The sequence below is a fragment of the Rhinoderma darwinii genome, chromosome 1, assembly GCF_050947455.1.
Source record: "Rhinoderma darwinii isolate aRhiDar2 chromosome 1, aRhiDar2.hap1, whole genome shotgun sequence".
NCBI lineage: Eukaryota > Metazoa > Chordata > Amphibia > Anura > Rhinodermatidae > Rhinoderma > Rhinoderma darwinii.
Genome location: NC_134687.1, coordinates 646571392 through 646643480, shown reverse-complemented (window position 1 = coordinate 646643480; position 72089 = coordinate 646571392). Strand labels below are relative to the sequence as shown.

At 41.9% G+C, this 72089-nt stretch overlaps 1 protein-coding gene and 1 long non-coding RNA gene across 2 annotated transcripts; both read right to left on the bottom strand.

Annotated features, from left to right (window-relative positions):
- Positions 1–16046: 16046 nt before the first annotated feature.
- LOC142697140 (uncharacterized) lies at positions 16047–53123 on the bottom strand. The gene is made up of 6 exons (XM_075847685.1): positions 53109–53123; positions 52744–52884; positions 50393–50471; positions 50177–50274; positions 49896–50010; positions 16047–19131 (listed from the first exon to the last, which is right to left on the bottom strand). Exons 1-6 carry the CDS (start codon positions 53121–53123, stop codon positions 17903–17905), a joined length of 1677 nt encoding a protein of 558 aa, XP_075703800.1. The 3' UTR covers positions 16047–17902.
- A 15773-nt stretch (positions 53124–68896) lies between these two features.
- Positions 68897–71796, bottom strand: LOC142679108 (uncharacterized). Its single transcript, XR_012852639.1, has 3 exons — positions 71616–71796; positions 71417–71540; positions 68897–69146 (listed from the first exon to the last, which is right to left on the bottom strand). It is a non-coding gene; the product is annotated as an uncharacterized LOC142679108 (long non-coding RNA).
- Positions 71797–72089: the final 293 nt, after the last annotated feature.

Genomic DNA, 72089 nt, shown 5'->3' with positions numbered 1-72089 from the left:
ATAAATGCTACCTTGGCCTCCTCGGCGGGGAAGAGATGAGCCTGTAGCCTAAAATTAACCATGCATTGGTTAATAAATCCTCTACATGCTCTAAGATCACCGTCATAGCGAGGAGGAAGAGGCAAAGGAACTGTGGATCTGGAACAAACAGGAGGAGCAATGGGCAGTGGCACAGCAACAGCTTCAGGAGGAAGAACCGGAGGTGGAACAGTGAGTAGATCCAGACTGACCAGGATAGAATTCACAGCCTCAAGGAGTTGATCCTGACGTGTGCATAGGTCATGCATCTCCGTCTGTATCTTCTGGACTGCGGTCTTGGGCTGGCCAACGGGTTCCATGGCCTGAGCGTACTGTCACGGTTACAGGGTATGTGGACCCACTAGGCCACTCCGCCGCAGCGGAGAGGCAGTTAACCAGGTCACAGTCTACAGTGAAGGAAATAAGTATTTGATCCCTTGCTGATTTTGTAAGTTTGCCCACTGTCAAAGACATAAACAGTCTAGAATTTTTAGGCTAGGTTAATTTTACCAGTGAGAGATAGATTATATTAAAATAAAACAGAAAATCACATTGTCAAAATTATATATATTTATTTGCATTGTGCACAGAGAAATAAGTATTTGATCCCTTTGGCAAACAAGACTTAATACTTGGTGGCAAAACCCTTGTTGGCAAGCACAGCAGTCAGACGTTTTTTGTAGTTGATGATGAGGTTTGCACACATGTTAGATGGAATTTTGGCCCACTCCTCTTTGCAGATCATCTGCAAATCATTAAGATTTCGAGGCTGTCACTTGGCAACTCGGATCTTCAGCTCCTCCCATAAGTTTTCGATGGGATTAAGGTCTGGAGACTGGCTAGGCCACTCCATGACCTTAATGTGCTTCTTTTTGAGCCACTCCTTTGTTGCCTTGGCTGTATGTTTCGGGTCATTGTCGTGCTGGAAGACCCAGCCACGAGCCATTTTTAATGTCCTGGTGGAGGGAAGGAGGTTGTCACTCAGAATTTGACGGTACATGACTCCATCCATTCTCCCATTGATGCGGTGAAGTAGTCCTGTGCCCTTAGCAGAGAAACACCCCCAAAACATAATGTTTGCACCTCCATGCTTGACAGTGGGGACGGTGTTCTTTGGGTCATAGGCAGCATTTCTCTTCCTCCAAACACGGCGAGTTGAGTTAATGCCAAAGAGCTCAATTTTAGTCTCATCTGACCACAGCACCTTCTCCCAATCACTCTCAGAATCATCCAGATGTTCATTTGCAAACTTCAGACGGGCCTGTACATGTGCCTTCTTGAGCAGAGGGACCTTGCGGGCACTGCAGGATTTTAGTCCATTACGGCGTAATGTGTTACCAATGGTTTTCTTGGTGACTGTGGTCCCAGCTGCCTTGAGATCATTAACAAGTTCCCCCCGTGTAGTTTTCGGCTGAGCTCTCACCTTCCTCAGGATCAAGGATACCCCACGAGGTGAGATTTTGCATGGAGCCCCAGATCGATGTCGATTGACAGTCATTTTGTATGCCTTCCATTTTCTTACTATTGCACCAACAGTTGTCTCCTTCTCACCCAGCGTCTTACTTATGGTTTTGTAGCCCATTCCAGCCTTGTGCAGGTCTGTGATCTTGTCCCTGACATCCTTAGAAAGCTCTTTGGTCTTGCCCATGTTGTAGAGGTTAGAGTCAGACTGATTAATTGAGTCTGTGGACAGGAGTCTTTTATACAGGTGACCATGTAAGACAGCTGTCTTTAATGCAGGCACCAAGTTGATTTGGAGCGTGTAACTGGTCTGGAGGAGGCTGAACTCTTAATGGTTGGTAGGGGATCAAATACTTATTTCTCTGTGCACAATGCAAATAAATATATATAATTTTGACAATGTGATTTTCTGTTTGTTTTTTTATATAATCTCTCACTGGTAAAATTAACCTAGCCTAAAAATTCTAGACTGTTCATGACTTTGACAGTGGTCAAACTTACAAAATCAGCAAGGGATCAAATACTTATTTCCTTCACTGTATATAAGAGGCTAGACATCAAGATTAAAATAATTAATTGATTGAATACAATGGAACAGCGCGCCGAAAAAAGCCAAAGAGAGGCGGGTCAGAGTTCAATGATCAAAGCAACAAGAGGCTGGTTGTATACAGCCACGGAAGAATACAAGTGTATAAACATTAAAACATTAACAATATGAAACATTGTATGTGTAAAAAATAAAAGAAATACAAAAACGGCAACACAAAAAAGACAAGGTTATTATAAATATAAAAACTCACCAGAATAGAGAGGAATGATAGCTAAAAGCGGAGCAGTAATATGATAGAGCTTAATCGGAGTCAAGGCAACCGCAGGGACTGCGGGAGCCAAAGGCAGTAAAAAAAGAGGACATGAACCACAAGATGACATGCAAAAAAAGACGGTCAATTTGGATACGAAGAAAATAAGGGGAAATTAAAAGAAAAGGGTGAGCTCTTATGAAAATAATTTTAGGTATGACTGGAAGGAGCATTTTCATAAATTGCTAGTCAAGTGTAAAGGGTTTGCCAGACACAGGTTCTGTGTCGACGCCCGGGGTTAATCAGCCTTCATCAGCTCCAAGGTCTGCTAGAGTGACGCGATCTGTTACCACCCAGGCTGGCAGGCTGAGGAGAGAGAGAACCTATCACAGCCTGGCCTGACGGTTCTAGCTCCCGCCCTTGGTCTATTTATACCCTCACTTGCAGCATGTTCCTTGCCTGTGATTGTCTGGTTTCCTGGCTCTGCGATTCCTGCTATTTACCTGATTGACCGCTGTTACTTATTGACCCTGGCTTGACTGACTATTCTCCTGCTCTGATTTTGCTACTACGTACTCTCCTGTTTTGACTCGGCTCATTCACCACTGCCTGTTGCTCACGTGTTTCTGTGGGCAACTGCCCCTTGCTTCCGTGTGCCCTTGTCTTGTGTTGTCCGTCTTGCACTTATTGAGCATAGGGACCGTCGCCCAGTTGTACACCGTCACTTAGGACGGGCCATGCAAGTAGGCAGGGACTGAGTTGCGGGTAGATTAGGGCTCACCTGTCCGTCTCCCTACCCCGATTCATTACATAATCACAGGCCCTATACCTTTTCTTACCCTGGTCCCTGACTCTACTATGGACCCCCTTGAGGCCCTGGCTCAGCAAATGCAGGGTCTCTCCCTACAGGTCCAAGACCTGGCTCAGAGGTTCAACCAGCGTGATGCTACCCAGGTAGTGCCCTTCACCTCACCTATTGAACCCCACCTCAAGTTGCCTGACCGGTTCTCATGGGACCGGAAGACTTTTTCCTCTTTTCGGGAGAGTTGTAGACTCTATTTCCGATTAAGACCCCACTCCTCGGGTTCTGAGAACCAGCGAGTGGGTATAATTAGGTCCCGGCTCCAGGACGGCCCCCAGGAATGGGCCTTCTCCTTGGCTCCTGACGCCCCTGAACATTCTTCTGTTGACCTTTTTTTTTCTGCCATCAGGCTTATCTATGACGAGACTGACAAGACTGCCTTTGCCAAGAGTCAGCTGGTGACCTTACGTCAGGGTAAGAGACCCATTGAGGAGTACTGTTCTGACTTTAGGAAGTGGTGTGTAGCTTCTCGGTGGAATGACCCTGCCTTGAGGTGCCAGTTTAGATTGGGTCTGTCGAATGCTCTGAAAGACCTGTTAGTTAGCTATCCCACTTCAGACTCTCTAGATCAGGCTACGGCTTTAGCGGTACATCTTGACCGACGTCTCAGGGAACGATGACTTGAACGTTCTGGTGCCTTCACCTCTGGCTCCCCTATGATGGCTGCAGAGGTTCAGTTGCTTCGTTCTTCCACGGAGAACTCAGATGAACAGATGCAACTCGGGGCCTCCGTGTCTCCCCAACAACGTAGAGACTTCCGCAGGAAGAATGGTCTCTGCTTCTACTGTGGGGATGACAAGCATCAATTGAACTCCTGTCCCAGGCACAAGAATAAGCAGCCAGAAAACTTCCGCGCCTAAGTGACCATCGGTCTTCGCTTGGGCGCGAAGGTATTTCCCGTAAATATGTAGCCTAATAAAATCTTGCTTCCCTTTCTGGTCTCTTTTGATGGAAGGTCTGCCACCGGCAGTGCCTTCATGGATTCAGGGTCTGCTGCTAATATTATGTCTGTGGAATTTGCTATGTCTCTAGCTATGCCATTAATTGATTTGCCTAAACCTGTCCCGGTAGTGGGTATAGACTCCACTCCGCTTGCTAATGGTTGTTTTATGCAGAATACCCCTGTTTTTTAACTCATTGTTGGCTCCATTCATTTGGAACAGTGTTCTGTGTTAGTCATGCAGGGTTTATCGTCCGATTTGATTTTAGGCCTTCCTTGGTTGCAGACGCATAATCCCACTTTTAACTGGGATACTGGTGATCTTACTAAATGGGGTAATGAATGCATGACGTCATGTTTTTCTATTAATTTGGTTTCTCTCGTTGAGGAGGTAAACACTCTACCTGAGTTTATTCAGGACTTTGCTGATGTATTTTCTAATAGAGCCTCCGAAGAGTTACCTCCTCATAGAGAGTACGATTGCGCAATCGATTTGGTACCAGGAGCTAAGCTCCCTAAATGTAGGATATTTAATCTCTCTTGTCCTGAACGTGAAGCCATGAGAGAATATATCCAGGAAAGCCTGGCCAAGGGTTACATTCGCCCCTCTACGTCTCCGGTAGGTGGTGGCTTCTTCTTCGTGGGGAAGAAGGATGGTGGTCTTAGGCCGTGCATTGATTACCGAAATTTAAATAATATCACTGTAAGGAACCAATATTCCCTTCCTTTGATTCCTGATCTCTTCAATCAGGTTCAGGGGTCCAATGGTTCTCTAAGTTTGATCTTCAGGGGGCTTATAACCTTATCCGGATCAGAGAGGGGGATGAGTGCAAGACTGCGTTTAATACACCCGAAGGTCATTTCGAATATCTCGTCATGCCCTTTGGGTTGTGTAATGCTCCCGCGGTCTTCCATAATTTCATAAATGAGATTTTAAGAGACTATCTGGGGGTATTTCTTGTAGTGTACCTTGATGATATACTTGTGTTTTCCAAGGACTGGTCCTCCCACATTGAGCATGTCAGGAAGTTGCTCCAGGCCCTTTGGAAAAACAAGCTCTTTGCAAAAACCGAAAATCGTTTGTATGGGGTGCAGGAGATACCATTTTTGGGTCAAATCCTCACTCCTAACGAATTCCGCGTGGAAGAAAGGAGGAAATATGATCCAGCGCTGTATGAAGTTTAAAAGGGAAGTTCTATTCCCACTTTTATTGGCAAAACAAAATTTGATTAAAAGTAGAAGAGAGATGCAGTCTCAAGGCGAAGAGTAGTGCGGGTTAGTACCCGAGCCTACGCATTTCGAGCATGTGCAGTGCTCTTACTCATGGCAAAGAATATCAGTAAAAGCACTGCACGTGCTCAAAACGTGAAGGCTCGTTTAGTAACCCGCACTACTCTTAGCTTCATAGCCAGCCCTCCTCCTGAGGAGGATCCCGCTTGTATTTTGCCCCCAGGTATAATCATATCCTCTGTGGATTCAGACTTAGTCTCCGAAATTGCGTCTGATCAAGGTTCTGCTCCCGAGAACCTTCCTGAGAACAAGCTGTTTGTTCCCCTGCAATTCCGGCTAAGGTTGCTCAGGGAGAATCATGACTCCAAACTATCTGGCCATCCAGGCATCCTGGGTACCAAGCACCTAATTTCTAGAATCTATTGGTGGCCTGGGTTGCCTAAAGACGTTAAGGCCTACGTCGCCGCTTGTGAAATTTGTGCTAGGTCCAAGACTCCCAGGTCCTGACCTGCGGGCTTACTATGTTCTTTGCCCATTCCCCAGAGACCTTGGACCCATATCTCCATGGATTTTATCACCGATCTGCCTCCATCCCAAGGCAAGTCGGTGGTGTGGGTTGTAGTAGACCGTTTCAGTAAGATGTGCCACTTTGTACCCCTCAAGAAACTACCCAATGCCAAGACGATAGCTACCTTGTTTGTCAAACACATCCTGCGTCTCCATGGGGTTACGGTCAATATTGTTTCTGACAGAGGGGTACAATTTGTTTCATTGTTTTGGAGAGCTTTCTGTAAGAAGCTGGAGATTGATCTGTCCTTTTCCTCGGCCTTCCATCCTGAAACTAATAGCCAAACTGAGAGGACTAATCAGTCTCTAGAACAATATTTAAGGTGTTTTATCTCAGACTGTCAAAATGATTGGGTCTCCTTCATTCCCCTCGCCAAATTTTCCCTTAATAACCGGGTCAGTAACTTGTCGGGGGTCTCCCCCTTCTTCTGTAATTTTGGGTTTAATCCACGGTTCTCATCCGTTTCACCTGGTGGTTCCAACAATCCCGAGGTGGATGTCGTTCATCGGGGAACTGTGCACAGTCTGGGCCCAGGTTCAGAAGAACCTTGAGGCGTCCCAGAGCATCCAAAAGACTCAGGCAGATAAAAGACGTTCAACTAACCCCCTGTTTGTGGTTGGAGATCTGGTGTGGCTGTCTTCTAAAAATGTGCGCCTTGAAGTTCCGTCCAAGAAATTTGCTCAATGATATATAGGGCCGTACAAAATCATTGAGGTCCAATATAACTCAGTGTTTTTTTGTTTAATACATTTTTTAATTTTCACGGTGGGGCTTATGTCACAGTGGTGTGTCACCCCTGTTTTTAAACTAGTTACTATTAAAGATATCTTTTTACTCAGTTGTCAATTCAGTGAACCTTATAATTAAATTTCTTTATATTGTGGGAGCACAATTAGATTTCTATCTAACTATACAGTGAAATTAGGTCCTCAACCCTGTCTCCTTCCGGCTGGATTACCCCGTCTTTTCAGATAAACATGTTCCATGCCTCCCTCTTGAAAAGCTGCTCCCCGTCCTTGGCTACATCGAGGAAACCGCCGGTCCCTGTTCTTTTGCTCCGGATGGGGTAGAATTCGAGGTAGCCAAGACTGTGGACAGCAGGATGTTCACGCCAGTATATTGCTCAGGAAGTTCCATCTTCGGTTCCCCAACAAGCCAGGTCCACCTAGGAAGTGTCCAGTGGCCCCTCATAAAAGGGGGGTACTGTAAAGGGTTTGCCAGACACAAGTTATGTGTCGATGCCCGGGATTAATTAGCTTTCATCAGCTCCAAGGTCTGCTAGAGTGACGCGATCTGTTACCACTCAGGCTGAGGAGAGGGAGAACCTATCACAGCCTGGCCTGACGGTTCTAGCTCCCGCCCTTGGTCTATTTATACCTTCACTTGCAGCATGTTCCTTGCCTGTGATTGTCTGGTTTCCTGGCTCTGCGATTCCTGCTATTTACCTGATTGACCGCTGTTACTTATTGACCCTGGCTTGACTGACTATTCTCATGCTCTGATTTTGCTACTACGTACTCTCCTGGTTTGACTCGGCTCGTTCACCACTGCCTGTTGCTCACGGTGTTTCCATGGGCAACTGCCCCTACTTCCCCTTGCTTCTGTGTGCCCTTGTCTTGTGTTGTCTGTCTTGCACATATTGAGCGTAGGGGCCGTCACCCAGTTGTACGCTGTCACTTAGGACGGGCCGTGCAAGTAGGCAGGGACTGAGTTGCGGGTAGATTAGGGCTCACCTGTCCGTCTCCCTACCCCGATTCATTACATCAAGATAGTAAAAAAAGATAGTAAAAAAAGAGGACATGAATCGCAAGATGACACGCGAAAAAGACAGTCAATTTGGATAGGAAGGGAAATAAGGGGAAAAATAAAAGAAAAAGGTGAGATAATATGCAATTTTGGAATATATAACAAATAATAAACAAATGGAAATGTAAGATAATGGATAATACATAGGATAAATGTAATAAAAATGTAAAAAGCATTATAACAATACTAATCCAATGAGGACTCGGTTATGTCATTGAGTCCGTTGGGATGCAAAGTCCCTAATTTATAGATCCAAAAATGTTCCCCTCTTTTAATCTAATAAATCTATCAGAGGAATCTGCAGGTATACTTTCTACAGGAATGACGATTATTTCATCTAAATTGCATTTTTGTTTGAGGGCACAATGTCTAGAAACACTTTGTTTGAAAAACCCATTACGTTGGATTTATGCTTCTTAATTCTATTCCTGAGGGTTTGCGTTGTTCGACCCACATACTGTAACTCACATTTACACAGTAGTAAGTAAATAACATAACTGTGGCCACAGTTCAAAAAACTTTTAATTGGGAAAATCTCTTTGGTTACCATGGAAATGAAATAGACCTTTTTGTTAGCAATACTGGAACAACAAAGGCATCTTACATGGCCACAACGGAAAGAGCCTTTTATGGACGTAAACATAAGAAAGAGTATGTCATTGATGAAACCCATCCAAATTAGGACGCCTCCATCATCAGCATCAGGTAATTGTAAGCTCTGTTCCCAGTAACCAAGAAAAAGGTTGGCATATGAGGGCGCACAAGTCGCCCCCATTGCCACACCCTTCTTCTGTAGAAAATTGTGATCTTTAAATAGGAATAAATTGTGATGTAATACAAAATCCAGCAAAATGATCAGAAAATCAATGTGATCAGGTTCTAAATTGGTCCCATTTAAATAAAACCTAGCAGCTTAAGTACCATGTTTGTGTTCGATTGCAGTATAAAGTGACTTCACATCATGTCCCATGAAGACCCCCTCTAATCTATTGAAAACATCCGTAGAATCCCGAATGTATGAGGGCAATTCACTTACCAGGTGTTTAAGATAATGATCGATGAAGCGACATACTGTTTCACACAAACTCCTATTGCCCAAGACTATCAGTCTCCCCGGGGGTCCACTAAATTTTTGTGAACCTTGGGGAGTAAGTACAAGGTTGCTGTAATGGGTTTGTCCACTATCAGACCTTCTAATGTGGTCTTTGGTATAATGTTAGATTCAAAGGCCTTCCATAAGATTTTGTCCAACTGGGTCTTAAATTTAACAAGAGGACACCCATCCAGCTTCTGATAGCATAGCATGACCCATCATTGAGCCGTCTGAAAGCTTCTCTCTCATACTTATCGACAGGCCACAATACCACATTTCCACCCTTATCTGCTGGCTTGATAACCACTGTTTTCATTCTTCTTAAATGTTCCAGGGCCTCACGTTGTGCCCCATTTAAATTGCCATGTGTACGATGTGAGGACACTTTACTCAATTCATTTGTAACCAGTCTCAACAACAGCTCTGGGCAGAGTATCAGGGACCAATCTAATGGTCCCTGAACATGCGATCGCTGTGAAAACCTATCACAGCGATCACAGTTGTTTTTATTTTGGAATTTCTGGCAGCAAATGTCCTACCTTTTTTTCTTCTCCTCACACATTGTTTCAGTGTGAGGAGAAGATACTTGAGAGAATTGCTGCCAGAATAATACAGTGAAAAAAAACTACTGTGTTACACTTCAATACACTCTTTGTATAGATAGATGGATAGATTGTATAGATATAGAAATCTATCTTTTGTTCTATCTATCTACCTTTCTATCTTTTATTATATTAGAATAGGCAGATAGGGAATATATAACTTTATATATATATATACACACACATACACACACACACACACACACACACACACACACACACACACACACACACTACCGTTCAAAAGTTTAGGGTCACTTAGAAATTTCCTTATTTTTGAAAGAAAAGCACAGTTTTTTCCAATGAAGATAACATTAAATTAATCAGAAACACAGTCTATACATTGTTAATGTGCTAAATGACTATTCCAGCTGCAAACGTCTGGTTTTCAATGCAATATCTACATAGGCGTATAGAGGCCCATTTCCAGCAACCATCACTCCAGTGTCCTAATGGTACCTTGTGTTTGCTAACTGTGTTAGAAGGCTAATGGATGATTAGAAAACACTTGAAAACCCTTGTGCAATTATGTTAGCACTGCTGTAAACAGTTTTGCTGTTTAGAGGAGCTATAAAACTGACCTTCCTTTGAGCTAGTTGAGAATCTGGAGCATTACATTTTAGGGTTCGATTAAACTCTCAAAATGGCTAGAAAAAGAGAGCTTTCATGTAAAACTTGACAGTCTATTCTTGTTCTTAGAAATGAAGGCTATTCCATGCGAGAAATTGCCAAGAAACTGAAGATTTCCTACAACGGTGTGTACTACTCCCTTCAGAGGACAGCACAAACAGGCTATAACCAGAGTAGAAAGAGAAGTGGGAGGCCCCGCTGCACAACTGAGCAACAAGACAAGTACATTAGAGTCTCTAGTTTGAAAAATAGACGCCTCACAGGTCCTCAACTGGCAGCTTCATTAAATAGTACCTGCAAAACGCCCGTGTCAACGTCTACAGTGAAGAGGCGACTCAGGGATGCTGGCCTTCAGGGCAGAGTGGCAAAGAAAAAGCCATATCTGAGACTGGCTAATTAAAGGAAAAGATTAATATGGGCAAAAGCACACAGACATTGGACAGAGGAAGATTGGAAAAAAGTGTTATGGACAGACTAATCGAAGTTTGAGGTGTTTGGATCACACAGAAGAACATTTGTGAGACGCAGAACAACTGAAAAGATGCTGGAAAAGTGCCTGACGCCATCTGTCAAGCATGGTGGAGATAATGTGATGGTCTGGGGTTGCTTTGGTGCTGGTAAAGTGGGAGATTTGTACAAGGTAAAAGGGATTTTGAATAAGGAAGGCTATCACTCCATTTTGCAACGCTGTGGACAGCGCTTGATTGGAGCCAATTTCATCCTACAACAGGACAATGACCCAAAGCACACCTCCAAATTATGCAAGAACTATTTAGGGAAGAAGCAGGCAGCTAGTATTCTATCTGTAATGGAGTGGCCAGCGCAGTCACCAGATCTCAACCCCATAGAGCTGTTGTGGGAGCAGCTTGACCGTATGGTACGCAACAAGTGCCCATCAAGCCAATCCAACTTGTGGGAGGGGCTTCTGGAAGCATGGGGTGAAATTTCTCCCGATTACCTCAGCAAATTAACAGCTAGAATGCCAAAGGTCTGCAATGCTGTAATTGCTGCAAATGGAGCATTCTTTGATGAAAGCAAAGTTTGAAGGAGAAAATTATTATTTCAAATAAAAATCATTATTTCTAACCTTGTCAATGTCTTGACTATACTTTCTAGTCATTTTGCAACTCATTTGATAAATATAAGTGTGAGTTTTCATGGAAAACACAAAATTGTCTGGGCAACTCCAAACTTTTGAACGGTAGTGTATATATATATATATATATATATATATATATATATATATATATATATATATATAATATGTATAGCAATAGAGGTTTATTTTTTGTTAGCAGTAGTGCAGATGTATGTATATATACATATATATACAGTCCAGCAATGGATAAATACAGCACTCCAAAATAACAGGAAATCAGGCCATGTGCTCGTCACCAGGGGATGAATCAATTCCCCTATTTTATGGATAGAAGACAGCGTAGAAAGCAGTGACGGCACCAGGACTTCAAGGCAGATGCAAGCAAAGTGGATTTATTCACCTCAAAAAAAAACACAGCAACGTTTCGGTTCAACAGGAACCTTTCTCAAGCCATTTGATGGCTTGAGAAAGGTTCCTGTTGAACCGAAACGTTGCTGTTTTTTTTTAGGTGAATAAATCCACTTTGCTTGCATCTGCCTTGAAGTCCTGGTGTCGTCACTGCTTTCTACGCTGTCTTCTATACATATATATATATATATATATATATATACACACACACATACATACACATACATATATATATACCAGTTAGTTTGTGTGTTTATAAAAAAAAAAAAGTTTGTTTAGTTAGTGTTAGTGACGTTATAGCGAGGACGTTTTTTAGTGCTGAGGAGGCATACGCCATGCTATAGTCTGAGTCTGTGAGACCGCATCAGAGATGGCTTCAGAGTTGGAACCTGTTTTAGGTAGTGACGATGATAGCGTCACTTCAGGTTCATCTTCAGGGGACGTTGTGCCTGACACAGTTGAAACTGCAGAACATGGAAGCACAGGGCCTAGTAGCGCTGTAGCATGGGACAGCATGGTCCCTACAGTTCAGGCTCTTGTATGGGCACCTGCTTCATCTTTTGGGCCTAGAATCCACGGATTTACTGCCACTCCTGGCATAACTCTGTACCATACAAATTTTGACCAAATGGATTACTTCCATTTATTTATTACTGACGACATTCTAAATATGATTGTCCACGAAACTAATTTATATGCCGCTCAGTATATAAGGCAGAAACTTTCACCCACCCATGCCAGAGATTGGACACCCACAAAAAAAAAAATGTTAGGGCTCACCCTAAATATGAGTATTGTCAAAAAGCCCTCCATTAGGTCTTACTGGTCAACAAGACCCGCCCAAGCCATCCCAGTGTATTCTGCAGTAAAGCCCAAGTCTCGTTATGAGACAATAATGAGGTTCCTCCACTTCAATGACAAAGCACAGGCCCCCTCAAGTACCGATGCAAACCGTTATCGGTTGTTCAAAATAAGACCGCTAATAAATTCCCTCAATAATTTATTCCTGCAACTTTACACCCGAGCAGAATGTAAGCGTGGACGAATCCCTCCTCAACTTCCATGGAAGACTTAGCTTTCGCCAATATCTACCTTCCAAAAGGGCAAGATATGGCGTTGAGCTTTACAAATTGTGTGAAAGCGGGTCAGGATATACCACCGCCTTCAGGATTTATGAAGGGCGGGACTGCATAATAAATGTTCCTGGATGCCCCCCTGATCTTTCCACCAGCAGTAAGATCGTGTGGGAGATAATGCAGCCTCTGCTTCACAAGGGGTACCACCTGTACTGCGATAATTTTTATTCGAGTGTTCCCGTTTAGGCATTTGCATGCTGCAAGGACTGGAGCATGAGGTACCATGCGCAAAAACCGAATTGGTTTTCCGCAGCAATTAGTGGGGAAGCGCATGGTAAAGGGGGACTCCTGTGCTTATGCATCTGAGGAATTGCTGGCGGTCAAGTACAGGGATCGCAATGATGTGAATGTGCTAAGCACGATTCATACCGCACGAACAGTGGCAGTGAGGGAAAGAGGGGCAACATAGGACAAGCTCAAACCAGCGAGCGTGTCCTAATATAACATGTACATGGGGGGGGGTGGATTTAAGTGACCAGGTTTTACAGCGCTATTTAGTAAAACGCAAAACAAAAACCTGGTACAAAAAAGTGGCCATTTATCTGTTACAGGTGGCAAACCACAATTCATTTGTGCTCTATAAAAAAAACTGAGGCAGAGACACATATCTGGATTTCCAGGAGAAAATTATCGAAGGCCTCATATTTGATGTTCAGGACACCAGAGAATGCCCCTAGTCTGAGGATGTCACGCGACTGACTGAAAGACATTTCATCACTCACATTTCCCCCAACAACTAGAAGCAACCCCCAGAAAAAGTGCAGCGTCTGCAGAAAAGACGGGCACCGCAAAGATTCCCGATATTTCTGTCCTTCACAACCAGGCGTGTGCATTGACCCGTTTTAAAAAATACCACACTGTTCTGAATGATTATATTTTAGTTAATTATTTGAAAATATATTTGCACTACATTACATTTTTATTTTCCCCCGATTTTACTCCAAGGGTGAGGGAGGGAATGGGTGGGGGGGGGGGGGGGTGGATGTCATGTTTGCATATTTTCTAAAGTTCATCTGCTGGAGAGCTCCATTTGCATAAACCTGCAATTTCTTATTTTAGAAAACCCCAAAAAATTAATTTCCATTATACCCCTAGATGAATATTTTGGGATCTCTGGTTCAAGAGCAGATATTTTGAAAGTGTTATAGAAACTCTGTTGAGTTTTGTTAAACCAGCTACGAAAAAAGGCGATTTGTGAAATAAGCTTCTTCTATCGTCCGTCCTCCTACAGCTCTATGTGATAAATAAGGCACACATATTTGGTATCCCCATGCACAGGAGAAGTGGCAGAATGTGAAAGGAGATCAATTTTGTCAGTGGTCTATACTGTGAGTGAAAAATGCTAGCATAAACTGACGCATTTGCTAAAAAATTGCTAAATTTATTTTGTTCCATTTTATTCAAGGAACTTTCAGAAGAAAACTGGACTTTGTAAAAATATGATAAACCCCTTGAAGAAAACTTTGTGGGGTCTACTTGTGTGAATGAAGTCATTTATGGGGTGTTTCTAATGTTTCAACAGCATTATGCCCCCCAAAAAACAGTATGCTGCTATAAAATCAAATGCAGAATTCCTGGACCGAAAAGGCCCAAAAGCCTCCTTTTATGCCAAGCCCTGGCACATGCCCGTGAATAAAGCACACATATTTGGGAAAGGAGCTGAATTTTGTCCGTAGTCTATACCATGTGCGAATAATGCTATCATAAACGGACGCAATTGCTAAATTCTTGCATTTTTTTCCAATTTTGCCCACTTTAAAGAAAAAAATTAAAATGATGTATACTTACAAATGCCACTAAAACAAAGCCGTATCTATCCTTAAAAAAAGAGTGTCAAATTCAAAGATGAACTTTATTCACCTGCAGAGTTATAGTCATCTAAAGAAGCGCATAGCAAAATTGTGACATTTGCTCTGGTCATTTAGCTGTAAAACAGCCTAGTCCTTAACAGGTTAACCTTTATTAACCGCTCCATGAATATTTACTCATAAAGACTCCACACTGTCACAGTCTCCCCCAATGTCTTCATTCAGGACTGGTCTTTTACAAACAGACAAACCCCTCCACTTTTTTTTTTAATATTTTCTATCCTTTCTGAATATGATGTAGCCCTCCACATGTTACCCAGTCATGGCTTCATCCAGCCAGGTTTCTGTTCTTCCCACTACATCATAATCTATGTTGGTCATTAGAATCTCCAATTCGTCAATTTTACTTGCAAGATGTCTTGCACTCGGCAGCATACATTTGATCTTACGGACACCTTTATTATTCTTAGGTCCATATTTATTCCTATTCATCGCCTTACTCAGCTTCTAACTGCAGCCCCCACTAAATCCCCATTAACACCTGCTGTATCCCCCTCCCTATGTACTCTATCTAACCCCGCTTGAGTATCCCCACCCTCCCTCCCCCCAGATCCCAGTTTATAAGCTCCTCCAGCCATCTAACCATTCTTTGCCCAGCACAGCTGCACCCTCCCCATTTAGATGCAGCCCGTCCCTACCATAGAGCCTGTAGCTGACAGACAATTCAGCCCAGTTCTCCATGAATCCAAACCCTTCCTGCACCAATTTCTAAGCCACTTACTTAACTCCCCAATCTCTGTCTTTCTAGTGACGCTCGTGGCACTGGTAGTATTTCTGAAAACACTACCTTGGAGGTCCTGGACTTTAGCTTCTTTCCTAGTTCCCTAAAATTATTTTTAAGGACCTTCCATTTCCCACGGAGTTTGTTATTGGTATCGATGTGTACCATAACAGCAGGGTCTTCCCCAGCCCCACCCAGCAATAGGTCTATTCGATCCGCAATTTGCTGAATCCGATCACCCGGCAAACAACACACTGTTCGGCGTTCACGGTCTCAGTGACAGATTACCCTAACCGTTCGCTGAATAATAGAATCCCCTACCGCCAGCATGTCTGACCTTTGCAGCACTCCGACTCCCATCCTTCATGCAGTCATTGTACTGGTTGCTAGGAGCAACACTCTGCTGTGTTGATGCTGGCCCTGGACTTGCATCCCTAATGTCAACCAAACTGTCATATTTACTAGGTTGTGCCAGTTTAGGACTAGCCTTCCTAGCACTTTTCACACTACCCCTTCTTCTGTTACCCAGCTGCTAATCTGAGGATCCTGAGCTTGACCCCCTCCAACCAGCTCCATCTCAGTGGCCCCAGCCAGTGCTTGCTCAGTCAGCTTTAAACTCCTCTCCAGGTTTACAAAGCTCCTAAGTGCTGCAAGTTGAACAGTTTGATCCAATACCTGGGCTTCCAAATACACAACACGCCTGCATCTAGTGCAAAGATATTCACACCTTGTAGCATTGTCCATGGAGAACAATTTTAAATGGGATAAACAGTATAGTAGCACAAATAATGAACTTATTTTTATACAGAACAAACAATGCACACAGAAAATTGACCAAACTATAATTTCCTATATCCTTTTATTAAACTATGGCCTTGTGCTTCGCTGTGCACTTATCTGCAAAATAGCACTTTACTAGTGGATTCTACGAGGATGAGCCGCCCAGGTCCTGATGCAGTTTATGAGTCTCAAACCATAACATTTCCTCCACTGTGATCTCAGTAATTTACAGGTTTCTTTCTGGTGAAACACGTCTATAATTTGTCAAACATGTCTTCTGGTACTGGAGACAAATAACTTATTGATCCTTCTTTCCATTTAGACTGTTCCAGAAGTGAGGTATTCACAAGCAAACTATAGTCTTGCTCTGATGTATTATCTGGATAACTAAGGTTGTGTTTTGGCACACCCCATGTAGTTTTCATTTTTGCAGCATTTTTGGAATGGTAGACATCAAGAGTAGCAAAATCAGCATGTAGATTTTCAAAGAAATTCTGGTATTCTCAGAAACTTCTCTCAGCATCTTCTGTTCTGCTCTCAGGCTGATCTTACTCAACAGACTGGCCTGGACCAATTGGCAGTTGTCTGAAATCTCCACATGTAGATGGTTTTCGGGACAGTGGAATGACATCTGTTAGGCCATCTTCCCTTTCCTGAACCAGACATCCATAAACTTTCTGAAGGCCTCAGAGCGCCCTGGGTCTCGGCCTGGTGAGACCACACATTTCAATAACAAGAAAGGGTAAACCAAAAATAAGACACGTTCATCCTAGTTCCTCTCTACGTCTGGAATTACACATGTAGTTTTTTTTTTTTTAGCCAAATCCAAGCGTGTATTAAAAAGAATTGAGAAACATAAACGAAGGACTTATACTTTTCTTTCTGGCTGGATCCACTTCTGGCTTTGAGGTGAAGTTTTTCATGCGCTTTTTTGAGATAAACGGCATGTGTGATTCCAATTCACATATATCAGTTTTGTTCCAGAAATGTCTGCGGCTGTCCTATTCATCCGAATAGTAATCTCAGAATCAATGTGGATGCTGCAGGAACAACCACACTCAGATGTATGGAACTATTTAGTTTAAAAAATGTATGCTACAAATCTGCCGCAAGTGAATCTACCCTGAGGGTAAGAAAAGACGGAACAGCATACACAACCATACCCACATTGTGACGAATTGACACACGATTTAGCCGGTAAATATTGTGGTATTACCAGAAACATTGTGTGGCCATTCACCACCAAATGCGGGCGTGATTTTGGGCACCGACCTTGATTCTAATTCAGTGATAAATACACTTATGACATTTCCTTTCATGTAAATAAATCTGGGAATACTTAATTTATTCAACTGCAAAGTTACTTGCAGTTTTAGTGTTTCTTTTCTTCAATTCCATAACCTTAATTTTTTATACTGTTTTAATGAAATTAAAATATAAAAATGTCCATATATGTAAAAACAAAACGTTTACATTGTCCTTACGGTCACTATGGATTTTCCTGCAGTGTGGTGGAATTTATGAATACAGTAATACACAGCGAGTTTCATGGTGACAGTTTCTCTGGTTTGTAAGTGTACTAGGCTCTTCTTTTCTTCCTTATATCCACAATACTTTTCCTTTATAGATCCCGGTCACAGTTGGCCTCAGGTAAATATAATTTGGGTGTTTGGCAGATCCAGGCTAATTCCACCCAAAAAATAAACAAACACTCTTATTGGCTTTTTAATGTCAGTGAATGATCTGATGTGTGTAAAATCTTTTATTTGCTCTTCTAGCATTCCCACATTCTAAATGAGAATACGGTTTCTACTATGTGAATTCTCTTAGGAGTTCCAAAATGTAAATTTCTTTGTAAAACGTCTTCCACATATAGAACATCAAAATGTTTTTTCCCCTGTATGGTTTCTCTGATGAGCTCTAAGTTTGCCTTTAGTAGTAAAACATTTCCCACATTCTGAACACGAATATAATTTCTCTCCTGTGTGACTTCTCTTATGTACAATAAGACTTGATTTATGTCTAAAACATTTACCACAATCTGAACATGAAAATGGCTTGTCTCCTGTGTGACTTCTCTCATGTATAACAAGACTTGATTTATCTGTAAAACATTTACCACATTCCGAACATGAATATGGCTTCTCTCCTGTGTGAATTCTCTCATGTATAACAAGACTTGATTTAACTGTAAAACATTTACCACATTCGGAACATGAATACGGCTTCTCTCCTGTGTGAATTCTCTTATGTTTAGCAAGACTTGATTTAACTGTAAAACATTTACCACATTCTGAACATGAATATGGCTTCTCTCCTGTGTGAATTCTCTCATGTTTAACAAGATGTGATTGAACTGTAAAACATTTCCGACATTCTGAACATGAATATGGCTTCTCTCCTGTGTGAATTCTCTTATGTTTAACAAGATTTGATTTTTGTGCAAAACATTTTCCACATTCTGAACATGAATATGGCTTCTCTCCTGTGTGACTTCTCTCATGGATAACAAGACTTGATTTTTCTGTAAAACATTTCTCACATAATGAACAAGAATACGGCTTCTTTCCTGTGTGAATTCTCTCATGTGTAACAAGATGTGATTTTTGCGTAAAACATTTCCCGCATTCTGAACAAGAATACGGCTTCTCTCCTGTGTGACTTCTCTCATGTTGAACAAGATAGGATTTTTCTTTAAAACATTTCCCACATTCCAAACATGAATATGGCTTCTCTCCTGTGTGAATTCTCTCATGTTTAACAAGACTTGACTTTTCTGTAAAACTTTTCTCACATAATGAACATGAATACGGCTTCTCTCCTGTATGAATTGTTTTCTTTGTAAAAAGACCTGAGATTTGTGTGAACCGTTTACCACATTGAAACCTTTTACCCCGTTTCTGAGCTGTACTAGTGGTAGCAATCTGTGATTGGTCAGAAGACTCCTCAGGATTAGTGAAATTATATGATAGGTCTTTACTGTGAAGTCCTGGATGTACATTGAGTGTAATGAGGTTTTCGCCTGAAGAGTACTGGATAATATCTTCATCTTCTACTTTATAATTTTGCAATAAGGTGAAGTTTCCCTCAGAGTTCTTACTGGGATTTTCTGTTAGGATTAAAATATTTGTTTTGTGATTTTGTTTCAAAATAGGAAAGTTGACAAATTTATAACATTCATATTTGGCTGGAAACACACATACAGTGTTTTGAGTCAAAGTCAGAAGAGGATCAAGCAGGAAGAAGTTTAAGCCATGCCTTTTGAATCCACTCCTGGCTTCAGCTCAAAAACTATGTGTGATTCCAGCCTTATAACGCTTTGTATAACACTTTAAAATAATCCATGACAGTCCACGATTCTGGTCTACATTCAGTTCCCCACTTTTAATTTATTCAAAAAAGCTTGACTTATTAAAATAATTTTTTATGAAAAGCAGAACCTTGTCTGGCAATGAAGCCTGTTCTCTGACAACACATTTGGCCCTTGAAATATTAATAAGACATATAACATCTTAACTTAATAATAGCGCAGACAGTCTAATATTGGCCAGTCTACATTTAACAAGATAATTTGTCATGAGACAAAGCACACATCTCAGGCCGAATTCACAGACATGACAATGAGGTATGTGTATCCTAATGGCTGAACAGTCACTGGCTCTCAATTTTATAGAACATCCTTGGGATGCAGTGGAAGACAGAGTGAAGTTAATAATCAAAATTTGTAATGAAGGTTTCCAGAACTTTGTTATATCATTCCACTAAGAATTCGGGCTGTTCTAAGGGGAAAGAGGATCCTATCAAGTACTGATAATGTGAACCTAATGAAATGAAGTGGCCTCATTCAAGCTTTAGTCATATGACAATTTAATAGCAAATTGTTGTTCTATTTCTCTGCCAACCTATTTTTATTTGGTCTTGTTTTCCTCAGAACATATAGGGCTTCGATATTGTGTAATAAAATAAGTGATATATTTAACTGATGGAGTGGGAGAGTCGGAGAGGAGAAAACTCAGCTGGATGTTTTAAAACTTTCTTGCAGAGATAGGTGTGGACCACCAGGAAATTTATAATCTATGGGCAGACAGCAACTGGTTAAAATAGGAGCTTCCTAATAATCATGGATGTTTTTTTTAATCCAATATAAAAAAAAATCTTTAAACCCACTTTGAAAACTTCTTAAAGACCCTTAAAAGGAAGGTGTCATGATTTTTTTTTAATTATTATTATTATCAGATTACTTTTAATATGATATTAACATAAATTTTATTTGTGTTCTCATGTTCTACTTTTTACTGTGTTTTTACTTCTCTATGTGGCTGCCATTTTCTTTCCATCTCTGTATGTGTCGATTAACGACACATACAGGAGATGCTATACGGCACATACAACCCCATAGAGAATGCGAATGGGAGCCGTTCCATTCTCACAAGCGTGCGCCATCTGTGTGGGAACGGCGCATGCGCCGCTCCCACACAGATCAAAATGAAGCTCGTACGTAGAGAGAAATCCGCCGCCATTTTCATGTGGACCGGAAGCCGCTGCCGTACAGTAAGATGACGACTTCCGGCCGCGGCTTCCGGCCATATGTTCAACGAAGCGAAGGCGCAAGAAAGAGGAGCGTAGACCAGCGGAGGCGGCGACAGCAGCAGGTAATTTATGCTCGTGTATGATGTGTGTATTATGTGCGTGTATCATGTGTGTATTATGTGCGTTTATGTTCATGTAATACTATCTGTTGAGCCCTGTATCTAATCCTCCTAGCACTGTGAAGTCGCTCAGAAAATGGCGGCACACAGTGTAGGAGGTTTGAAGACATTCAAACCCCTCCTTCTCCTGGCACTAGCCAGAAGAAAGGAGGGGGGATTGTGTGAGGACACCAGAGGAGAGTGTATCCACCCCAAATTTGCAGCATAAATCAATGAGGTTGCTTTACCACAGTGACCATGCTGCAATTTTGGGAACTGCTCCCTCTAGTGGCCAGCACATGGAAATGTTATAAATTAGAATCTAATTTAGATTTCCTGACTTGTGAAAAAAATAAAACAGAGTAATCACTTAAATACTAATTGTTTAACTGAAAAAAAATAATAATAATTTCTAGCAACATATTCCCTTTAAAGCATACCTAATTTTTAGACTACTTATCTGAATAATCTGTTAAATGTGTGTGTATAGGAGAAATAACACAATTCTAGCCATTACATAACTTGTATTTGCGGGGTATAGAGAAAAGACCACGGCGCCACATAGCGTAACTCAGTAGGGTAAGCTGATGAAGGATAACAATATCATGCTCACCAGATAGCTTTAGGATAAAAGCGGGTAAACCACGAGTGCTGCTGCCAGATCCGAACCGGTTGCCGAGGGAAACCGCTGATTTAGTGGTAGGTTGGTAGGGAGAAAAAAGCGGATCTATCACGGCGCTGCTAGGTGGTGCACGATGATGGAGAAACAAGTAGTCTCTTGTAATATTTGCTGATAGTTTTATTGCAGTAGCAACGCGTTTCGACACCGGACTGGCGTCTTCATCAGGCATAAAATTGTGTAAAACATGACAGTATATATACAGACCACTGAGTGGTGATTGTCCCAATTCAGATGGGGCAGAGGTTGACATAAAAAAACCGCCAAAACACATTGGGGGTCAAAGTTCAAAATAGTACAATAAGAATACAAATAAAATTAAGCAAATAACATGGAAAACAATATGCAACTGAGGTTTAGGAGATAAACATAAAAGATACTGGAAAAGCAAATGTTTAAAATATATATAATGTATAATAGAGGATAAATCGAAAAGGAAAGCGTGTCACATCTGGATTGCGGGACTAATGGGGGATCGGTTTTTTATTATTATTAAAAAATACGGGAAAGTATCTAAAACTGTGGTAGGACGCCAGGGATGGTTGTTCATTTATATATTTTACTTTTTACTTATTTTACTTATTACCTCTTCTCGTAATAGTTTTTTAGTGTTTAAAACGTTGTCAAGGAGACCATGTAAACTACGGTGGCCGGTGGGGACCAAAGTTGGAACGCATGGGGTGGACCGCATGGGGTGGAACGCACGATGGCCCGCACAATGACCCGCATACTCCGGCTGGTTTATGTGGACGGCATAGGAGAAAACCGAGAGGCTTCTGCTGGGGTTAACTTAGGTAAGGAGATTTGCCAATACTGCAGTAAGACAATAATATGTATGTACTTGGGGGATGTTGTTTTAGACTTAACATGCCCGGGTTTTTGTATATCGGGACATGGTTGCTAGTAGTATTTCAGGCAAATAAAGGAACGTATGGGCTAGAAGTTGTTGGTATGATTAGTCTAAGCATGATTCCGAAATGTCATTTAAACCCCTTGGATGTAGTGTGTCCATTTTGAAAATCCAATAATTTTCCCGTTGCTTTAATTTATTGAACCTATTTGGGACATCTGGATGGATATGTTCTATAGGAGTGATGTTAATTAAGTTAAATTGGCATTTATGTACCTGGGCAAAATGCCGAGACACACTGTGTTTTATGAAACCTGTGTTAACGTTGAACCGGTGGTTATTAACCCGGGTTCTCAGGCATTGGGTGGTTCTACCGATATATTGTAGTTGGCATGGGCATTCAATAAGATAAATCACGTATGAACTCCCACAATTAAGGAATGTTCTGATAGGGAAAGATTCATTTGTTACCGTTGATGTATATGTATGTTTTTTATTACATATGATGTTGCAACATAGGCAACGGGAATGACCGCATTTATATGATCCTTTCAAACCGGACAGAAAATGTGTGTTGGATGACAATTGTTTTTTGATTCTACTGGGGGCTAGAATATTTTTTAGGTTTAGAGACCGTCTGAAGGTGATGTTAGGTTTAGTCGGGATCAGATCTTTTAGAAAGGGGTCGCTCCTAATAATGTGCCAATGTTTGCCCAAAATTGCCCTAATAATTCTGTTTCCTTTGTTGAACGTGGTGATGAAATTGTTTTTGTAACTATTAGCAGGTGCCGTTTTTTTGAGGGACGGATTTAGGCAGGAGTATTGTGTTAGTTCGGTTGCTTTTGTTCTTGCGCCTTCTATTAATTTTGGGGGAAAATGTTTATCAATAAAACGTTTTTCTAGAACATTACATTCCTTTTGATAAATTTTCTCTGTACTGCAGTTTTTCCTGATTCTCCTAAACTGTCCAAAAGGTATGTTTAGGAGCCACGGGCGATAATGGGCGCTTCGGAAATCGATGTAGCTGTTAACATCAACCTGTTTAAAATGTGTTTGTGTGATGAACTTGTTGTTGACTTTATCGTGACTGAGGGTAAGATCTAGAAAGTCAATGGAAACAGGGGAAAATGTGTATGTGAAGGTTAATTCGAAAGTGTTGCTGTTGAGGTTTTCAATGAATTGGGAAGCTTCTTCGTTGCTTCCTTTCCAAACTATGAACAAGTCATCTATATAACGCCTGTAGAGTAATATGTTGTCCTTGAACTGATGTGAGCTATGGATATATGTATTTTCGAAGGCACCCATGTAGAGGTTCGCATAAGCTGGTGCAAACCGGGTGCCCATGGCACATCCTTTTATTTGATTGTAAAATTTATTGTTAAAACTGAACGTGTTGTGGTATAGAATGAATCTAATGCAGTTAATAATAAATTGGACCTGCAATTCAGGGATTGTGGTGTTGGATGATAGGAAAGATTCGGTTATTTCAATGCCTTTATTGTGTGGTATGTTGCTATACAGTGAGGTGACGTCGGCTGTTAAAAAACTGATTTGGGGTGTGAGAGGATCAAAGTTGAGGTTATTCAGGTCTCTGATTAATTGCGCTGAGTCTTTGAGATATGATGGTAGATTGAGTACTAGTGGTTGCAGGTGAAGGTCGACGAAATGGGACAGATTACTGGTGAGAGAGCCGATTCCGGATATAATCGGGCGTCCTGGGGGGTTAGTAAGTGATTTATGAATTTTGGGTAGGTGATAAATGAAAGGCATGTTCGGAAAAGGGACGGACAGAAAAGTTTTCTCTTTTTTAGTGAGGAGGCCATCAGTGTCGGCATTGTCTATGAGGTTTTTGTATTCAGATATGTAAGTGGATAATGGATTAGAGGTAAGTGTATGATAGAAGGACGTGTCACTTAGAATTCTTGTAGTTTCGTGGAGATATTTAGTTTTATCTTGGATTACTATGCCTCCTCCCTTGTCTGCCGGACGGATGACAATGTCGGCATTTTTCTGGAGAGTTTTCAGTGCTTTCCTTTCATTTGGGGTTAAATTATCAGAGTGGTGTGTTGGTGTTTCAATAGATCTAAAGTCATTATTGACCAGGGTGGAGAAAGTTTCCAAAAGGGGACCCTGGTGATGAGTTGGATAAAATGTTGACTTAGGGTGAACGTCTACTGGGATAGCGTTGGTAACAGAATTATTTAGGGGTTGTTCAGGGACAACAACAGGAGTGGAAATATGTTTGGCCATAGCAAAATGTCTTGTCAATGTTAGTTTACGTATGAATCTGTTGAGGTCCATGAATAGTTCAAAAGAATCGATTGGTGATGTTGGGCAAAATGAAAGGCCTTTACTTAGTAAACTGTGTTCATGAGAATTCAAAGTGTAGGAAGATATGTTGAATATTTTTGTTAATCCTGGTGGGGGACAAGATTCCTCTTTTTCCTGAGGGAAGGTTTGTTTATTTCTGTTTCTATTTTTTCCTCCTCTCCGTCCTCTAGGTCTGTAGCCAACTTTCTTTTGGTGGAGATTTTGTGTAGCATGGAGAATAGGTTGGTGATGGTTTGTGCTTTCGGGCTTCTGATGAATGGCATTAGTGATTCCTCGCTCATGATTGTGGGAGTAAGAGGGGGGCCGACTAACTGTGAGGGAAGCCCTAAAAAAGACGTTGCAGTGTATGTGTAATCAAGGGCAGAGGTGGCTAGGTCTGTTTCAGTAAATGTGGTAGTGTGCTTATGTGCGGGATCTGAATTACCTGGAGGCTGATGAAACAAGACGGCGGGAGAATCTGGATTGGGGGACTGGGGAGAGTTGTGAGTGGATAATTGTAATAGGGATGAGTTACTGTCGTCAATAGTATCGTTGAGGGAGAATGTAGGGGAGTTGCTGGTGGGGGGCAGTTCCATTGGTTCAGTGGTGGAAATGAGTCTGGAGAGATGGAGGTCTAGATCAGAGGATTTAAAAGCGTTGATGGGTATCTGCGTTATGACACCTTTTGGACGGGAAATATTATCTACAGTGTTGGGGATATTACTCTTGGTTGGATTGTTGGGGACGTCAATTAAAGGTTGTTTACATTCCCCACCGTTACTACGAACAATCAATTGGGGGGTTGTCCCAATGTTGGTTGATCTATTTTTGGAACTATTCCTAAAGGATCTGCTATAGGTGAAACTTTTATCTCGAGGGGTAATAGGATTGGTCTGAATGAATTTATTCCCTTTCGGAAAATTAGTAGACTCGGGCATGGTGGGGTTTGTCTGAACGCTAGAGAGGGAAACGGGTCTCCATTCACCGGATGGGTTACGGCTGTAGTCGGTACGGTCCCTCAGTAATTTTTTCGCTTTCTTAGAAATGAGTTCTTTCTCAAAAAGAGTTAGCCTATTGATAGTGGATTTCTCTAGTTTGTAGAAGTCACAATGGTCTTCAAAATGTAGTAGTTGTTCTTTAATTGCCGTAATTTCGGAGCTATATTTAATGCTGAGTGAGGTCCGTTTATTATGTAGCCTTTCTAAGTAACCTGAATGGCATGAGACAGTGAAATTATTCCAGTCAGTGCTGAAAATAGTGTCGTCAGGATAAGGGTTAGAAGTCAGGATCCTCAGACCTCTAGGTGCAATCTTTTCAGAAATATATAACAATAAAAACCGGCAGTCAATGCTCTGTAGAGCTTCTTTTTTCAGGACATCTTCTAGGGATAGATAGAGGTCAGCAGCGCCGTGATAGATCCGCTTTTTTCTCCCTACCAACCTACCACTAAATCAGCGGTTTCCCTCGGCAACCGGTTCGGATCTGGCAGCAGCACTCGTGGTTTACCCGCTTTTATCCTAAAGCTATCTGGTGAGCATGATATTGTTATCCTTCATCAGCTTACCCTACTGAGTTACGCTATGTGGCGCCGTGGTCTTTTCTCTATACCCCGCAACTAGATCGGTTTCCATCGGCTCCCTCCGTAGCTGACATCCCGATTACAGGAGCACCTCTACCTGGGCGAGATCACCATCCCACCCACTGGTTGTTGGATTTCCCTCCTGCACTGGCAGCCGCATAAACTTTTGAGAGCGACCAGAACTTCATCTACAGTATCATCTTTACTCATCTAAACACCTGATTCCCGCAAGAATCATGCTGGATTTCGTCACCAACAGGAACTCACTACGCGAACGGCTTATTTTGGAATCCATTGGAAACGATGCCCTTCCTGGACCTTCTCACATAGTGAGTACGAACCCCTCTGCGGTAGAAACCCAAAGAATGACTGACCTCTATCTATCCCTAGAAGATGTCCTGAAAAAAGAAGCTCTACAGAGCATTGACTGCCGGTTTTTATTGTTATATATTTCTGAAAAGATTGCACCTAGAGGTCTGAGGATCCTGACTTCTAACCCTTATCCTGACGACACTATTTTCAGCACTGACTGGAATAATTTCACTGTCTCATGCCATTCAGGTTACTTAGAAAGGCTACATAATAAACGGACCTCACTCAGCATTAAATATAGCTCCGAAATTACGGCAATTAAAGAACAACTACTACATTTTGAAGACCATTGTGACCTCTACAAACTAGAGAAATCCACTATCAATAGGCTAACTCTTTTTGAGAAAGAACTCATTTCTAAGAAAGCGAAAAAATTACTGAGGGACCGTACCGACTACAGCCGTAACCCATCCGGTGAATGGAGACCCGTTTCCCTCTCTAGCGTTCAGACAAACCCCACCATGCCCGAGTCTACTAATTTTCCGAAAGGGAATAAATTCATTCAGACCAATCCTATTACCCCTCGAGATAAAAGTTTCACCTATAGCAGATCCTTTAGGAATAGTTCCAAAAATAGATCAACCAACATTGGGACAACCCCCCAATTGATTGTTCGTAGTAACGGTGGGGAATGTAAACAACCTTTAATTGACGTCCCCAACAATCCAACCAAGAGTAATATCCCCAACACTGTAGATAATATTTCCCGTCCAAAAGGTGTCATAACGCAGATACCCATCAACGCTTTTAAATCCTCTGATCTAGACCTCCATCTCTCCAGACTCATTTCCACCACTGAACCAATGGAACTGCCCCCCACCAGCAACTCCCCTACATTCTCCCTCAACGATACTATTGACGACAGTAACTCATCCCTATTACAATTATCCACTCACAACTCTCCCCAGTCCCCCAATCCAGATTCTCCCGCCGTCTTGTTTCATCAGCCTCCAGGTAATTCAGATCCCGCACATAAGCACACTACCACATTTACTGAAACAGACCTAGCCACCTCTGCCCTTGATTACACATACACTGCAACGTCTTTTTTAGGGCTTCCCTCACAGTTAGTCGGCCCCCCTCTTACTCCCACAATCATGAGCGAGGAATCACTAATGCCATTCATCAGAAGCCCGAAAGCACAAACCATCACCAACCTATTCTCCATGCTACACAAAATCTCCACCAAAAGAAAGTTGGCTACAGACCTAGAGGACGGAGAGGAGGAAAAAATAGAAACAGAAATAAACAAACCTTCCCTCAGGAAAAAGAGGAATCTTGTCCCCCACCAGGATTAACAAAAATATTCAACATATCTTCCTACACTTTGAATTCTCATGAACACAGTTTACTAAGTAAAGGCCTTTCATTTTGCCCAACATCACCAATCGATTCTTTTGAACTATTCATGGACCTCAACAGATTCATACGTAAACTAACATTGACAAGACATTTTGCTATGGCCAAACATATTTCCACTCCTGTTGTTGTCCCTGAACAACCCCTAAATAATTCTGTTACCAACGCTATCCCAGTAGACGTTCACCCTAAGTCAACATTTTATCCAACTCATCACCAGGGTCCCCTTTTGGAAACTTTCTCCACCCTGGTCAATAATGACTTTAGATCTATTGAAACACCAACACACCACTCTGATAATTTAACCCCAAATGAAAGGAAAGCACTGAAAACTCTCCAGAAAAATGCCGACATTGTCATCCGTCCGGCAGACAAGGGAGGAGGCATAGTAATCCAAGGTAAAACTAAATATCTCCACGAAACTACAAGAATTCCAAGTGACACGTCCTTCTATCATACACTTACCTCTAATCCATTATCCACTTACATATCTGAATACAAAAACCTCATAGACAATGCCGACACTGATGGCCTCCTCACTAAAAAAGAGAAAACTTTTCTGTCCGTCCCTTTTCCGAACATGCCTTTCATTTATCACCTACCCAAAATTCATAAATCACTTACTAACCCCCCAGGACGCCCGATTATATCCGGAATCGGCTCTCTCACCAGTAATCTGTCCCATTTCGTCGACCTTCACCTGCAACCACTAGTACTCAATCTACCATCATATCTCAAAGACTCAGCGCAATTAATCAGAGACCTGAATAACCTCAACTTTGATCCTCTCACACCCCAAATCAGTTTTTTAACAGCCGACGTCACCTCACTGTATAGCAACATACCACACAATAAAGGCATTGAAATAACCGAATCTTTCCTATCATCCAACACCACAATCCCTGAATTGCAGGTCCAATTTATTATTAACTGCATTAGATTCATTCTATACCACAACACGTTCAGTTTTAACAATAAATTTTACAATCAAATAAAAGGATGTGCCATGGGCACCCGGTTTGCACCAGCTTATGCGAACCTCTACATGGGTGCCTTCGAAAATACATATATCCATAGCTCACATCAGTTCAAGGACAACATATTACTCTACAGGCGTTATATAGATGACTTGTTCATAGTTTGGAAAGGAAGCAACGAAGAAGCTTCCCAATTCATTGAAAACCTCAACAGCAACACTTTCGAATTAACCTTCACATACACATTTTCCCCTGTTTCCATTGACTTTCTAGATCTTACCCTCAGTCACGATAAAGTCAACAACAAGTTCATCACACAAACACATTTTAAACAGGTTGATGTTAACAGCTACATCGATTTCCGAAGCGCCCATTATCGCCCGTGGCTCCTAAACATACCTTTTGGACAGTTTAGGAGAATCAGGAAAAACTGCAGTACAGAGAAAATTTATCAAAAGGAATGTAATGTTCTAGAAAAACGTTTTATTGATAAACATTTTCCCCCAAAATTAATAGAAGGCGCAAGAACAAAAGCAACCGAACTAACACAATACTCCTGCCTAAATCCGTCCCTCAAAAAAACGGCACCTGCTAATAGTTACAAAAACAATTTCATCACCACGTTCAACAAAGGAAACAGAATTATTAGGGCAATTTTGGGCAAACATTGGCACATTATTAGGAGCGACCCCTTTCTAAAAGATCTGATCCCGACTAAACCTAACATCACCTCCAGACGGTCTCTAAACCTAAAAAATATTCTAGCCCCCAGTAGAATCAAAAAACAATTGTCATCCAACACACATTTTCTGTCCGGTTTGAAAGGATCATATAAATGCGGTCATTCCCGTTGCCTATGTTGCAACATCATATGTAATAAAAAACATACATATACATCAACGGTAACAAATGAATCTTTCCCTATCAGAACATTCCTTAATTGTGGGAGTTCATACGTGATTTATCTTATTGAATGCCCATGCCAACTACAATATATCGGTAGAACCACCCAATGCCTGAGAACCCGGGTTAATAACCACCGGTTCAACGTTAACACAGGTTTCATAAAACACAGTGTGTCTCGGCATTTTGCCCAGGTACATAAATGCCAATTTAACTTAATTAACATCACTCCTATAGAACATATCCATCCAGATGTCCCAAATAGGTTCAATAAATTAAAGCAACGGGAAAATTATTGGATTTTCAAAATGGACACACTACATCCAAGGGGTTTAAATGACATTTCGGAATCATGCTTAGACTAATCATACCAACAACTTCTAGCCCATACGTTCCTTTATTTGCCTGAAATACTACTAGCAACCATGTCCCGATATACAAAAACCCGGGCATGTTAAGTCTAAAACAACATCCCCCAAGTACATACATATTATTGTCTTACTGCAGTATTAGCAAATCTCCTTACCTAAGTTAACCCCAGCAGAAGCCTCTCGGTTTTCTCCTATGCCGTCCACATAAACCAGCCGGAGTATGCGGGTCATTGTGCGGGCCATCGTGCGTTCCACCCCATGCGGTCCACCCCATGCGTTCCAACTTTGGTCCCCACCGGCCACCGTAGTTTACATGGTCTCCTTGACAACGTTTTAAACACTAAAAAACTATTACGAGAAGAGGTAATAAGTAAAATAAGTAAAAAGTAAAATATATAAATGAACAACCATCCCTGGCGTCCTACCACAGTTTTAGATACTTTCCCGTATTTTTTAATAATAATAAAAAACCGATCCCCCATTAGTCCCGCAATCCAGATGTGACACGCTTTCCTTTTCGATTTATCCTCTATTATACATTATATATATTTTAAACATTTGCTTTTCCAGTATCTTTTATGTTTATCTCCTAAACCTCAGTTGCATATTGTTTTCCATGTTATTTGCTTAATTTTATTTGTATTCTTATTGTACTATTTTGAACTTTGACCCCCAATGTGTTTTGGCGGTTTTTTTATGTCAACCTCTGCTACATCTGAATTGGGCCAATCACCACTCAGTGGTCTGTATATATACTGTCATGTTTTACACAATTTTATGCCTGATGAAGACGCCAGTCCGGTGTCGAAACGCGTTGCTACTGCAATAAAACTATCAGCAAATATTACAAGAGACTACTTGTTTCTCCATCATCGTGCACCACCTAGCAGCGCCGTGATAGATCCGCTTTTTTCTCCCTACCAACCTACCAATAACTTGTATTTGCCATTCTTTTAGCAGTTTTCCCTCTGCAGGCTCTGTCTTTAATTCTCAGTTTTTCCTGAGGTAGTGGGTGGAGCCTAAATGCTATCATGTCTTCTTTACACTGCACATACAAAAGAAGAGAACCACCCTGGTCCACTATCTCCCTGTAGCACACCCTTAGTAGCTGCAGCAGCATGGAGCACATCATACAGAAGTAAGGAACAGTGTAGCAGAAAATCCAGCACTGGGGTGACATAACTCTTACCAGCAGCCTATGTATCCTCTCTGCTTCTGCTCCCCTCTTGAAAAGACTTCTATTGGCAACAGCATCTGTGTCTTTCTGCTCCTGCTCCCTCCTCCTCCCCTACCGTTTCCATAAAATTCTATAAGCAGCAGCATCCCTGTATCTCTCACCCAGTGGCACTAACTTAACATTAGCGGTTTTATCCATGAAAATTTTAACAGTAAGTATATTACAAATTTGATATATATCAGGAAGACTATCAGATTACCATAAATTAGTGTCCATTTAAAGAAGACATATTCTAAAAGGGCTATTTAGTGTACCGTAAATTATAGCAGAGATCTGATTACTTGATATTTATGCCCAAGTTTGTCCTACGGAAATATCCTGAAGATAACATGTTCCCTTGTGACTTGTGTACAGAGTTGTCATGGGAACCTTGTGTGTTTTCTAATAGCTCCTTAATTCTTGTCCCAGACTCATTAAATATAGAATTATAATGAGGATCTTTCTTCTAAGCTGTTATTATTAGAAGATTTGTAATGGAAGAACCAAATAAATGACAAAGTACAAAGGCAATCACGAAAATGTATGAGTTTTTTCATTTCGATTGACCACTAAAATGATGTTCAACCGGTTGAGGACTGCCCACGGTCTATATATGGTGCAGGTTTAAGCTACCTGCCTGAGCGATTGAGCAGCTAAATGTCACTTGCCCGGCTGTCAGAGATTGCCGGGGACCATGGAAAGACGACAAAAGTGTTTTTTACCACTTGTCTTCTCTGTACTCATGTACACAACGCTCTATAAACGCTGCTGCCTCTGTTGACCCCGGTGGTCATGTGACTGTTCACATGATTGCTGAGATGCTGGTAGAAAGGCCCTGTTCCCACTGAGTTTTTTGACGAGTTTTTTGGGGCAGAAACCGCGCCAAAAAACTCCTCAAAAACCGCCCGAAAATGCCTCGCATTGATTTCAATGGGAGGCAGACGAGTTTTTTTACCACGAGTAAAAAAAACTTGTCGTGGTAAAAAGAAGCAACATGACCCATCTTGAGGCGGTTTCCGCCTCCAAAACCCCATTTCAATGAGTCAGAAAGAGGGAAAAAAAACCTCGACGAGTGTTTTGACGAGTTTTTGTCAAACCACTGTGCAAAAACCTACTGGAGCAGTTTTTGCAGGAGGAATTTTCCTCCTGCAAAAAACTCAGTGTGAACACAGCCAAGAGGCTGCTGCTGCTTCTAACTTGACCCAGCACAGCCCTATCAGTGACAAACAGGGCTGATCTCCCCTGCTGTAAAGCGCCAATTACAGAGGAAAAGTATAGTGTAAAATAAATAAAATAAAAAGTTTCCCAAATATCTTTTCTGATGGAAAGGTCATAAAAATAAAAGTTAAAAAACAAACAAAAATAAAGGAAGTAAAAATTACACATAAACCCCTACCTTAACGCATTGTCAAGTACATGTACGTAAAAAGCGTTAAAGGGAAGTATGGCGTGTGCTCAGGGGCTGAGCACTCTCCATACTCAGCGGTATCGACCGTGTAATACAGCCGACACCTTACTGCAACGAGCGGAATAAAAGATCACTTTGATTCCAGTTGTTTAAAACCTTAGATGCCGCGGTCAAAAGCCATTACATAGTTAGTACGGTTGAAAAAATGATGTCACATATCACTTTGCTCAATCAAGCAAGCAATTTTTTTTCCAATAATATATTCGGCAGAAACTGCTCAGAAGGGAAGGAGCACAGATCTTGATGGATTGGTTTCTGGGCACCAAGTTGCATTTGCAAAACACCTGTGGGACCAAAACAGTGGAAACACCCCAAAAGTGATGCTGGCGTCTTCTGGGAGGGAGATACGGGCCAGCGCTCACCAGACCATGGCTGCGGCCGTCGAGGAGTGAGTAATCCCAACAGTCCGCGGCCATGAACGTTACAGTGAGAAGTACATCAGGGTATATGTGAGCTGTGAGGAGTACACCAGGGTATAAGTTAGCTGTGCGGAGTACATCAGAGTATACGTAAGCTGTGCAGAGTACATCAGGGTATACGTAAGCTGTGCAGAGTACATCAGGGTATACGTAAGCTGTGCAGAGTACATCAGAGTATACGTAAGCTGTGCAGAGTACATCAGGGTATACGTAAGCTGTGCAGAGTACATCAGGGTATACGTAAGCTGTGCAGAGTACATCAGGGTATAATACAGTGGTATAATAATGGGGTAAATAGTACAATTATTCATAGATGTGTGTTACACTGTGAAGCAATCCTTTATGAACAGGACAGTGTCGCACTGATAAATGGTGTCCTTTCTTATCCCCTTTCGGTCCACACTCTGCACCTTTGCAGTTTGGGGAATTTTGCTGGGAAAGTGTTGTCTTGGTATAATACGGACGCCCTCGCTTCCAGCAGACATGTTTAGACCCTCCTCTTCCGGATTCCCAAATATTAGAGCCCTAATAATCACCTCCTGAAACGGAAGGAAAATTCCACTGGATCTGTTCATCTGCATATTTTTTCATCATCAACTAATGGGAGCCGTAACTTTTTTATTATTTCATACACGTAGTGGTTTGAGGGCTTTTTATTAATACCATTTTGGGGTACATGCAGTGGCGGATTATCATATGGGCAGTGAGGGCGGCCGTCCGGGCCCCGATGCTGGCCACCCAAACCGCAGTCTTATAAAACTATGCAGCGCACTCGCGCTGCTAACTGCCGCTGTGGAGATGGGGAGCAGGAGCAGGAAATTTAGGGCAGACTTGGCCGAGATAGTGCTAGCTAGCAGATGTTAAGCACGTCTAATAATGTTTAGGACATGCCTCTCAGACACAGCATGCGCCGCAAAGCGGAACAGGAGGGCGATCCCGTCACAAAACTGGAAGAGAAGAGCAGGGGGGTCACCGGCTGTGAGGTTAGTGGTACTGGTTGCCGGTTTACCCTCCAGCCCCAACTAACATTAAAGTCATTGGTCGACACTATGTGGGGGATTATGCAGTAAGGGGAGGTCTAACCATCTAACTGACTGCAGCTGGCTGTATGAGGGGATAATAATTCCCCCCATAGAGCTCTCTGCAGTCAGATGCTCAACTCCCACCCCCTTGCAGTATAATAACTACTGAGGACTCCATGGGGGGATTATTCCTAGAGCCCCTTGTCTGCAGTCAGATGGTTGAAGTATAATCCCCCCCCCCCCCCCCATAGAGCCCTCAGTAGTTATTATATTGCAAAGGGAGGTCAGATTCTCTGGATGACTGTGGAGAGCTGTATGGGGGGGGGAGTTATGTACACCTTTGAAAACTTTTTTTTTTTATAAAAACGTGTGTTTGGTGCAACTTTTCTAATTACATTTTATTAAAAATAATTTTTACTTTTTGAGATACAGCTGCTTTGTATCCATCAGGTCAGCTGGACTGACGGGATCAGTGACACGTGTCCTGCGCTAATTTATAATCTTAGATGTGATTGACACGCAGGATCCACCTGTAATCTAAGACACGCAGGCCTGTGTCCCTGATCCAGTCAGTCCTGCTGACCAGACGGATACAGGATACAAAATCAGCTGTATCTAAAAAAGTAAAAATATTTTTTTATAAAATCAAAACACACACACACACACACACACACACTAGAATATAACGTTTTTAAGTGTGTATATAGCCTTTACGTTATGGGCCTATTTTTTTCTAATTATTTGAATATGTTCCCTAATGTAATTATTCATGTTTTTATTTTTGTGGGGGCAGCCATCTTTATTAGCATCTGTTTATGTGTCTCTGCACGACACATACACAGGTGATATACGCAGTCGCGGATCATCATTAGGGCTGTTCACCCAAACTGCACATAACCGCACGGGCCCATTCATGTCTGGTGGCGTCGCTAGCACCGTGGTGGGCCCCCGGTGCTAGCAAAAGCCACATTCACTTGTATCTGCGTCCTCAGGACATAGATACAAATGAATACTATAGGCTGAAGGCCACGTTAGGGCTGCAGCCTATAAGGCGCTGGGAAGAATCCCTGCGCAGGCCGTCTTGAAGACGTCACTGCATAACACTGGTGTGCACATGCGTCCTGCCCGGAGGATGTGTTTCCCTCCGTCCGTCGCGGGAACGGGCAAAAGTAAGTACAATATTTTATTTGGGGGGGGGGGGGGGGATGCTGTGTAGCACTACATACAGGGGAGGAGCGATGTGTGGAAGTATATACAAGGGGGGGAAAGCTCTGTGTGGCACTATATACAAGGGGGGAGCGCTGTGTGACACTATATATACACACACAAGAGGGAGTGCTGTGTGGCACTATATACAAAAGGGAGTGCTGTGTGGAACTATATACAAGAGGGAGCGCACAAGGGGGGGGTAAGTGGCACTATATACCAGGGGGGGGGGGTGTGGTGCTATCTACAGAGGCTGTGTGTATGTGGTGCTTTACTTCACAGTGTTTCATACTATTTTATTCAGGGGCACAGTGTGCGGTCCCATAATTTTATCTTCGTTTATAGGTGTGGAAATGTTGGAAAAGTGAGGAGTCGAAGACATCCGAGTGGCAAACTCCATAAATGGGTTGTGGCCGGGAGAAGTCATCATGAAGTCTGGATCGGATGGAGAAGAGGAAAAAAAACTACTAGAATCTGAGTAGTCGTCACCTGTGAGTCACTAGATTTATGGAGAATCGGTCACCTCTCCTAACATGTTTATGTGAAATACAAGGATTTCCTATAAAAGACTTTGTGTGGTCCAGGACTCATAGATAAATGCATGTTACCATTCCGCTTGTCAGGTGGATGTGTCCCTGCACAGTGTGATACGGTCAGTAATAGTTGGAGACAGTCAGTATGTAGGGACATAGCCCTGTGACAAGGGCATCGTGCAACACCCATTTGTTAATGCTCGCACAAAAAGGTGGTATTAAAAATAGATACGGTGCGGTAGTGTGGCGGTGGAAAAGGGGGGCCCAAGTTTGGGTAACAGCCTAGGGCCTATGGTCTACTTAATCCGCCCCGGAGTACAGCAACTTTTTAAACACTTTTTACTCCATTTTTTTTAAGCGAACCTATCAAAAAACAGCATTTTTTTTAAAAACATATAGCATTCACCGTTCTGTATAAATTACATGTTAACTTTATCCTGCGGGTTATTTCTATTTTATTTTGTTGATTGAGCAGAGTAAAGGCTTATTTTTGTGGGGCGAGCTGTAGTTTTTATTGGCACATACAAATTTTTTAGCACGAAGGTGACCAAAAAAATAGCAATTTTGGCGGGTTAATTTTTTTTTTTTTTAGTGTTCACCATGCGATTTATATAATGTTATATTGTAATACGTCAGACTTTTACAGATGCGGCGATACCAATTTAGTTTTTTTACAATACTTTAGAGGAAAGGTGGGAAAAGGGTTTTTGTTTATTTTTTGTACACCACTAAAGAATTGAACTATTTTTTAACACTATTCATTAGTCCCTGCAGCGGATTTGAACCAGCGATCGTAAGACATACTAGTGTATTGAATTAATGTCATTCTTAACCGCTTCCCGACCGCCCACAGAAAATTCACGTTGGCACTTGCTGGGCTCTGTGCAGCGCCAACGTGAATCACGGTGGGTGTTAAAAGCACGATCCGGGTGTCTGAGTAGCGCTGACACCCGGATCGCGCTGTTATCCCCTGCCTCTGGTCCCAGAGACATGATCGGGACCTAATTGGTTCAGGTCCCGGTCATGTGATTGTGGGACAGGGAAAGTTTGTTGTAGCAACGAAGTGGAAAGTTTGTTGTTATAACAAATTTTCCCGGGGACCGATTGCGGGTGCTGCCGTCGGTTATAAGACAAAACCGGAGGCCATGCAACAGCCCCCGGATCTGCCATGCACGGCAGTCTATGAGAACCAGAAGGAGGCCGGTCCTCATAAGCTTCCTGTCAGTGTGACTCTCCGGGCGGATTCAGACGAACGTGTCTTGCGTCCGCGCGGTTTTCGCGCGGACCTAGAGAAGTCTATGGGGCAGTGCAGACAGTCTGTGAGTTTTGCGCAGCGTTAGTGCTCTGCGTAGAACTCGCGACATGTTCTATGTGTCTGCGTTTTTCGCGCATCAGGCACCCATTGAAGTCAATGGGTGCGTGAAAATCACGCATGCCCCACGGAAGCACTTCCGTGGGACAAGCGTTATTCGCGCAATAACAGTAAAAGAATAAATGTAAACAGAAAAGCACCACGTGCTTTTCGGTTTACAAACATCCAAACGGAGTGTCAAAGATGGCGGCTGCGCGAAAAGCACGCAGCTGCGCATCCATATGAACAGGGCACACGGAGCTGTCAAGTGCCTTTTGTGCACGCAAAACGCTGCGGTTTTTGCGTGCGCAAAAATGGCACGTTCATCTGAATCAGCCCTCAGCATCACACTGACAGTTTATAATACGTTACACTACCTAGGTAGTGTAATGTGTTATAGCAGCGATCAGTGCTGCAGGTCTTCAAGTAAAACAAGTAAAGAGTAAAAAAATAAAAAAAAAATAATAAAGTAATAAAAATGTTTTATAAAAGTGTAAAAACAAGATAAGTTACAAAAACAAAAAATACTTTTTTTCCTATAAGAGACTTTTATTATAGGGAAAAATTGAAAATGTTAAAAAAAAGTACACATATTTGGTATCACCGTGTTCATAAATGACCCAAACTATAAAACTATAATATTTTTCCCGCACGGTGAACAAACACAAAAAAAAATAATTTAAAAAAATCACTATTTTTTTGGCATCAACCCTCCCAAAATATAGAATAAAAAGTGATCAAAAAGTCGCATGTACCCTAAAATAATACCAATAAAAACTACAACCCGTCCCACAAAAAAACAAGCCCTTACACAGCTTTTTTGACAAAAAAATAAAAAAAAGTTATCGCTCTCAGAATATGGTGACACAAAAAAGAAATAATTTTATCGAAAAGTGATTTTATTGCGCAAACGCCACAAAACATAAAAAAACTATATACATATGGTATCAGCGTAATCGTATCAACACGCAGAATAAATTAAAATGTCATTTATAGCGCACGGTGAACACTGTGTTAAAAAAAAAAAAAAAAAGACATAAAACATTGTCAGAATTTATGTTTTTTTTGTCACTTTGCTTGCCAAAATAATAAAATAATCTAATAAAAAAAGTGATTAACCCCTTAAGGACGCAGCCTAGTTTTGGCCTTAAAGGGGTTGTCCGAGATAAATTTTTATTTAAAAGTTAAACACACAATACACACATTAAATATTCCCTAATATACTTACCTGTGCAATCTTGCTTCTGTTCTCCGTTCTGGCAGCTCTTTTCTTCCGATCACCTGTCTTCTGACGTCACGTTTTCTTCCTCCTCCACTGTCGTGTCGTGTCCCGATCACATGGTCTCGCCCCAGCGAGACCTCGGATGGGACACGACACGTCACTGGAGACGTGTCGTTTCTGCGGGTGCCCGCCCAGCCTATGCAGCTTTTTTTCACTGTGAGCGCGCCTATGCGTGTTCACAGTGAAAAAAGTGAAGAGGGACGGCACCTGCGGGAATGTCGGGTCTCCGGCTGTCAGTGACTGCCGGGGACCCGGAGGAGAAGATAGAAGCAGCTTTCGCTGCTTCTGTCTTCTCCGATGTCTTTTTACACAGCGTTCAATGAACGCTGTGTATAGGAATAGAGACAGCAGCAGCGGCGCTGTCTCTATTCTTCCCGGTGATCATGTGACGGGTCACATGATCGCCGGGTGCCGTTAGTGGCAGGCTGCTGCTGGGTCTAATCAGACCCAGCACAGCCCTATTAGTGACAATCGTCACTATGAGAGGGCTGATTTCCCCTGTAACTGGGGCTGCTGTGCAGCTCCAGTTACAGTGGAAAAGATGGTGTAAAAAAAAAATATAAAGTTCCCCAAAGGTCTTTTTTGACCTTTGAGGGACAGACAATAATAATAAAAAAATAGTAAAGTACAAAAAAAAATTAAATAATAAATACACATAAAATACCCCCCCAAAAAAATACCGTTCCCCCTGTCAATCATTGTTGTAACGCTAGCGCTGACCCAATTACCCTAATATAGACATGTAATATATAGAAATTTACGGTAGACAATGACGATTACAAATAAAAGGTCTATTTTAGGGTAAAACTATGTTATTACCAAAAAAAATAGCTGAAACGTAAAAAAGCTTATTTTTTTACTATTATTTTCAAACTTTATGAATGAAAATTCTAAAATGGCAAAAAAGGTGTGTATTAAAAAATAAACCTGCATTGTCTACGGAAAAAACGCCGCAATAATAACGTCGTTAGCGCAACAAATAAAAAAGTTATAGCCGTTTAACTAACACGTGCTAAAAATGGCTAAACGGTGCCCCGTCCTGAACTAGATAAGATCTTCTGGGGTCCTGTATCTAAGCCTACATTGTTAGGCTTAGATACAGGGTCTAACAAACCGTGTCACACATGGAGCTTGTATCTAAGCCTAACACAATGTAGGCTTAGATACAGGACCCCAGATGACATTCTTTTTATTCCTGTATAAGGGTATGTTCACACGGCCTATTTACGGACGTAATTCGGGCGTATTAACCCCCGAATTACGTCCGAAATTACGGCTTGAAATCGTTGGCAAACATCTGCCCATTGAAAGCAATGGGCTGACGTTTGTCTATTCACACGAGGCGTATATTTACGCGTCGCTGTCAAAAGACGGCGCGTAAATAGACGCCCGCGCCAAAGAAGTGTCATGTCACTTCTTCAGACGTAAATGGAGCCGTTTTCCATGGACTACATGGAAAACCAGCTACAGTTACGTCCGTAATGGACGCGGCGTTCAAGCGCCTGCACATGCCGTTACGGCTGAAACGACAGGGCTGTTTTCTCCTAAAAACAGCCCCGTAATTTCGGCCGTTACGGACGCTGCCGTGTGAACATACCCTAAGATTAGTGTTTTGGGGCCCTGTATCTAAGCCTAACATGTAGTATTCTTAGATACATGGCCCATGTGTGACACTGTCTGCTTGGGTAATGTTACTAAGGCTACCTTGTGGTAGGCTTAGATACATGGTCTACCAGTATCACACATGAGCAGTGTATCTAAGCATCCCTCTTTTTTTTTTTTCTTAGCTATTAGGTGTTTTTTACAGGTTGGGTCCTCGGTACTACATCAAGTTCAAGGACTACTTCAATGACACCTTTTTTATTTTTAATAAAATCGTTAACCAGTGTTGTGTGTTATTTTATTACAATATTTTTTCTAAGTCCTTCTCATTTATTTAAAAATTTATTATTAGTTCATTATTAATGGCCACTGTCTAACAGCGTCCATTAGTAAGGCTTCATGCACACTAGCGTGTGTATTTTCCGCGCGTGAAAAACTTGCGTCAATCCCATCCGTGTGTTTGCGTTAGGGCGGATTAACACGAACGTGCTATACGTCCGTGCAACCCACGTGGTATTCATGCGGGTCGCACAGACCTATGCAAGTCTATAGGGCAGTGCAGACAGTCCGTGAGTTTTACGCAGCGTGAGTCCGCTGCGTAAACTCGCGACATGTTCTATATTTCTGCGTTTTTCGAGCATCACGCACCCATTGAAGTCAATAGGTGCGTGAAAATCAGGCGCACCACACGGAAGCAGTTCCGTGGGACGAGCGTGATTCGCGCAACAGCAGTAAAATAATGAATGTAAACAGAAAAGCACCACATGCTACAAACATCCAGAGTGTCATAATGATGGCGGCTGCGCGAAAACCGCAGCCGCGCATCCGTATGAACATGACACGGAGCTGTCAAGTGCATTTTGCGCACGCAAAACGCCACCGTATTTGTGTGCGCAAAACGCACACGCTCGTTTAAATCCGCCCTTATGCATCAGTGTGCTTTTCGATTGTCATGTGTTATTCACGCACTCACAATGCCAGCCCATTTTTACCTTCTTTTTTACAACAAATTGCTGTGTAAATCACGCACCAAACACGTGTGTGCTGTTTGTGGTTTTCACGCATGCATTGACTTCAATGTGAGTGTAGGTGATTGATAACGCACCAATAGAGGACATGCAGTATGTTTCACGCAGCGGACTCTCGCTGCCTGAAAAGTCACACATGTGTCAACGGCCCCATTAAAATAAATGGGTTGCGTGTGTTGTGCGTTTTTTCAAAGCACAGCACACAGACTTGATTCACGCTAGTGTAAATCGCGCATAAGGCCCCATTCACACCACGTCGAAACCACGCACAGCACACGCGACCCATTTATTTCAATGGGGCAGTTTTCACGCAGCGAGAGTCCGCTGCGTGAAACATACTGCATGTCCTCTATTGGTGCGTTATCATGCACCTACACTCACATTAAATAGATGCATGCGTGAAAACCATGCACCAAACAAGCGTGTTTGGTGCGTGATTTATGCTGCAATTTGTTGTAACAAGCATTAAAATCGAACATTAAAACTGCCTTGCGGGAAAAAGAAGCGACATGCTCCATCTTTGGGCGTTTACGCCTCTGACCTCCCATTGACTTCAATGGGAGGCAGAGAAAGCGTATTTCGCGTTGTTTTATGCATGCGGCGCTCAATTGCCGCGGGCGAAAAACGCCACGGAAAACAACGCAAAAAACGCAGCAAAAAAAGCCACAAACAATGCCGCAAAAAACAGACGCAAAAAAAAACCGCCGAAAAGGCTACGATAAATGCCGCGAAAAACATCACAAATAAAGCCGCGAACAAAGAGGCAAAGAACGCCACGAAAAACGACAGGGAAAACGACACGAAAGACGCGAAAAACGACGCAAAAAAGGCTACGATAAACGCCACGGAAAAAGCTGCGAAAAACATAGCGGAAAAAGACGCGAGAAACGCCGCAAACAGAGGCAAAGAACGCAGCGAAAATCAACTGGGAAAACGGCACGAAAGACGCAACGAAAAACGCAGCAAAAATAGGCGCAAACAACGACGCAAAAAAAGAAATGATAAACGACGTGAAAAAGGCTACGATAAACGCAATGGAAAACACAGCAAAAAACATCGCAAAAAAAGACGCAAACAAACAAGCAAAAAACGCCAAGATAAACGAAGCGAAAAACGCCCAGAACAAAGCGGCAAACAAATACGCAAACAGCGCACAAAAAACGGGTAAAAACGACGCAAAAATCAACGTGCAGGGAGAGGTAAATCTGCCGCAAACTTCAAGACGGAATTTTGAGGCAGATATTCTTCCTGCAAAAAAACTCTGTGTGAACATGGCCTTAGTGGAGAGAGACATGAGATAGAAGAGGGTGGACGAGGGTGAGGGGAGACACGAAGAGGTTTATAGACCTGAAAAGAGAAAGAAAACATAAATGTGAAAAACATAATGGGGGGAGAACATTTGCTCATCATCCTTCAAGAATGTCAGCAAGGAGACCAGTCCAGTGAAGGAGGTCAGCGGGGAGGAGCAAGGACAGCTCACGTGAACTCTTGGAAGGTACGTGCACGCTCATTGCAGCCTGCAATGAGCGTGCACGGGGAAAAAGTTTCATAACAAGGAAAGATCAACAAACCAGAGCTGAACTGCATGTAAACAAACCGTGCTAAATTCAAAGAAGAAATGTGTTAAGTAGAATTTTTTTTAAAAATAATGCTTTATTTAGGTTGTCTGTATAAGGGGTAATGTATGACAGAGTTTTTGAAAAAATGTTGGTATCTCGGACAACCCCTTTAAGGCTCAGAGCCCATTTTTCAAATCTGACATATTTCACTTTATGTGGTAATAACGTCAGAATGCTTAAACCTATCCAAGCGATTCTGAGATTATTTTCTCGTGACACATTGGACTTCATGTTCGTGGTAAAATTTGGTCGATATATTCAGTGTTTATTGGTGAAAAATTGCAAAATTTTGAGAAATTTTTGAAAAAATAGCATTTTTCAGAATTTAAATGCATCTGCTTGTAAAACAGACGGTTATACCACCCAAAATATTTACTAGTTCACATTTCCCATATGTCTACTTTAGATTGGCATCGTTTTTTGAACATGCTTTTATTTTTCTTGGACGTTACAAGGCTTAGAACATAAACAGCAATTTCTCATATTTTTACGAAAATTTCAAAAGCCTTTTTTTTAAGGTACCTCTTGAGTTCTGAAGAGGCTTTGAGGGGCCTATGTATTAGAAACCCTAATAAAACACCCCATTTTAAAAACTAGACCCCTCAAAGTATTCAAAACAGCATTTAGAAAGTTTTTTAACCCTTCAGGCATTTCACAGGAATTAAAGCAAAGTGGAGGTGAAATTTGCACATTTCATTTTTCTTGCTAAATTACAAGTTTATTAAAACATTTTCCTGTAACACAGGTTTTACCAGAGAAACACTACTAAATATGTATTGTCCAGATTCTGCAGTTTTTAGAAATGTCCCACATGTGGCTCTACTGCGCTCGTGGAATAAAACACAAGCCCTAGAAGCAAGGAAGCACCTAGTGCATTTTGAGGCCTCTTTTTTATTAGAATATATTTTAGGCAGCATGCCAGGTTTGAAGAGGTGTTGAGGTGCCAAAACAGTAGGAATCCCCCATAGTGACCCCATTTTGGAAACTACACCCCTCAAGGAATTCATTTACCATTTTGACCGCACAGTTTTTTCACAGTACGTATTTGAATTGGGCTGTGAAATGAAAAAAAATGAAATTTTTTCCAATAAGATGTCATTTGTGATCAAAATGTCTTATTTTCACAGGGAACAAAATACCCCATTTTGTTGCCCAATTTGTCCTTAGTGCGGCAATACCCCATTTGTGGTGATAAACTGCCGTTTGGGCCCATGGGAGGGCTCAGAAGGAAAGGAGCGCTATTTGTTCTTTGGAGTCCAGATTTTGCTGGATTGGTTTTCGGGTGCCATGTCGCATTTGCAGAGCCCCAGAGGTATCAAAGCAATGGAAACCAACCACATATGACCCCATTTTGGAAACTACACCCCTCAAGGAATTCATTTATGGGTGTTGTGACCATTTTGACCCCATAGTTTTTTCACAGAACTTATTTGAATTGGGCTGGGAATTAAAACAAAATTATTTTTTTCAAATAATATATGTCGTTTTGGCTGAAAATTTCTTATTTTCACAAGAAACAAAATACCCCATTCTGTTGCGCAATTTGTTCTGAGTGCCGCAATACCCCATTTGTGGTGATAAACTGCCGTTTGGGCTCATGGGAGGGCTCAGAAAGAAAGGACCACCATTTGGCCTACTGGGGATTTTCTAGTGCGAAGTCATGTATTCAGAAGCCCCTGAGGTACCAGTACAGTTGAAACCCGCAAGAAGTGAAACCGTTTTAAAAACTACACCCTTAAGGCATTCATCTAGAGGTGTAGTGAGCATTTTGACCGGAGACCTACACCCCATAAACTGTAATGTGGGTTCTCCCTACATGTGGCTGTTATCTGCTGCCTGGGCACACAGCAGGGCCCAGAGGGGAAAGACGAGGGGGGATAAGCTGTGCGGAGGGCATCAGGGGAAGTGAAACTGGGGTAAATTATAAACCAAGGGATGTATGATAAATTTTAAAACACTTTCATACAGAGCTCTGGTTATTCGGGACACGTGTCACATTGATATATTGTGTCCTCCCTTATCCCCCTCTTATAGCAGACTTTGTACCTCTTTTGACTTTTTCCCTTCTTGCCAGCTTGGGGAACTTCTCCTGGAAAGTGTTGTCCTGGTACGATGCGTGTGGCCTCGCTTCCAGAAGTACTGGGTGCCCCCCTTCTTGGTCCCTAAAGATTAGGTTCTTGATAATCACCTCTTGAAATTCCAGGAAAGTTCCCGTCTGGCCTGCACATCGATGTAGCACGTACGCATTGTACAATGCCATCTGTATGATGTGCACGGCCAGCTTCTTATACCACACCGCATGGCGCTGCAGGGCTTCAGGTCTTGATCTGACAAGTCCACCTCTCCCATGTACCTATTGTAGAACAGGATGCAGTCTGGTTTGGGGGTGGCCTTTCCTTCATATATCCTAAATCTGTAGGTATACCCTGATGCACTCTCGCAGCTTATATATCTTCACGCCATACCTTACCCTCTTACCCGGCAGGTACTCGCGGAATTGAACCCTCCCTTTAAAATGTACCAGGGACTCATAAATAGAAATACACTTCTCGGGGGTGTATGCTTGGGAAAACCGGGCACTGAAACGGTCTAAAAGGGGTCTCCGTTTATACAAACGGTCAAAACTGTGGCCATCTCGGGGTGGGCACGGCTTATTATCAGTATAATGTAAGAAGCGAAGTATTGCCTCATTTATTTATTTTTTTAGGTTACAGTTCAGTTCTGAAGTTGCTTTGAGGGGCCCATATATTAGAAACCCCCATCAAACACCCCATTTTAGAAACTAGACCCCTCAAAGTATTCACAACAGCATTTAGAAAGTTTATGAACCCTTTAGGTGTTTCACAGAAATTTAGAGCAAAGTAGAGGTGAAATTTACATTTTTTTTTTGCCAGGAAATCCTGTTTATACCATTTTTTTTTATAACACAAAAAGTTTTATCAGAGAAACGCAACTTAATACGTATTGCCCAGATTCTGCAGTATTGAGAAATATCCCACATGTGGCCCTAGTTCGGTAATGGACTGAAGCAGCGGCCTCCGAAGCAAAGGAGCAACTAGTGGATTTTGAGGCCTCTTTTTTATTAGGCACCATGTCCGGTTTGAAGAGGTCTTGTGGTGCCAAAACATTGGAAACCCCCCAAAAGTAACCCCAATTTGGAAACTAGACCCCTTGAGGAATCCATTGTAGTTTTCTTGGGGTGCATGCGGCTTTTTGATCAGTTTTTATTAGATTTTTAGGTGGCGTGGTGACTAAAAAACAGCAATTCTACTATTGTTTTTTTATTCTATTTTTTTTTACAGCGTTCACCGTGCGCTATAAATGACATATTCACTTTATTCTGCGGGGCGATACGATTACGGCGATACCCTATGTTTATAGTTTTTTTTTATGTCTTATGGCGTTTGCACAATAAAATACGTTTTGTAAAAAATCATTCACTTTTTGTGTTACCTTATTCTAAGCGCCAGAACTTTTTTATTTTTCAATCAATAAAGCCGTGCGAGGACTTATTTTTTGAGTAACGAACTGTAGTTTCGTTCAGTACCATTTTTAGGTACATGCGACTTTTTGATCTCTTTTTATTCCATTTTTTGGGAGGTGAAGTGACCAAACAATTGTGATTGTGCTACGGTTTATTATTAATTTCTTTTACGGCGTTCACCGTGCGGGATAAATAACGAAATAATTTTGTCGTTCAGGCCGTTACGGACACGGCAATACCAATTATGTATAGTTTGTTTTTTATATATTTTTATTAATAATAAATGACTGATGAGGTAAAAAGGGGGATTTTTACTTTTAATACTTTTAAAACTTTTATTTTCTTATTTTTACACATCTTTTTTTTACTTTTTTTTTAACTTCATTACTTTGTCCCACTAGGGGACTTGAGGGCAGGAGGCCCTGATTGCAATTCGCATGTAGTGCAGTGTATTAGAACTGTCAGCTACTCACTGACAGCAAGCATAGTGGGTCCTGACTTTGTCAGGACCCACTAGGCTTCTGTCTATGGCATAGCCGGACGCCATTGTTAGGTGTCCAGTTGCCATAGCCACCATCGCCGGCCACTATCGTGTAGCAGGCCGGCGATGGCAGCTTAACCCCTAAAAAGCCGCGATCTCTATAGAACACGGCTTTTAAGGGGTTAATCAGCGGGGACACAGCGATCGGTCCCCGCTGTAGGAGCTGTGACAGCTGCTGTACGAGACAGCATCTGTCACAGCTCCTGTATGTGTCGGGAGGACGGCCAAAACGGCCGTTACTCCCGAGACGTACTATTTGGTCATGGAGCGCGAACGATACAGTTACCATGACCTAATAGTACGTCCAGGAGCGGGAAGGGGTTAAAAAATAAAAATCAAATGTACCCTAAAATGGTACCAATGAAAACTAGAGATTGTTCCGCAACAAATAAGCCCTTGCACGGCTCCGGTGGAGAAACAATAAAAAAAAGTTCTGCCTCTCAGAATATAGTGACAGAAATTGTGCAGTGTTCAAAAGCGGATAAGATCGGGCACCATTTATCAGTGCCACATCGGCCACATATCTGCGGATTATTATTTATTTACCGAATTATTATACCCTCTTATTATGTCCTGATGTACTCAGCAAAGTTTACACCAACCCCCACATTATAAACTGAAATACCAGCAAAATCCCAAACAGAACAGTTACCAAGCAAAATCTGCGCTCCAAAAGCCAAATTGGCGCTCCCTCCCTTCTGAGACCCACAGCATGACCAAACACCAGCTTACGTCCATATATATGTCATTTTATACCCGGGAGAACCCGCTCAACATTGTATGAGGTATTTGTCTTCAGTGGCACAAATTGGGCACAACATATTGTGCATTAAAACGGCATATCAGTGGAAAATTTTAATTTTCACTTTGCACCATCCGCTGCGCATTAACGCCTGCGCGCACCACGACTTAATAGAATGTCGTGGAGCGGGGGGGTTATATATGGAGCGGGCTCATGCGCTGCGATCGCTCATATTCTGAAGGTGTCAGCTGTGTATTACAGCTGACACCCAGGACTAACGGACAGGAACAGCGATCACGCTTGTACAGGAGCCTGTAAAAATGATATTATACTGCAATACATTAGTATCGCAGTGTATTGTACCAGCGACCTAATGATCGCTCGTTCCAGTCCCCTAAAGGGACTTTTGGGAGGTTTCCACTGTTTTGGTACCTCAGGGGCTTTGCAAATGCGACTTGACACCCGAAAACCATTCCAGCTAAATTTGAGCTCCAAAAGCCAAATATTGTTCCTTCCTTTCGGAGTCCTGCCGTGGGTCCAAACAGCAGTTTATTACTACATATGGCATATTGCTGTAATCAGGACAAATTGCTTTACAAATTTTGGGGTGATTTTTCTCCTTTATTCATTGTAAAAATTAAACATTACTATGTTTTTCAGAAAAAAGTAGATTTTCATTTACACAGCCTAATTCCACTAATTTCAGCAAAAAAAACTGTGGGGTCAAAATGCTAACTATACCCTAGAAAAATTCCTTGAGGGGTGTAGTCTTCAAAATGGGGTCACTTTTGGGGGGTTTCCGCTGTTTTGCTCCTTCCAGGGCGTTGCAAACGCGACATGGCACTGAAAACCAATCCAGCAAAATCTGCGCTTCAAATTCCAAATGGCGCTCCTTCCCTTTTGAGCTCTGCCGTGGGTCCAAACAGCAGTTTATTACCACATATGGGTTATTGCTGTAATCGGGAGAAGTAGCTTTACATGTTTTGAGGTGCTTTTTATTCTTTATTCCTTGCAAATATTTTTTAAAATATTTTTTCAGAAAAAAAGTAGGATTTTCACTTTCACAGTCAAACTCCAATAAATATAGCAAAATACCTGTGGGGTCAAGATGCTAACTGTACCCCTAGATACATTTCTTGAGGTGTGTAGTTTCCAAAACCGTGTCACTTTTGAGGGATTTCCACTGTTTTGGCACTACAAGACCTCTTCAAACCGGACATGGTGCCTAAAATATATTCTTAAAAAAGGAGGCCCCATAATCCACTAGGTGATCCTTTGCTTCTGAGGCCGGTGTTTCAGTCCATTATCACACTAGAGCCACATGTGGGATATTTCTAAAAACTGCAGAATCTGGGTAATAAATATTGAGTTGCATTTCTCTGGTAAAACCTTCTGTGGTACAGAAAAAAATGTATTACAAATGAATTTCAGCAAAAAAAATTAAAAATTGTCAACTTCCCCTCTACATTGCTTTAATTCCTGTGAAGCGCCTAAAGGGTTAAGAAACTTTCTGAATGCCGTTTTGAATACTTTGAGGGGTGCAGTTTTTAATATGGGGTGATCTATGGGGTTTATCCAGTACATAAGGCCCCTAAAGCCGCTTCAGAACTGAACTGGTCCCTGTAAAAATAGCCTTTTGACATTTTCTTGAAAATATAAGAAATTTCTTATAAAGTTCTTAAGCCTTGTAACGTCCTAGAAAAATAAAATAATGTTCAAAAAAACGATGCAAACATAAAGTAGACATGTGGGAAATGTCAAATAGTAACTATTTTGTGTGGTATTACTATCTGTTTTACAAGCAGATACATTTAAAAATGAGAAAAATCATAATTTTTGCAAATTTTTTCTACATTTTGGCGTTTTTCACAAATAAGCAATGAATTTATTGACCAAAATTTTCCACTAACATAAATTACAATATGTTACGAGAAAATCTCAGAATCGCTTGGATAGGCAAAAGCATTCCAGAGTTATTACCACATAAATTGACATGTCAGATTTGAAAAAATGGGGCTGGTCCTGAAGGCCAAAATGAGCTCGGTCCTGAAAGGGTTAAATGCTCCTGGTATCCCTCCCAAAATCTGATGATACTAGTGCATGGCCGGAATCACAGAACACCTTGTAGAGAACTTCTATGTGCAGTCACAGCTCCCTCAGGTCCTGCACTATGTATAACACATTGTCTGAAGTGTTACTGTAATGTAGAACTAAGGAGGAACCCCACCTTAACAAACCTCCCAATTCACTTCCTAAATTCATTATTACTGACCTGTGGTAACACCTCCTGGAATTTCCTCCTCCACTTCCCTCTTACACGTTTGATCGCCCCTCACCCGCTCTTCTTCGGCTTCATCCTCCGCCTTAATATTAGTCAGATCTTCCCCCTGATTTCACATATGTAACAATTCAGTACAATACAACACAGAGTGCGAATAATCTAACAGATCAACATAAGAAACTACCAAAATCTATGACCACATCTATGACCGCAGGACCAAAAAGCTCCACACCCCCCTATATAGATCTGGTATAGGGCTCAGCTTCATCTACCTGATGATTCTCGGGGACATTGTGATTTTCCTCTGGACAGTCCTGGGAATACAGAGGACTGGGACATCTCTCTGGTGGACTTCCCCTACTGGATCCATCTGTAGAAAACACACAGTGGCGGAATTTACAAGTAATGATGAGATGATGGGAGTTGTATCTAGGTGACCCTCAAAACAGGTTCGTCTTTACAAATAATGAACGTCTCCCGCTCCTTACACTGCTGATCAGCCATTAAATCCGGCTCCTCTTCGGCTTCATCTTTAACCTCAACCTTAGTATCAATCAGATTTTCAGCCTAAACAGACAAGAAAAAAAAAAAAAGTTAAATGAACTTGAGTTCAATGACTTTATAGCAGAGTTGTAGCTAGGATCTCCAGCACCCGGGGCAAAGATTCTGTCTCCCCCCCCCCCCCCCCCCCTGACATGTTCACTTTTTCTACCAATCAGTGAGGTGTAATTTTTTTTATGTAACTCAAGTATAAAACATTTGTACATTTTACAAGCAATATAGTATTATAAAGGGAGTTACCATAACAATAAATTAACCCTTTCCTGACATTTGTCGTATGCTTACGTCATATTCGGGCAGGGGAAATATGGAACAGGCTCACGCAGTGAGCCCGATCCATATGATGCGTGTGTCGGCTGTATGTTACAGCCGATACTTCACAGTAACGAGCGGGATTCTTTAACCCATTAAATGGCGCAGTCAATAGCGACTGCGGCATTTAAATAGTTAGAAAGAGCAATGCAATCGCAGGGAGATGATGGTTGCTATGGCAGCCTGGGGGCCTAATGAAGGCCTCCTGGTCTGCCATCTTTGTGCTATTAAGGGGTTAATAGAAGCCTGTCAGAAAGACGATATACTGCAATATATTAGTATTGCAGTAAATAGTGCAAGCAATCCAACGATCGCTGGTTGAAGTCCCCTAGGGGGACTAATAAAAAGTTGTTTTTTTTATGTAAAAAAAATAAAATATATATTAAAAGTTCAAAAAACCCTCCTTTTAACATTTTTCCCCCTAGAGCATTGTAAAACAAGAAATAAACATAATTGGTATTGACGCATCCATAAAAGTCTGAACTTTTAAAATATGTCATTATTTAACCCGCACGGTACACGCAGTAAAAAAATTAATAAAATTAAAAAAAGGTAAAAACGCCAGAAGCGCAATTTTTTGGTCACTTCATCTCCCACAAAAAATGGATTAAAAACTAAACCTCGCATGAACCCCAAAATGGTATCATTAAAAACTACAGCTTATCCCGCTAAAAATAAGCCCTCATAACACTTAAATCGACATAAAAAATAAAAAACTTATGGCTCTCAGAATTTGGCAACAAAATAAATTTTTATTTTTTACACTTCGTATTTTCCTTGTAAAAGTAGTTAAACATAGAAAAAAACTATATATATTTAGTATCGCCGTAATAGCATTGACCCGCAGAATAAAGTTATCATGTAGTTTTAATTGTTTTATTGAATTCTGTAAAAACGAAGCGCAAAAAAACAAATGGAGGAATCGCTTTTTTTTTTCCATTTTCTACCTCACAAATATTTTCTTCCCGTTTCCCAGTACATTATATGGAACAATAAATGTCGCTACGAAACACTAGAACTCGTTCCGCAAAAATCAAGCCCTCATAGGACTATATCGACGGAAAAATTAAAACGTTATGGCTTTTGGAAGGTGGGGAGGAAAAAACGAAAATTTAAATCTGAAAGTGGTTTACGACGGGAAGTGGTTAAAGAGGTCAGTACCGGACTAAAAAATATTGTATAACGGAGGCTAATGGGACTACATAGTGACATAATGAACAGCCTCCTCTTGTAGATACTGCCACACCCCCGCTTGTAGATAGTGTCACACACACCCCCTTGTAGATCGTGTCAAACACCCACCTTGTAGATACTGCCACACAGCTCCACCTTTACATAATGCCACACTCCACTCTGGGAGAAATTGCCAAGACCCCCCCCCCTCCCCCCGTAGATAGTGCCACACACCCTTTGTAGATACTGCCACACTCCCCCCACCCCCGCTTGTGGATACTGCCACACCCCACCCTGTAGATACTGCCACACAGCCCCCCCTTGTAGATAGCGCCATTGGGGCTCCTTCTAGAAGTCATATACAAGCTCTACCCGAGGATTACTCTCCTGAAGGAGCCCCTGACGTAACTGTCCATATATGGACAGGGGTGTCAGGGCTCACTGTAAGAGTGTTATACCTGGCCAGAGCATCGGCAATTCTTTGGCCAGGGATTCCGCTCCAGGAAGAGTAAATTGCAGAGCTGGGATAGTTTCCTGCTCTGCCAAATTATTCAACTGTATCTGCATCCTAAGGATGCAGATACAATTGAACATAGTAGTTGCCGGGACACGTCTCTGTAAATTTGGGACTGTCCAGGCAAATTCGGGATTGTTGGCAACTATGACTGTGCCGCCCAGCCCGGCGCCCCCTACCTTCTTTCTATTCTATTTGTGCCCGGTGCACATGCCCAGCCTGACCCCCCCCCCCCACAGCTTTATAGTCATATTTTGAGGAGAATTTAGCGCCATCTACCTGATGATTCTCTGGAACATTGTGATTTTCCTTTTGACAGTCCTGGGAATACAGCGGACTGGGACATCTCTCTGGTGGATTTCTCCTACTGGATCCATCTATAGGAAACACAAAGTGACTGAATACATGACTACTGTATATCTGTCTATATATCACATACTTCTCTATGAACCTTACATTCTATACTTATTTAATCAAAGTCTAAAGGGCACGTCCTGAGATTTGCGGATACAGTTGAAAGTTGTTAAGCGCAGGGGACATTTATTAAGAGCTCCCTGCCAACCAAAAAAAAGTGCCCAGGCGTGCCATGGAACAATGATACCTCTGCTTATTGGGGAATTCTATATTTCAAAGAGGGAACTCACAGTGAAGACCCTCATCTTTTCTTAGTCACACAAAGTACCTGTAGTAAGAAAAACAACTACTCCAAGTTTCCTTTTACCTGGTGCGGTTATGAGGAATGGGGAAATAAAAAATATATGATTACATTTAGTTAATTGGCTTTCAGTGACACCATGAGAGAGGCTGCCTCCCTCCTGGACAGGAAACAGAAGCTCTATAAAGAGAGGGAACACCCCTTCTCCTCTGTAGCAAGATTCATGAACCCATTAGGACAAATACGTAAAAAATAAAATTTAAAAAGGAAGACGAGCCACACTGTCCTCCTCAATATATACAATAATCAGCCATAACATTAAAACCACTGACAGGTGAAGTGAAGAACATTGATGATCTCGTGACAACGGCGCCTGACAGGGGAGGAGAGATTTCTTAGCAAATTAACAGTTTTTAAAGTTGATGTGTTGGAAACATGGGCAAGCATAAGAATTTGAGCGACTTTGACAAGGGTCACATTGTGATGGCTAGACGACTGGGTCAAAGCATCTCCAAAATGGAAGGACTTGTGGGGTGTTCCAAGTAGGAGGTAGTTAGTACGTATCAAAAGTGGTCCAAGGAAGGACAACCGGTGACAGAGTCATTGATGTGCGTGGGGGGCAAAGGCCAGCCCGTCTGGTCCGATGCCACAGGAGAACTACTGCAGAACAAACTGTTCAAAAACATAGTGCTGGCTATGATAGAAAGCTGTCCGAACACGCAGTGCATTTCAGATCACTGCATTTAGGGCTGCATCACTGCGGACTAGTCATAGTACCCATGCTGACACCAATCCTCTGGCAAAAGCTTCTACAATGGGCATCAGAACTGGACCAAAAAGCAATGGAAGAAAGCTGCATGATCTGATTAATCAAGTTAACTTTTACATCAAATGAACGGCCATGTGCGTCGCTTTCCTGGGGAAGAGATGACACCAGGATGCATTATGGGAAGTACTACTGTAGAACAAATTGCTGAGAAAATTAATGCTGGCGGCAGAGTCGCTGGAGGCTGAGACAGTGAGATGCTTTGGGCAACGTTCTGCTGGAACAACTTGGGTCCTGGCATTCACGTAGCTGTTATTTTGAAACATACCACCTACCTAAACACGGTCATATATCAATTAAACACCTTCATGGCAGCAGTATTGTCAAATGGCAATGAGCTCTTTCCGCAGCATAATGTGCCCTGCCAGACTGCAAACAGTATTCAGGAACGTGACAAAGAATATGACAAAGAGTTCAAGGACTTCAAAGTGTTCAGTGCTCAAAGCGTTGATTTCAACTCCAAATTCCACAGATCTTAATCCGATCGATCATCTGTAGGATGCGCTGGAAAAACAAGTCCGATCCAGAGACCCCACCTGACAACTTACAGGATTTAAAAGGATCTGCTGTGAACGTCTTAGGGCCAGATACAGGAACCTTCAGAGGTCTTGTGGAGTTCCATGCCTCGATGAATCAGAGCTGTTTTGGTGGCTTGAAAGGGACATACACAATATTAGGAAGGTGGTTTTAATGTTATGGCTGATGGATGTAGATCTTAGACTCTGTGCAAACCAAGTTTTGAGCCTTCCATAGGAGTTACACATCAGGAGGACTCCCAAAGTATACCTTCCACGGAACGTTACAACATATCCCACTGTATAGACATACAATGAGCCACGTGGCCTATACAGCCCATTTCCCCTCGCAGGCAGCGCTTCACTGAACAATACACGGTATAGGGGAACAAGGGTGATTTTTACTACTCCCATGCAGAAGATGCAGTCAGTGTAACAGAGGTTAAACAGTGATCACCCCACCTTGCCGTCACCTCTTCCATACTTCTCCTTGTTCCCCCATATACTGTGTATAGTTCATAGAAACAATGCCTGTCATTCTGTATGTACTGTAGTTTGTTCTCCTCTTTCAGCTACCTTGTTCGGTGAGTATGTATTGTGCCCAGCTAGGAGGTGCAGGCTGGAAGTGGGGAGTGTTCTTGTCTGAGGCATGAGCATAGGTAGGTGGACATGACTAAGCATGAGCCGGGGGCACGATATATACTGCTGTGCTGGTGTGGCAAGAAGGGGGTCACATCCACCGTGCACACTGCAGGCTCTATTGTCTCTGTTCTGAAGAAGGTTATTCATAGAGCAAGATCAGGTCAAGCCTATCCCTCTTCCGATCCTCCGAAGCGGAAACACAGTATTGCAAAGATTAATTTCCCCCAGGGAATTTCCGGTGATAACTGTTCAGTTACATCACTGGAGATTCTCACCTTATCCCTTTAACGGAGTCCTGTGGTGGATGCCATATAGTGCCATCTGCCACCTATAGGCCCCCATTATAAAAAACATATATGTTTAGGGTATATGTTTTTTACTGGACTCCACAAGATGGAATACTGTAGTTTGCTATGCTATTCTATACGAAGGCCAAAAAGATGGTTCAGTGAGATACCTCAGGTAACGGTTCAAGGTGTGGCCATAGGATTTCGGATATACAAAAATATTAAAATAATCTTATGGGCCAGTAACAGATGTGTATCAACTACGAAAAATATGGTGGCAATGTATACTGCAGATTATACAATAATGTTAGTAAATGAGAAGAATTTCTCTTTGTTGTTTACTAAACCTTTTGTTATTAAGAGTGATAGAATCATGAGTGGAGGGAAAAGTAGGAGACTTTAATATGGAATGACCACTTGGTCCATGTTGGCTGAATTTTGAATAATTAAAATTAACTGAATTATTGGATTTTTGGATTAGAATATTTTGCTTTCTAAACACATTTCATTTAGGACGGAGCTTTTGTTGGATAACATCTGTGTTTGGCTCTAACACACTGTGGATAATGGGGCCACAACTTATTGTTATCTTTAGTTTCAGGCCTTGAAAATAAAACAATTTATGCAAGATCATATGATTTACTGGCTTTTAATCATGAGCTGATGTCATTTAATGTTGTACTACTTAAAGGCAATGTACACCTTTGAACCGAATTCTTTTTATTGTTCATTTGGTTCCTAAATGTAAAATTAAGCAACTTTCTAAATAGTTTTCATTAAAAAGGTCCTACCACTTGGCTGCTGTAGAGTCTGTGTAACTCCTGTAGACAGCTGGTCTCCTGCAAATTCTAACTCAAATCCGCACTCCACCGCTCTGCCTCCTCTTTTCTTTTTTTAGTGTTAGCGATAGCCGCATGGGGGGGGGGGGGGAGGGGGGTGTTGGTACATAGCAGGTCCGAGTATAGAGAAAGCATCTTTATAGTGAGGAGAACACATAGGCTATCTTCACTATGATACTGGCAGCTTGTGTGATCTTGTCTGTACAACCCTCCGCTGCTATCTCTCTAACACTGAGAGAAGGGAAGGGGAAGAGAAGTTGAATCAGCCACCAGGAGCAGTGCACTGACGGATTGGAGTTAGAATTTGCAGGAGACCAACTGTCTACAGGGGTTAAGCAAAGTCTACAGCAGCCAAATGGTTGGAAATTGTAATGAAGACTATTTAGAAAGTTGCTTAATTTTGCATTGTGGTTTCACTGTATAGTTAGATAGAATCTAATTGTGCTCCCACAATATAAAGAATTTTAATTATAAGGTTCACTGAATTGACAACTGAGTAAAAAGATATCTTTAATAGTAACTAGTTTAAAAACAGGGGTAACACACCACTGTGACATAAGCCCCACCGTGAAAATTTAAAAAATGTATTAAACAAGGAAACACTGAGTTATTATGATACCTATATCTCTGTGTATAAACGATATTTGTAGGAATCAGCATATACCCAGGGCACAACAGTAGTACAAGCCCTAATTATAGCATAGGTGTCCGACAATTACGGATCTCCTAACGCTGGGTTTCACACAATATATTGTCCCCAATGCACACATTCCTTAAACATTAAACGACCCTACGCGTTTCAGATACTCATCCTCAGGGGTCCGTATCTTGGTAACTCTGGCCTCATCACCAGCGATATTAGTATTTCAACAGCGGATATTCCGCTGTGCGTCACGGGAAGATGCACGTATCGATGTCAACGGCATACTCCATAGCAGGCGCTAGGTTACTATAAACGCTAAACTCCACCCATCGTGTACGGCGGCAAAACATGAATTGACCAATCACAACACCCTCTCGATTCGTGACACCTGCCCATGTGACCCCCCGCCGTCAGCTGACAGCCAGGGGTCATCATCGGCCGCATCAAGCCGAACGCGCAGGCGCAGTGGAAGCCAAGGACGTGTCGCCCGGACTGCCAAACACGAGGAGGTAAGCGCTAAAAGATAATATATTGTAAGTATATCTTGCGGCACAGTGTACCACCGCAAGTGGGCAACCTCATAATGCAACTCAAGAGAAAAAGACACATATGAGGTGGAAGAAATTGCTGAGGTCCCTATTCCTTAGAAAAACTGACAAAACGATCTCTTTGTATGTTGGCTAACAAGTATAGCCATCTCAAATAAGTAATGCACAAATGCAGATAAACACTCACCCACCCCAAGGTAAAACACCTATAGGGGGATGGTATCACACATTTTAAATAAAACATGTATAGTTAGTCTGCTCATTTAGACCTAGTGGTTGTATGCATTCCAGTCTATGGATCCACTGCGCTTCCTTCCGTAGTATCAGGTTATCCCAGTCCCCTCCTCTCTTGGGGGGTCTGACAAGTTCAATTGCTTGAAATTTTAACACTGCTGCCTGGCCTTGGTGTTTTGCATGCACGTGCTTAGATATTGGAGTGTCCCTACCATGAATAATGTCTCCAACATGCTCCCTAATACGACGACGAAATTGTCGTGCTGTTTTACCCACATAATTTAGGGGGCATGGGCATGTAATAAGGTAGACTACTCCAGCTGTCTTGCAATTGACATAGTCCCGAATATTGTATTGTTTTTGGGTGACAACACTGGTAAAGCTATTTCCTTTAAGAATGAAATCACAGGCTTTACAACCACCGCATCTAAAAGTGCCTGGTGTTTGTCTATCCAGCCATGTACCCCTAGGTGAAATGGGGTCAAAACAGCTGTGCATGACTCTGTCCCTTATATTTTTCCCTCTCCGATACGTGACAGAAGGCCTCTGTGTGATCTGATCTGCTAGATCTATATCAGAACTGAGAATACGCCAATACCTATTCAGTATCTGCATAATGTCATTCTGTTTTGAGTCATAGGTGCCTATGAGTCTGGTAACTTGTTCCTCTTTCCGTTTTTTAGGGACCAGAAGACATTGCCTATCTGCATCCCTAGCTCCCTCATAGGCCTTTCTAATAACACTCTTGGGGAAACCTCTATCCTTCAATCTTGTTTTGAGTTCCTGGGCCTGGCACTCAAAATCACCCATAGAGCTACAGTTCCTACGTACTCTCATAAATTGGCCCTTCGGAATGCCACGTTTGAGGGAATAAGGATGACAGCTATTCCATTGCAAAAAACTATTTGTTGCTGTCTCTTTCCGATGTACCTTTGTGCGAATTGTACCTCCTTCCGTTTTTATGATTTTCAAGTCTAGAAAGGACAGTTCATTCTCACTGATCTCACATGTAAACCTAAGTCCTACATCATTTTTATTGAGGGCTGCTACGAACTTATGGAACTCGTCTACTGAAGAGTTCCAGAGAATAAGCACGTCATCAATATATCTAATCCACAGTCCAACGGATGAAGTCCAATTTACAAATTTGTCACCAAAAACAATTGTCTCCTCCCACCAGCCAAGAAATAGATTTGCATAGGTGGGAGCAGCGGGACTCCCCATTGCAGTTCCACATTGTTGATGAAAGATCTTATCTTCAAATATAAATATATTTTTTTCAAGAACAAACTGTAATAACTGCAAAACAAATTGGTTATGAGCAGCAAACTGTGTACCTCTTGATCCCAAATAGTACTCAATCGCTTTATAGCCACATTTGTGAGGTATGGATGAATACAAAGCCTCAACATCCAAACTAGCCAGGATTGTATCTTTCTCCAGAGAAATACCATCAATCTGTTTCAAGACATCCATGGTGTCACGTACATATGATGTAAGACTTAAGACAAAGGGGCGCAACACCTGATCAACATAAGTACTCACATTTTGAGTTAAATTGTTAATGCCTGAAACAATGGGTCTGCCACGTAAGGGAGGATACCCTTTGTGGATTTTGGGCAGGCTATAGAAACACGCCATAACAGGAAATTGTGGGTACAGGAACCCAAACTCTCCTGCACTAATCAAGGATCTGCTCTTTGCATCACTCAGAATGCTCAGCAACTCCTTCTTGAATAGTGCTGTGGGGTTATCCTTTAAAATGGTGTAACAATTATGGTTAAACAATATGTCCTCACACATTTTTTTATAATCATCCCTACTCATGACCACAATGTTACCACCCTTATCAGATGCTTTTAACACGATGTTCTGTTTTTTCTCTAGAGTGGTCAGAGCTAATCGTTCGGACCAGGACAAATTGTTATCCATGCCCCTACTATCCTGACTAAGATTTTTGATCTCATCTCCCACCATATCCACAAATAAATCCACATTGGTAAAATCTCCTATAGGAGGCAGCTTTCTACTCTTCATTTTTAGGTTGGTAAAGGGACCTAGACCTGGAGCTCTTCCAGATTCCTCTAATAACCCCTCCAAGGCTGCAAGGCCTTCCATATCAGACTCTTCCAACCCTAGTTCCATACATTTTTTTCTATTATGATGTTTGAAAAATTTAATCCATTTGAGTTTACGAGCAAATAAATTAAGATCTTTTATCCACGAGAAAGAGTCAAATTTAACTGTGGGGACAAAGGAAAGTCCTTTCTCTAATAATGTGTTCTCTGATGCGCTCAAATTGTATTCAGATAGGTTAATGATTTGTAGTCTATCCATATTTTTTCCCTTCATTAATCCTTTTGTCCCCTCAGCATATAGCGGGAAATGGGAGGATTGTTGGCTAAAAAATTATTGCCACTATTAGAAGAGGCTCTACCACGGCCTCTATTTCTACCTCTAGCTCCTCCCCTAAACTTTTGTTTCCCACCGCTACCACCGAAAAATGGGCCCACTCTTTCAGAGTCTGTGGTTTCACTCTCTGATGTGGAAGGGTCAGATTCCCTCGGCCCCCTATTGGTCTGTTGATATTGTTGTTGTTGTGTATGGACAAAATCATACGCTTTTTTCTCCCTAAATTCCTGTAGATCTCTCTGGAATTGGAAGTGTTTGCGTTCCTTAAGATGATTGGTAAATCTCTCTAAAGTTTGTTGAAGGATTTTATCCCGTTTATCAAAACCAGGGGTATCTACCAGGGATTTAGCTGCCTCAATCTCTTTTTTAAGCTCAGCACTAATAAAGTCGAACTGAATTTTTTCCTCCTCTACCAAAATCTGCATAAGCCTAAGTGAACTCCCTGTAATCTCCTGTTCCCACCTTTCTTTTATATTAGCAGTTTTTAATCTTAATGCTGGGACAATGGGGACCCTGAGGCCTCTGGGAACTATCTTGTTCTTTAAATAATTTTCCAGACTCTGGATCTCCCACCAACTTCTCGTATAGTCTTTATGCAATCTATTAAGGTTTTTAAAGGTAGATTTAAGAGACGCACCCTGAACTGTATACACCAGTTCACATTCAGAGAAAACACTTTTAGCCTCACTCATCCACCCTTCTGTGTTTAAGTCTGAGAGTGCAAAGGCTGCCATACCCAGATAAAACAAAATTATTGACTGTATAGATTAAATATAGTTTCACTGTATAGTTAGATAGAATCTAATTGTGCTCCCACAATATAAAGAATTTTAATTATAAGGTTCACTGAATTGACAACTGAGTAAAAAGATATCTTTAATAGTAACTAGTTTAAAAACAGGGGTAACACACCACTGTGACATAAGCCCCACCGTGAAAATTTAAAAAATGTATTAAACAAGGAAACACTGAGTTATTATGATACCTATATCTCTGTGTATAAACGATATTTGTAGGAATCAGCATATACCCAGGGCACAACAGTAGTACAAGCCCTAATTATAGCATAGGTGTCCGACAATTACGGATCTCCTAACGCTGGGTTTCACACAATATATTGTCCCCAATGCACACATTCCTTAAACATTAAACGACCCTACGCGTTTCAGATACTCATCCTCAGGGGTCCGTATCTTGGTAACTCTGGCCTCATCACCAGCGATATTAGTATTTCAACAGCGGATATTCCGCTGTGCGTCACGGGAAGATGCACGTATCGATGTCAACGGCATACTCCATAGCAGGCGCTAGGTTACTATAAACGCTAAACTCCACCCATCGTGTACGGCGGCAAAACATGAATTGACCAATCACAACACCCTCTCGATTCGTGACACCTGCCCATGTGACCCCCCGCCGTCAGCTGACAGCCAGGGGTCATCATCGGCCGCATCAAGCCGAACGCGCAGGCGCAGTGGAAGCCAAGGACGTGTCGCCCGGACTGCCAAACACGAGGAGGTAAGCGCTAAAAGATAATATATTGTAAGTATATCTTGCGGCACAGTGTACCACCGCAAGTGGGCAACCTCATAATGCAACTCAAGAGAAAAAGACACATATGAGGTGGAAGAAATTGCTGAGGTCCCTATTCCTTAGAAAAACTGACAAAACGATCTCTTTGTATGTTGGCTAACAAGTATAGCCATCTCAAATAAGTAATGCACAAATGCAGATAAACACTCACCCACCCCAAGGTAAAACACCTATAGGGGGATGGTATCACACATTTTAAATAAAACATGTATAGTTAGTCTGCTCATTTAGACCTAGTGGTTGTATGCATTCCAGTCTATGGATCCACTGCGCTTCCTTCCGTAGTATCAGGTTATCCCAGTCCCCTCCTCTCTTGGGGGGTCTGACAAGTTCAATTGAGGTGATGAGGCCAGAGTTACCAAGATACGGACCCCTGAGGATGAGTATCTGAAACGCGTAGGGTCGTTTAATGTTTAAGGAATGTGTGCATTGGGGACAATATATTGTGTGAAACCCAGCGTTAGGAGATCCGTAATTGTCGGACACCTATGCTATAATTAGGGCTTGTACTACTGTTGTGCCCTGGGTATATGCTGATTCCTACAAATATCGTTTATACACAGAGATATAGGTATCATAATAACTCAGTGTTTCCTTGTTTAATACATTTTTTAAATTTTCACGGTGGGGCTTATGTCACAGTGGTGTGTTACCCCTGTTTTTAAACTAGTTACTATTAAAGATATCTTTTTACTCAGTTGTCAATTCAGTGAACCTTATAATTAAAATTCTTTATATTGTGGGAGCACAATTAGATTCTATCTAACTATACAGTGAAACTATATTTAATCTATACAGTCAATAATTTTGTTTTATCTGGGTATGGCAGCCTTTGCACTCTCAGACTTAAACACAGAAGGGTGGATGAGTGAGGCTAAAAGTGTTTTCTCTGAATGTGAACTGGTGTATACAGTTCAGGGTGCGTCTCTTAAATCTACCTTTAAAAACCTTAATAGATTGCATAAAGACTATACGAGAAGTTGGTGGGAGATCCAGAGTCTGGAAAATTATTTAAAGAACAAGATAGTTCCCAGAGGCCTCAGGGTCCCCATTGTCCCAGCATTAAGATTAAAAACTGCTAATATAAAAGAAAGGTGGGAACAGGAGATTACAGGGAGTTCACTTAGGCTTATGCAGATTTTGGTAGAGGAGGAAAAAATTCAGTTCGACTTTATTAGTGCTGAGCTTAAAAAAGAGATTGAGGCAGCTAAATCCCTGGTAGATACCCCTGGTTTTGATAAACGGGATAAAATCCTTCAACAAACTTTAGAGAGATTTACCAATCATCTTAAGGAACGCAAACACTTCCAATTCCAGAGAGATCTACAGGAATTTAGGGAGAAAAAAGCGTATGATTTTGTCCATACACAACAACAACAATATCAACAGACCAATAGGGGGCCGAGGGAATCTGACCCTTCCACATCAGAGAGTGAAACCACAGACTCTGAAAGAGTGGGCCCATTTTTCGGTGGTAGCGGTGGGAAACAAAAGTTTAGGGGAGGAGCTAGAGGTAGAAATAGAGGCCGTGGTAGAGCCTCTTCTAATAGTGGCAATAATTTTTTAGCCAACAATCCTCCCATTTCCCGCTATATGCTGAGGGGACAAAAGGATTAATGAAGGGAAAAAATATGGATAGACTACAAATCATTAACCTATCTGAATACAATTTGAGCGCATCAGAGAACACATTATTAGAGAAAGGACTTTCCTTTGTCCCCACAGTTAAATTTGACTCTTTCTCGTGGATAAAAGATCTTAATTTATTTGCTCGTAAACTCAAATGGATTAAATTTTTCAAACATCATAATAGAAAAAAATGTATGGAACTAGGGTTGGAAGAGTCTGATATGGAAGGCCTTGCAGCCTTGGAGGGGTTATTAGAGGAATCTGGAAGAGCTCCAGGTCTAGGTCCCTTTACCAACCTAAAAATGAAGAGTAGAAAGCTGCCTCCTATAGGAGATTTTACCAATGTGGATTTATTTGTGGATATGGTGGGAGATGAGATCAAAAATCTTAGTCAGGATAGTAGGGGCATGGATAACAATTTGTCCTGGTCCGAACGATTAGCTCTGACCACTCTAGAGAAAAAACAGAACATCGTGTTAAAAGCATCTGATAAGGGTGGTAACATTGTGGTCATGAGTAGGGATGATTATAAAAAAATGTGTGAGGACATATTGTTTAACCATAATTGTTACACCATTTTAAAGGATAACCCCACAGCACTATTCAAGAAGGAGTTGCTGAGCATTCTGAGTGATGCAAAGAGCAGATCCTTGATTAGTGCAGGAGAGTTTGGGTTCCTGTACCCACAATTTCCTGTTATGGCGTGTTTCTATAGCCTGCCCAAAATCCACAAAGGGTATCCTCCCTTACGTGGCAGACCCATTGTTTCAGGCATTAACAATTTAACTCAAAATGTGAGTACTTATGTTGATCAGGTGTTGCGCCCCTTTGTCTTAAGTCTTACATCATATGTACGTGACACCATGGATGTCTTGAAACAGATTGATGGTATTTCTCTGGAGAAAGATACAATCCTGGCTAGTTTGGATGTTGAGGCTTTGTATTCATCCATACCTCACAAATGTGGCTATAAAGCGATTGAGTACTATTTGGGATCAAGAGGTACACAGTTTGCTGCTCATAACCAATTTGTTTTGCAGTTATTACAGTTTGTTCTTGAAAAAAATATATTTATATTTGAAGATAAGATCTTTCATCAACAATGTGGAACTGCAATGGGGAGTCCCGCTGCTCCCACCTATGCAAATCTATTTCTTGGCTGGTGGGAGGAGACAATTGTTTTTGGTGACAAATTTGTAAATTGGACTTCATCCGTTGGACTGTGGATTAGATATATTGATGACGTGCTTATTCTCTGGAACTCTTCAGTAGACGAGTTCCATAAGTTCGTAGCAGCCCTCAATAAAAATGATGTAGGACTTAGGTTTACATGTGAGATCAGTGAGAATGAACTGTCCTTTCTAGACTTGAAAATCATAAAAACGGAAGGAGGTACAATTCGCACAAAGGTACATCGGAAAGAGACAGCAACAAATAGTTTTTTGCAATGGAATAGCTGTCATCCTTATTCCCTCAAACGTGGCATTCCGAAGGGCCAATTTATGAGAGTACGTAGGAACTGTAGCTCTATGGGTGATTTTGAGTGCCAGGCCCAGGAACTCAAAACAAGATTGAAGGATAGAGGTTTCCCCAAGAGTGTTATTAGAAAGGCCTATGAGGGAGCTAGGGATGCAGATAGGCAATGTCTTCTGGTCCCTAAAAAACGGAAAGAGGAACAAGTTACCAGACTCATAGGCACCTATGACTCAAAACAGAATGACATTATGCAGATACTGAATAGGTATTGGCGTATTCTCAGTTCTGATATAGATCTAGCAGATCAGATCACACAGAGGCCTTCTGTCACGTATCGGAGAGGGAAAAATATAAGGGACAGAGTCATGCACAGCTGTTTTGACCCCATTTCACCTAGGGGTACATGGCTGGATAGACAAACACCAGGCACTTTTAGATGCGGTGGTTGTAAAGCCTGTGATTTCATTCTTAAAGGAAATAGCTTTACCAGTGTTGTCACCCAAAAACAATACAATATTCGGGACTATGTCAATTGCAAGACAGCTGGAGTAGTCTACCTTATTACATGCCCATGCCCCCTAAATTATGTGGGTAAAACAGCACGACAATTTCGTCGTCGTATTAGGGAGCATGTTGGAGACATTATTCATGGTAGGGACACTCCAATATCTAAGCACGTGCATGCAAAACACCAAGGCCAGGCAGCAGTGTTAAAATTTCAAGCAATTGAACTTGTCAGACCCCCCAAGAGAGGAGGGGACTGGGATAACCTGATACTACGGAAGGAAGCGCAGTGGATCCATAGACTGGAATGCATACAACCACTAGGTCTAAATGAGCAGACTAACTATACATGTTTTATTTAAAATGTGTGATACCATCCCCCTATAGGTGTTTTACCTTGGGGTGGGTGAGTGTTTATCTGCATTTGTGCATTACTTATTTGAGATGGCTATACTTGTTAGCCAACATACAAAGAGATCGTTTTGTCAGTTTTTCTAAGGAATAGGGACCTCAGCAATTTCTTCCACCTCATATGTGTCTTTTTCTCTTGAGTTGCATTATGAGGTTGCCCACTTGCGGTGGTACACTGTGCCGCAAGATATACTTACAATATATTATCTTTTAGCGCTTACCTCCTCGTGTTTGGCAGTCCGGGCGACACGTCCTTGGCTTCCACTGCGCCTGCGCGTTCGGCTTGATGCGGCCGATGATGACCCCTGGCTGTCAGCTGACGGCGGGGGGTCACATGGGCAGGTGTCACGAATCGAGAGGGTGTTGTGATTGGTCAATTCATGTTTTGCCGCCGTACACGATGGGTGGAGTTTAGCGTTTATAGTAACCTAGCGCCTGCTATGGAGTATGCCGTTGACATCGATACGTGCATCTTCCCGTGACGCACAGCGGAATATCCGCTGTTGAAATACTAATATCGCTGGTGATGAGGCCAGAGTTACCAAGATACGGACCCCTGAGGATGAGTATCTGAAACGCGTAGGGTCGTTTAATGTTTAAGGAATGTGTGCATTGGGGACAATATATTGTGTGAAACCCAGCGTTAGGAGATCCGTAATTGTCGGACACCTATGCTATAATTAGGGCTTGTACTACTGTTGTGCCCTGGGTATATGCTGATTCCTACAAATATCGTTTATACACAGAGATATAGGTATCATAATAACTCAGTGTTTCCTTGTTTAATACATTTTTTAAATTTTCACGGTGGGGCTTATGTCACAGTGGTGTGTTACCCCTGTTTTTAAACTAGTTACTATTAAAGATATCTTTTTACTCAGTTGTCAATTCAGTGAACCTTATAATTAAAATTCTTTATATTGTGGGAGCACAATTAGATTCTATCTAACTATACAGTGAAACTATATTTAATCTATACAGTCAATAATTTTGTTTTATCTGGGTATGGCAGCCTTTGCACTCTCAGACTTAAACACAGAAGGGTGGATGAGTGAGGCTAAAAGTGTTTTCTCTGAATGTGAACTGGTGTATACAGTTCAGGGTGCGTCTCTTAAATCTACCTTTAAAAACCTTAATAGATTGCATAAAGACTATACGAGAAGTTGGTGGGAGATCCAGAGTCTGGAAAATTATTTAAAGAACAAGATAGTTCCCAGAGGCCTCAGGGTCCCCATTGTCCCAGCATTAAGATTAAAAACTGCTAATATAAAAGAAAGGTGGGAACAGGAGATTACAGGGAGTTCACTTAGGCTTATGCAGATTTTGGTAGAGGAGGAAAAAATTCAGTTCGACTTTATTAGTGCTGAGCTTAAAAAAGAGATTGAGGCAGCTAAATCCCTGGTAGATACCCCTGGTTTTGATAAACGGGATAAAATCCTTCAACAAACTTTAGAGAGATTTACCAATCATCTTAAGGAACGCAAACACTTCCAATTCCAGAGAGATCTACAGGAATTTAGGGAGAAAAAAGCGTATGATTTTGTCCATACACAACAACAACAATATCAACAGACCAATAGGGGGCCGAGGGAATCTGACCCTTCCACATCAGAGAGTGAAACCACAGACTCTGAAAGAGTGGGCCCATTTTTCGGTGGTAGCGGTGGGAAACAAAAGTTTAGGGGAGGAGCTAGAGGTAGAAATAGAGGCCGTGGTAGAGCCTCTTCTAATAGTGGCAATAATTTTTTAGCCAACAATCCTCCCATTTCCCGCTATATGCTGAGGGGACAAAAGGATTAATGAAGGGAAAAAATATGGATAGACTACAAATCATTAACCTATCTGAATACAATTTGAGCGCATCAGAGAACACATTATTAGAGAAAGGACTTTCCTTTGTCCCCACAGTTAAATTTGACTCTTTCTCGTGGATAAAAGATCTTAATTTATTTGCTCGTAAACTCAAATGGATTAAATTTTTCAAACATCATAATAGAAAAAAATGTATGGAACTAGGGTTGGAAGAGTCTGATATGGAAGGCCTTGCAGCCTTGGAGGGGTTATTAGAGGAATCTGGAAGAGCTCCAGGTCTAGGTCCCTTTACCAACCTAAAAATGAAGAGTAGAAAGCTGCCTCCTATAGGAGATTTTACCAATGTGGATTTATTTGTGGATATGGTGGGAGATGAGATCAAAAATCTTAGTCAGGATAGTAGGGGCATGGATAACAATTTGTCCTGGTCCGAACGATTAGCTCTGACCACTCTAGAGAAAAAACAGAACATCGTGTTAAAAGCATCTGATAAGGGTGGTAACATTGTGGTCATGAGTAGGGATGATTATAAAAAAATGTGTGAGGACATATTGTTTAACCATAATTGTTACACCATTTTAAAGGATAACCCCACAGCACTATTCAAGAAGGAGTTGCTGAGCATTCTGAGTGATGCAAAGAGCAGATCCTTGATTAGTGCAGGAGAGTTTGGGTTCCTGTACCCACAATTTCCTGTTATGGCGTGTTTCTATAGCCTGCCCAAAATCCACAAAGGGTATCCTCCCTTACGTGGCAGACCCATTGTTTCAGGCATTAACAATTTAACTCAAAATGTGAGTACTTATGTTGATCAGGTGTTGCGCCCCTTTGTCTTAAGTCTTACATCATATGTACGTGACACCATGGATGTCTTGAAACAGATTGATGGTATTTCTCTGGAGAAAGATACAATCCTGGCTAGTTTGGATGTTGAGGCTTTGTATTCATCCATACCTCACAAATGTGGCTATAAAGCGATTGAGTACTATTTGGGATCAAGAGGTACACAGTTTGCTGCTCATAACCAATTTGTTTTGCAGTTATTACAGTTTGTTCTTGAAAAAAATATATTTATATTTGAAGATAAGATCTTTCATCAACAATGTGGAACTGCAATGGGGAGTCCCGCTGCTCCCACCTATGCAAATCTATTTCTTGGCTGGTGGGAGGAGACAATTGTTTTTGGTGACAAATTTGTAAATTGGACTTCATCCGTTGGACTGTGGATTAGATATATTGATGACGTGCTTATTCTCTGGAACTCTTCAGTAGACGAGTTCCATAAGTTCGTAGCAGCCCTCAATAAAAATGATGTAGGACTTAGGTTTACATGTGAGATCAGTGAGAATGAACTGTCCTTTCTAGACTTGAAAATCATAAAAACGGAAGGAGGTACAATTCGCACAAAGGTACATCGGAAAGAGACAGCAACAAATAGTTTTTTGCAATGGAATAGCTGTCATCCTTATTCCCTCAAACGTGGCATTCCGAAGGGCCAATTTATGAGAGTACGTAGGAACTGTAGCTCTATGGGTGATTTTGAGTGCCAGGCCCAGGAACTCAAAACAAGATTGAAGGATAGAGGTTTCCCCAAGAGTGTTATTAGAAAGGCCTATGAGGGAGCTAGGGATGCAGATAGGCAATGTCTTCTGGTCCCTAAAAAACGGAAAGAGGAACAAGTTACCAGACTCATAGGCACCTATGACTCAAAACAGAATGACATTATGCAGATACTGAATAGGTATTGGCGTATTCTCAGTTCTGATATAGATCTAGCAGATCAGATCACACAGAGGCCTTCTGTCACGTATCGGAGAGGGAAAAATATAAGGGACAGAGTCATGCACAGCTGTTTTGACCCCATTTCACCTAGGGGTACATGGCTGGATAGACAAACACCAGGCACTTTTAGATGCGGTGGTTGTAAAGCCTGTGATTTCATTCTTAAAGGAAATAGCTTTACCAGTGTTGTCACCCAAAAACAATACAATATTCGGGACTATGTCAATTGCAAGACAGCTGGAGTAGTCTACCTTATTACATGCCCATGCCCCCTAAATTATGTGGGTAAAACAGCACGACAATTTCGTCGTCGTATTAGGGAGCATGTTGGAGACATTATTCATGGTAGGGACACTCCAATATCTAAGCACGTGCATGCAAAACACCAAGGCCAGGCAGCAGTGTTAAAATTTCAAGCAATTGAACTTGTCAGACCCCCCAAGAGAGGAGGGGACTGGGATAACCTGATACTACGGAAGGAAGCGCAGTGGATCCATAGACTGGAATGCATACAACCACTAGGTCTAAATGAGCAGACTAACTATACATGTTTTATTTAAAATGTGTGATACCATCCCCCTATAGGTGTTTTACCTTGGGGTGGGTGAGTGTTTATCTGCATTTGTGCATTACTTATTTGAGATGGCTATACTTGTTAGCCAACATACAAAGAGATCGTTTTGTCAGTTTTTCTAAGGAATAGGGACCTCAGCAATTTCTTCCACCTCATATGTGTCTTTTTCTCTTGAGTTGCATTATGAGGTTGCCCACTTGCGGTGGTACACTGTGCCGCAAGATATACTTACAATATATTATCTTTTAGCGCTTACCTCCTCGTGTTTGGCAGTCCGGGCGACACGTCCTTGGCTTCCACTGCGCCTGCGCGTTCGGCTTGATGCGGCCGATGATGACCCCTGGCTGTCAGCTGACGGCGGGGGGTCACATGGGCAGGTGTCACGAATCGAGAGGGTGTTGTGATTGGTCAATTCATGTTTTGCCGCCGTACACGATGGGTGGAGTTTAGCGTTTATAGTAACCTAGCGCCTGCTATGGAGTATGCCGTTGACATCGATACGTGCATCTTCCCGTGACGCACAGCGGAATATCCGCTGTTGAAATACTAATATCGCTGGTGATGAGGCCAGAGTTACCAAGATACGGACCCCTGAGGATGAGTATCTGAAACGCGTAGGGTCGTTTAATGTTTAAGGAATGTGTGCATTGGGGACAATATATTGTGTGAAACCCAGCGTTAGGAGATCCGTAATTGTCGGACACCTATGCTATAATTAGGGCTTGTACTACTGTTGTGCCCTGGGTATATGCTGATTCCTACAAATATCGTTTATACACAGAGATATAGGTATCATAATAACTCAGTGTTTCCTTGTTTAATACATTTTTTAAATTTTCACGGTGGGGCTTATGTCACAGTGGTGTGTTACCCCTGTTTTTAAACTAGTTACTATTAAAGATATCTTTTTACTCAGTTGTCAATTCAGTGAACCTCTTAATTTTGCATTGTGGAAGAAAACAAACGATAGAAAAAATTTCAGTTCAACTAGGTGTACATAGCCTTTAAAAGGAACCGGTTAGTAGGTTTAAAGCCACTAAACCACCAGTATGCCGTCATGAAGCAGGAGTTTAGCGTTCTAGACTAGCCTACCTCAAAAAAGGACATTTAGGGATTGGTTGGTAAAGTAAATTACAACTTACCGGAAGAAGTCCAGCAGCATCGGGTGCAAGCACATATGAAGCCGAGGACACTACACCCCACTTTACTGTGAATGCGCAGTGAACTGTCCTCTGCTTCATATGTGCATGATGTCGCTCCCGAGCTCCTTTCGGTAAGTTGTAATTTACTTTACGAACTATTCCCTAAACGTCTGTTAATGAGGTAGGCAGGTATTGAACACTAGGCCCCGGCCTTATATCGGTACGCTGGTGGTTTAGTGGCTCCAAACCTACTACAAATTTCTACTACAAACCTGCTGCGTGTGAAGATTCCCTAGTGTAGCACTGCAGCAAAGCAAGGAACGTGTGATCGGAGATCAGGAATCGCATATCTGTATATACTGCACATGACGGAATGAACACTTAAAAAAACAAATAAACGATAAATTATAATATCTATATCTTCTTACCTTCTGATGTGTGCAGCCGGTAGTTCTCCATCATGACCTCCTCGTACAGATCCTTGTGTCCTTCTAGATACTCCCACTCCTCCATGGAGAAATAGACAGTGACATCCTGACACCTTATAGGAACCTGACACACACAATGATACAGTCATCACCCAGACAACTCCAGTGCTGTTACTGTAGAATTTCCCAGTATTCCCACCTCTCCAGTCAGCAGCTCAGTCATCTTGTAGATCAGTTCTAAGATCTTCCTCTTATTGTTCTTCTCATGTATCCGGGAGTGAGGGGGGGGCTCTGTGATGGGGCCCTGACTACTGCTCCATCCTCCTGACTCATGGATGATGGGAGTCGTACAGTCACCTGATGTCTTCTTCACTATTGTGTACTCCTGTGTATGGAGAGAGAAACTTCGAGAACTGAACACAGTATTCCCCCCTCAGTAGAAAGAGGGAGATTGTGACCCCGCTGTATAGAGCTGTAGTGACCCCACATCTGTAATACTGGAGACCTCACCTACAATGAGACATTGAGAAAATAGAACGAGGCCAAAACGAAAAAGGAATTAATATTTTGGGGGACTAGATGGACCATGTGCTCTCCTCCTGCCGTCATCTTCTATGTTTCTATATAGAGGTCATCCTGATCCTCCTGGTTCCTGGTCATTCTCATTGCTCTA

What these genes read in the sequence shown, in the direction of transcription:
- LOC142697140 (XM_075847685.1), bottom strand. An exon ending in ATGTCCCCGAGAATCATCAG is followed by an intron (nt 50,011 to 50,176) that starts GTAGATGAAGCT and finishes ATGTGAAATCAG; the next exon opens with GGGGAAGATCTGACTAATAT. An exon ending in TCCAGGAGGTGTTACCACAG is followed by an intron (nt 19,132 to 49,895) that starts GTCAGTAATAAT and finishes TAATCCTAACAG; the next exon opens with AAAATCCCAGTAAGAACTCT.